General features: G+C 32.5%; 2 protein-coding genes across 3 annotated transcripts; one reads left to right on the top strand and one right to left on the bottom strand.

The window, feature by feature from the left end:
* The first annotated feature begins 14,632 nt into the window (after window positions 1-14,632).
* Window positions 14,633-21,519, top strand: LOC139524204 (uncharacterized). Of its 2 annotated transcripts, XM_071318859.1 has the most exons (6): window positions 14,633-14,844; window positions 16,168-16,446; window positions 19,195-19,263; window positions 20,188-20,325; window positions 20,560-20,602; window positions 21,279-21,519. In XM_071318859.1, the coding sequence occupies exons 1-6, from the start codon at window positions 14,769-14,771 to the stop codon at window positions 21,376-21,378; spliced, it is 705 nt and encodes a 234-aa protein (XP_071174960.1). In that variant the 5' UTR covers window positions 14,633-14,768; the 3' UTR covers window positions 21,379-21,519. The 2 variants fall into 2 exon arrangements, with proteins under 2 accessions (XP_071174960.1, XP_071174961.1); XM_071318860.1 differs by lacking the exon at window positions 16,168-16,446 and having other exon boundaries at window positions 14,689-14,844.
* Window positions 21,520-28,876: 7,357 nt separating this feature from the next.
* On the bottom strand, window positions 28,877-55,131 carry LOC139524195 (uncharacterized). The gene is made up of 4 exons (XM_071318826.1): window positions 55,002-55,131; window positions 45,112-45,176; window positions 31,920-38,633; window positions 28,877-30,072 (listed from the first exon to the last, which is right to left on the bottom strand). The coding sequence occupies exon 3, from the start codon at window positions 38,225-38,227 to the stop codon at window positions 32,858-32,860; it is 5,370 nt and encodes a 1,789-aa protein (XP_071174927.1). The 5' UTR covers window positions 38,228-38,633; window positions 45,112-45,176; window positions 55,002-55,131; the 3' UTR covers window positions 28,877-30,072; window positions 31,920-32,857.
* Between the last annotated feature and the right edge of the window lie 16,958 nt (window positions 55,132-72,089).

Raw genomic sequence — 72,089 nt, 5'->3', positions numbered from 1 at the left:
AATTTGAAGGTGCTTGTGCAATATATTAGATGGACAAATTTTAATGTATTCTATTCGCTTGAAAATTTTGTTACATGAAATAATAATGAAATTCTTTATTGAATAATGGTTCATTCCTTAACTTTTTTATTGGTCAATGTTTGCTTATTTTCAAAATTATTGACCCTTAGTTTAATACTAATCAGTTGACAATACATAATGCAAGTCCAGGGATTGTTTTGACATTTTGATTAGAATCATATATCGAAAGAAATCGACATTGCAGACAAAACAAATTCTAAATGATAACTGAACAGTTGGAAGATTATAAGCAGGCTTTGCTTAAGATGAATGCAGGTGACGAAATTGAACTGAAAAAGGTCTTCAGTCAAAAGATATTATGTAAGCAAGTTATTGTAATGGCTTATTTTGGTGTTTGTTAGATGTTCATCTATACATGTGGTCCATTATAAATATATTGTTGTGTGATTGTGAGTATCTTCTTTTCTGAATGCGTATGTTGCAGTGGTTTCACTAAGCATTTCAAATTTGATTATGGCTTAGTTAACCCCTTGCTAGTCCAAACTATTGTATTCTGTATTTTTTTTTATTATCGTTTCATGTTTTGTCATTCATTATTATCTTTTTGTTCAAATGTTTATGTAAAATATATATGTTAAATGTATATATAATTGTTTATTCTTATAGGAGAACAATTTTTACTCTGAATAAGTAAAAATTTCGAAATTACCCTTCTTGATTTTTTTTCATTTATTCATTACCTAATAAAATGTAAAATACATGAGCTACTTGCTACTTCATATAAGAAAATGTTAAACCTTTGGTTGGTTGTTTGGGTTGGAGGATGAAAACATAAATGATCATTATGGTTGAGAATTTACATTTTACTACACTATTCGAATGCAGTTGTTTGTAACGATAAGAACATACATTTTTTATGTGTGAACATTAAACACTCCTAATCAACACCATGAAGTTTCTAAAATCCAAACAAGGGAAATCTATTCATTAGTACATTGAGTCGTGAATATACAGTGTAATCCTTACATTCATATCAAAACAAAATGTGTCCATGATTACCAGTGTCTGACAGAAGCTTATGGATATTCAAATATAATTGCACCAACACTAATCAATTTTTTAATTGTACACCAGCTTTTAACAATCAAAGACATGTGTACTCATCTTTACTTTATATGCTCTATCACTAGTTGCTACTAAAATTGCACCTATCGTACTGTACATGGGCTATGTTATACTGTAAATGTAACAATATAATATATAATATAATATTGTTGCTTTATATACTAATATGGATTGCAATTTCTCTTCAGAAAAGTTAAATGCATATTTTCATACCAAGGTCACATTCTTCACGTTATTATCTATATGTTTTTGCACATGGGTAGAGTGGGATAGGACAATGGAACCAAAGTTTATAATTGTGTCCTCTTTTCAAATTTGTAATTGCAAATATCTACATCACTTTGCCGCCGAAAAGTATTAACATATTTCGAATAATGGGGTGAGTTAATTATAGATTTACATATTTACATTTGCATATTAGTATGTAATAACTAACACGTCATTAATTAGAGGGCACAGAACTGATAATACTCCGTTCGTACGTTCAAACTATATCCTACACTCTAGGATTTTAAGCTGCTATATTTTTAAGGTCTTTCCCCTACATGGGAAAGACCTTATTGTTTTTCTAATGTTTTTTCTTTTTCTTTTTTTTCTTCCAACATTTTTTTGACAGGGCCTTCTCCCCTTTCTGTTGAAGTTATCAAGACCAAATATGGACCATCAATAGACCTCATCATGAACTTTTACCAGATGAACTTTTGTAGGATTTCATCATCCCCTTTAGAAGTTATCTCCCTTTTATTGATTTTTTTCAACATGGCCCCCCTTTAATGTTTTAAAAGATATCATGACCTTATATGGACAATAGGTAGATATCATCATGATGTATTACCACATGAGGCTGCATAGGATTTCATCATCCCCTTTGAGAGTTATATCCCCTTATAGCAATTTTTAATATTTGCATTTTTCTCAAAAAGTATTTGAGATAGAATATAATTGAAAATGACAGCATGTACAAGAACAGATGGCAATGTTTATAAACATAAACAATTAATTTGTTACTTATCCTTATAAGGAGTTATTTCCCTTTAAAAATTATAAATCATTTTTGAAAAATTCTATTTTCAGAACCGGAAGTCATAGAGACCTTGAACCTTGACCAATAATCTTTAATTCATGTGACCTTCAATATGCACCCAAGGTCAAAGGTCACCGAGTGCAAAATAAAATTACGCTGCAATTTCAAGCTTACATATTAGGAAAACGATAAGACTTTGCTGCATACATACAGCGTGTAAATTGTTCCTCTCGACGAGCTCTACATTTTATGCAATAAGCCCAAATATGTCTGACCGTCTGTTTAAAAGTAACGACGGGAAGATTCTTAAAAGTATAGTATTGTGTGTATATCTTTTTAAAGGTAACAGATATCAACCTACTATAAACGGCAAAGATGATCAGTAATTCAAGACCTTTAATTTGAGGTCAATGTCAGGTCACGATGAAATTTCACCTTGACCTTCACATAATACTATGACCTTGACCTTGAGATATTTGAAAGGTCAAGTGGTCCTGAGTTGAATGGTGATAGTCCCATGTCTCTACGACTTCCGGTTCTCAAGTTTGGTATTGCATCATATATTTGATGATTAATTGTGACCTTGGTGAACTTTGAAATTGTCCTAATTCTTTTTCTATAATGTTGTCCTTTAACTTTAAATCATTTACCATTTAACAGATTTGAGATATCTATTGTCGTTTTAGAGATAATGCAGTTTGAAATTTTGCGAGCGGCGGCCTGTATTTCTGAATCAACAACAGCTTACCACTTAAAATGTTTAAGAAATTGAAGAGGTTAACATAGTTATATGTTTGACCAAATACCAAAAACATTCCATTGAAAAAAACACCAAAAATTCAATTTGAAATTTTCAAGTTTTGCATTGACTTTTTAAGTTTCATAACCTCTATTTATATAGTTGATATTGCATCATTATTTGCACTTTGTCAAATGGGGTCATCTGATATATCAAATTGAAGGTCTCAATAAACTCTACTGAACAATTAAAATTTTAAACCCCCTATTCATCCCAGGGGGACGGGTGGGGTCATTTAGTGCAAACATTCAAATTTCTCAGATGGTAAGGTTGTCGCATATCAAACGAAAAAACATAAATCGTACATTTCAAATTTTAAATTGACGTCCCCCAAAAATTGGTTGAATGGAGTCATTGAGTGCAAAAAATAAATTTTCTTTTACGATAGGGTTGTTGTATATCAAATGAAAGGTCATGATGTGTACATTTGAAATATCAAATTCCCAACCTCCAAAAATTAGTTGGATGGGGTTATTAAGTGCAAAAATCAAACTTTTTAGAACATGGCGCTGTCGCATATCAAATGAAAGCTCATCTACCCTGTGTTACATATATCATCCTTCCGATCTCAAAAATGTAGGCGGATGAGGTCATTAAGTGTAAAAAGCGAAAAGTTTCAAAAGGTATGCTTGTCGTATATCAAACGAAAGGTCGTACAAAGAACATTACGAAAACATCAATTTTTCAGGAAAGACCTTTCAATTGTTTTACAAACAATTGAGATACTAGTTTACAATTGTTTTGCTTTGTGACATTTAATTACCACTCAATGTCGTAGTTAAAATCATTTTTAAGGGGAATACTTTACATTTAGATTACATAGTTTTAATCATACCCCATCCATATTTATTCTGACGTGCAGGATAAGGGTTTAATGAATGTAAACCGATTGGTAATTTAATATTACTTCTGTAAGTTATTCAAACAAAATAAAACTATCAAAATACAAGTAGATAAACAGCTTAGAAGAAACCAAATGGGGCAATCTAAAACAATAAAATACAAATTAAATAAATAGACAAACAATAGTCTACAGAAAAACTAAAGAGTGACACAAACCCCGCCAACACTGGCAATGTCTCAGGTAAAGTAAGCATCTCCTGTCTAAACAGAGACGTTTGTCGGTTTGGTTATGGTGAGTAAAATATGGTGAAATTCCGATGATGTGATGTCGAAATCGAGGAAAAAATGTATCTTAACAATGTCCAATGCTGTGTTATTTCGATCATAATTTCTGCTTTAGGACAAATTATTTACTGAAAGTCACCAAATTAGTTTAGACCCCCCTTTTTATCCTGTAAACCTCTCCACAAATTCACATGAATATAAAATTTCGTAAGAATAAACTTGGCCATATACTCATCTCATACCCAATTACCTACGACAATAATAGAAATGTAGACCGAAACCAACGGGAGCGTGTGTATTTAACAATTCATACTTAAATACATAGTGAATCGGAAGTTATTAGTTGGTAATCTATTTACTCAGTCTGTATATTATATTTATCTTTACTATATCAAAGTGGCATGTTTTTTTAATTCATTCATAAAAAGACGGTAGTTATTTAACATTGTAACATAATGTAGTAGCTAGTATTGTTACAATATATGTCTATTGTGCTGTAACAAATTTAAAAGACCTTCAATCACGATGAAGTTATCGATGACGTTGAACGGTTCAATAAATGGATCGATAATTTAATATATAAACCCTTCAAATTCAATCTTTAACTCATATTTGATTTTAAAGAAAGCAGTTAAACATGGGGAAAGGACATACAGCTATCTCTGCAGCAACAAAACATGCCAGTGATACACGGCTACATAGCCCGAGGTATGGAAACGGATCTCATCTGACGCCAACAATTTCTGTTGAAGACTTTTGCAGTGAAGAACCATTAAGTTCACGGCCAGAATCAAGGACTTCAATCTCATCCGTCAGTTCTGACATTGGCTATCTAACAATCCAAGGAAAACTCAAAAGTAATGACCGCAGACCTAAATCTGCTGACACCTATCGACGGAAGTCGGATAGTTCAAAACAAACTATTGATATTTTTGGTCTTAGAAAAGTAACATCTGAAAACATTCTGTGCAGCGAATATAATTCAAAAGAATGTAGGTGTACTTGTTCTTCAACTAGTAGTCTAACAAATACCGGAGTTTCTGGAAGCCAGCTGGTGTCGTTTTACAGTCTTTGGAGAAACAACCAACCTAGAACTTTAGGCAAAAAGCTTGAAATCCCTTTTTATATGAAGAGAAAATCAGATTATAGAGAATGCGGCTGCAAAACTAGATTATATGAGAAGAAGTGCTCTAAAGAAAAATCTTTAAAATGTTGCTGTCATGAAGTTTAAAACGGACAAAATTTGAAGGTGTTTGTGCAATAATTCATACGAAAAATGTTAATGTAAGTTATTGGATTGTATATTGTTTATTGTTTTGTTTGTATACTTTGTTAACTAATAAATAGAATTTGAATAGATTGAATGATTGGTTATTCGTTTAGCTTTGTTATTTGACAATGTATTTCTTTATTTTCATTATTATCCATTCGTAGTTCAGAAAACAAACTAGCTTGACATATAAGAAAAACAGTCAAAATTCATTATGTCACAAGAAAATTGTAAATAGAGATTCCACGGAACAATCTGATGATCAATACTCAAAGGTCATTTGTGTCATAGCTTCAATAGAGACATATTATAGTAATTCGTCATGTGATCAATGTACAACAGTTGTATATCAATTAAGCAAAACTATGATTTTGAGAAACAGACAATCTACGATACCAATGCATTATTTTCCTTCATGTGATACCTCGTGACTCATGTAACCCATCTGAACCCCGCTTTCGAAATTATATCGGGCACTCAGATTGATTTCCAGGGCTTACATGTAAAGAATGATTTTTGCAATAAGAGGCGCAAAATGAAATGAAACGTAGTGAACTATATCAAGGTACCATTCTGAGAAAATTGAACATGATGGTGACAATACATTATGCATATCTAGGGTCGTTTTTAAAATGTATCTCATACGGATCGAAATATGAATTGAAATAAATTGAAATGTCAGGAATTTATTTTCTAAATGATAACAAGTTATAACGAAACAGTTGGAAGGTTATGGGCAGTTTTTGTTTGAGATGCATACAGGTGATGTAAGTAAAACCAAAAGAAAAAAAAGTAAAATCACAAAACTATTGAACTCCGAGGAAAATTCTAAACAAAAAGTCCATAATCAAATGTCAAAATCAAAAGCTCAAACACACCAAACAAATGAATAACAACTGTGATATTCCTGACTTGGTACAGGTATTATCTCATGTAGAAGACGGTGGATTGAACTCGGTTGTATAGCTCGCTCAACCTCTCACTTGTATGACAGTCGCATCAAAATCAATTATATTGATAACGATGTTTTAACAAAACAAACAGTATAATACTAGCAGGTAAAAATGTCAAAAATACAGCAGTCAACATTTTGCTATAATCGTAATCACTTCAAAAACATATTAGTTTTCTCGTTTGAATTGTTTTACATTGTCTTATCGGGGCCTTTTATAGCTGACTATGCGGTATGGGCTTTGCTCATTGTTGAAGGCCGTACGGTGACCTATAGTTGTTAATTTCTGTGTCATTTTGGTCTTTTGTGGATAGTTGTCTCATTGGCAATCATACAACATCTTCTTTTTTATAAACATGTAACACAGAAGCACAAAATTGTATACAGACCAAGCATATTAATAAAAATTAAAGACAAGAATCCACAAATTTACTATGGTAAAATAACATAATGACGGGATTACAGAGTCGCGCCATATATGTACCGAAGAAACATAAAAAGGCATATAGACAAAGAACAAAGCAAAAATGAAATACGAGCAACAAACAAGTTTTCGAAGTAAAACAAAAAGACAAATAGACAAAGCACATTAGCAAAATGAAAGACAAGAATACGAGAATATCACAAACAATAATGACCGAATGTACAAATACCACAAGCATTTTATTACCAAATAAAAACAAACAAATATTAAACAAAGAAGCACAAAAAGGTATATATCAAATGATATTACGACATTATATATGATCGGTAAAATTAATATATAAGTACATATGCCATTCCTTATTTGTTTAATTTTTTTGTCACACTTAGACCATTGCATTGCTTTTTTTTTTAACGTTAAACACCTCTTAACGACCCAAAACATACAAAAAGGATCAATTGATTGGTTGATTGATTGGTGTTTAACTCCTCTTGCAGTACTAGAGTGCTATTTCGTGGTGATACAGTTTTTTTATTTGTGGAGGACGAGGGAGTGCAAAGAGAGAACAACCGACATCCGGTAGGAAAACTTGCAATTAAAGTCAAAATAGATTGGAGTCGAGCGCAACTGCTACTTGCGAGATTCGAACTCACAACAGCAGTGTCGACAGGCTAGTTCGACTACCACTCGTCCACCGAAGCCCTTCAACGGAAGCAAAAATATACATTGAGTCGTGTATATAAGCTTTACTTTAATATCCGAACAAAATGTGTCCATGAATAGAACATCAGTCTATGACAAAGATTTTAAAATAATCAAACACATAATATCACTAGAATAAACTAATTTTTTAATCCTCTTGGTGATTTCTTTTCGTGTCGTTTGGTTGCTGTGTCATTAATGTTTACCTACATCGCTCTTAATTTTAGTTGCTCTTTTATCCTTAGGACTTGATTTTAAAATAGTCCCGAATACACAGTATGTATAAGGAATGATAAAAGTTAACAGGCTTATAATTTAAAACGCAAGACGCAGGTTTCGTCTACAAAAGACTCATAATTGACGCTCAAATCAAAATAGTAAGCCGGCCAAAGTCGAAGACCATTAAGGAACCGAAATGCCAAAAACAATTGTGGCAAATACGGTTAAGGTAATCTATGCCTGGGATAAGAAAATCCTTAGTATTTCGAACATTTGCAAAAAGTGAATTTATAAAATCAAACATATATTTAATATTCATGTCAACACCGAAGTGCTGACTACTGGGCTGATGATACCTTTAGGGACGAAACGTCCAACAGCAGTGGCATCGACTCAATTGTGTAAATAGTTGACAATTGTTTTGATTTGTGATTTTAAATGACATGTCGTAGCTCAAATCTCTTTTAAGTTTCTATACATTTAATTTGAATTTTAAAAGAATACATGTTATCTTAATCATAGCACATATATATTTTTCAGACGCAAAGAATCATGATTTCTTGAATGCAAACCAATTGTTCATTAAACATGACTTCTTTTTAATATACATACAAAATAAAAAGATATTGATGAACAACATTGAACATGCAAAGAGTTGATGCTGATTAAATGGTCCTTCATGGTATTGTTTTCGGGTGTTTTAAGGAAACATTGAATGACTACTGTCGATCAACAGTGTTATACTTATTACATAAATATTTCTGTAGTTACAAAATACGTATCTGCACCTAATAGACTATAGAAAAAAAATTCATTTCTGCGAATAAATCAGTTGATAATAATTTAATAAGGGAGCATATTGGTAGGTCGTTTAAAAAAAGATTTCGAAATTTATTAACCTTACAAAAAAAAAAGGATTGGGGTGGGAACGAGAGAATTGGTGGAGTTGGGGAGGCAATAGAAACTAGAAGGGCAAACAAAAACAATTAACCGAAAAAGTTTAAGACAACTGACAACAATTAATCCACAGAAAACTGAAGAATGAGGGACCTAAACCCCATCGAAACCAGGAGGGGCCTAGAAAAAGTAAACATCTTTTGTAACACTAAAGGTGTTAGGCGTGTTGCTATGAACGGTAAAATATGACGCATAAAATGGTGTCAGAATAGATATTTCTTGAAACAATGTCAAATGATAATTTCTGCTGTAATAGCACAACATTTATTGAAAGTCACCGACTTCGTTACACGACTACAATATCCTTCCTCACCCAATTCAACACAAATGTAAAATTTCATAAGAATCTAATCGGCCGTATAAACATCTCTTACCTAATTACCTGCGACAATAATAGAAATGTAGACCGAAACAAACGGGAGTGTGAATTAATAAAAAAAAAGCTTAAATACATAGTGCGTCGGAAGTTATTAGTTGCTAATCTGTATAGTATATTTATCTTTACTATATCAATGTCGCATGTTTTTAAAAAGTTCATTCATAAAACGATAATATTTATTTAACTTTATAACATAATGTAGTAGTTACTATTATTGCGATACCTGTCTTTTGTCCTGTAACACATTTTGAACACCCTTGAATCACGATGAGGTAATCAATGACGTTAAACAGTTCATTTAATGGATCCGGCATTTAATATTTAAACCCTTCAAATTCAATCTTTAACTCAGATTTAATTTTAACGAATGCAATTAAACATGGGAAAAGAACATTTAGCTATCTCTGCACCAACAAAGCATGCCAATGATACAAGGCTACAAAGCTCGAGGTATGAAAACGGATCTCACCTGACACCTACAATTTCCGTTGAAGACTTTTGCAATGAGGAACCATTAAGGTCACGGCCGGAGTCCAGGAATTCAATTTCATCAGTAAGTTCTGATATTGGCTATCTCACAATCCATGGAAAATTTAAAAGTAAAGACCGCAGACCTAAATCCGCTGACAACTATCGACGAAAGTCGGAAATTTCAAAACAAACAATTGATACTTTTGATCTTAGAAAAGTAGCATCTGACAACATTCTGTGCAGCGAATATAATTCAAAAGAATGCAGGTGTACTTGTTCATCAACTAGTAGTCTAACAAATACCGGAGTGTCAGGAAGCCAGCTGGTATCGTTTTACAGTCTTTGGAGAAACAATCAACCTAGAACTTTAGGCAAAAAGCTTGAAATCCCTTCTTATATGAAGAGGAAATCAGATTATAGAAAATGTGGCTGCAAAACTAGACTATATGAGAAAAAGAGTTCTAAGAAAAAATCTTTAAAATGTTGCTGTCATGAAGTTTAAAACAGACACAATTTTAAGGTGCTTGTGCAATAATTCATATGACATATTTCAATGTAAGCTGTACAATTGTATATGTTTTTGTATATTTTAATTTGTTACATTAAATTATAATGAAAGTTTGTGTATTCCTTAACTTTTTTGTTGGCCAATGTTTGTTTGTTTTGATAATTATTGAACCTCAGTTTGGAAAATAATTTTCGTATCCAGATAAATGAAACAGAAAAAAATCCTTAGTTCATGCGAAAATATAAATGTAAGTTCAAGAGAGCACAAGTTGCTTACTTGGCAGTCATTGCAAAGTTTCGCTATCTAATTCAAATTAAATCTCTGCACTTGCTCCTCGTTGTTTATATGTCCCACGTGCGACATATTAACAACGAGGAGCAAGTGCGGAGATTTTAATTTAGATTGAAAGTTTTGATAATCAATTCTTGAAGGTTATAGCTTGAATAGATAAGATATTTTAGTTATTCCGCATGTGATCAATACAATTCAGCGAAACGCATTTTAGAGAAACAGACATACAACGATACCAAAATGTTATTTTCCTTCACTTGATACTTCGTGACGCAATTAAAAAAATCCTTACACCCCGTTTTGGAAAACATTTCGGGCACCTAGATTGGTGTGTGGGGCCTTCTTCTAAGAAAATAATGTTTATGTTTCATTTATAAGAAAAGTAACCGAGAGATTGGTCGGTTAATCTATATTGAGTATGCGGCTATATCGGCAGTGGGTCTGTTAATCGGGTTGGCTAAAGTCTGTTAATCAGGTGTTATCGAGAAAATCATTGAAAACTCAGAATGTTTCATTGTATTACCTTTCAAATATATGTTTATCATAAAAAATATTTATGTCTGACAAAACTATTCAATGTACTGAATCCAGCGCTGTAATTATTATTTTTCTAGCTTCTATGTACGATCTATAAAATGAAAAGGCAAATTACTCATCAGTAAATTTATACACATTTTACACACACAAAATGTACACAAAATGACACTTGGGTTGAATTTACTTGCATGCACTATTTTGAACATCGAAAAAAGACAGGCATTATGAGTGTTAACCAAATTTATATCATTTTGTGAAAAATCTACACGAAAATCTGTATTTTGGTGACATAAATCAATCTTTATTAAAAACCTGGTCTGTTAATGGGTCGGATGTATAAAACCCGGTCTGTTAATTAGTCTGTTAAGAGTTATGAATGACAATAAAAGTATAATTTTATTACTTTATGGTGTGTTCATTTGGTAGGCTCAAATATACGGAAACAACACTTGAGCAATGGAACATAAAATATATACGCCGGAAACAAAACATGAGCAATGGAATATAAAATATACGGAACAAAACACATGAACAATAACAATGTAGGCAATGGATATTGAAAATTGATAAAAATGGTTTCAAAAAGTGTTAAATTAAAGTAAAATTGATTTTATCCGAGAATGGTCGCATATATCATGTGGATTCTGTTTAATTGTCATGAATGACACCAATTTGTCCTCTACATTGGTAACCAGTATATAAATCAGAGATTAACGTCGTAATGTAACTAAACATCAGTATATTGGAATGCCTAAATATAAAGAATAGAGAAAGAATATTGGGTAAGATAAATAAAATGTAGAGAAAAGTAACATAACCATTTAAAGAATACAGAAATAAACAACACCCCCCAATCCGTACCCTCATGGTATACACGAGAATCTGGATGGAGATACAGAATACAAAATAAAAGATAAGGACAGTAGAGAGTGATGCATTGCTAAAAAAGAGAAAAATTAACTGGTTATATAGAAGTTTGACAAACACCAAGAAGCTTATTATTCCCTTTACAACACAACGTAATTAAAACGTATCACTGACTTTACAGAGTTATCTCCCTGTAGTGTTGGGTGCCACCTAAACGTCCAGTGACAAATGTCATGTGCATATGAAAACGACAACACGTTATATATGTACCCTGTGTTGTATTAGAAAGACACGTTCAATCGGATTTGAGAACATGCTACTTTGAGCAGACACAAAAATTAAGGCTGATTGAAATCGTTAATAATAAATTCATGCATATTCCAGCGACCAACCCAGATCACGCTATATTGAAGTGATACACTCTTGACTGAGTAAAATGCAAAGAAAGTCAAAATAAAAATGCTTTTACTGGAAGGATAGTGTTGCATCGTATTATTATTTTTTGTCGAGCCTTCAACTTTAGTCGAAAAAGCGAGACTAAGCGATCCTACATTCCGTCGTCGTCGGTGTCGTCGTCGGTGTCGTCGTCGTCGTCGGCGTCCACAAATATTCACTCTGTGGTTAAAGTTTTTGAAATTTTAATAACTTTCTTGAACTATACTGGATTTCTAACAACCTTGGACAGAAGCTTGTTTATGATCATATTAAGATAGTATCCAGAAGTAAATTTTGTAAAAATAAAATTCCATTTTTTCCGTATTTTACTTATAAATCAAAGACTTAGTTTGTTCTGCGGGGAAACATTACATTCACTCTGTGGTTAAAGTTTTTAAAGTTTTAATAACTTTCTTAAACTATCTTTAGTTTGTACCAAACATGGACAGAAGTTTGTTTATGATCATAAGATAGTATCGAGAAGTAAATTTTGTAATTAAGTAAATCCATTTTTTTCCGTATTTTACTTTTGAATGGACTTAGTTTTTCTGCGGGGAAATATTACATTCACTCTGTGGTTAAAGTTTTTAAAAATTTAATAACTTTCTTAAACTATCCTGGGTTTGTACCAAACTTGGACAGAAGCTTATTTATGATCATAAGATAGTATCCAGAAGTAAATATTGTAAAAAGATAACTCCATTTATTCTGTATTTTACTTTTAAATGGACTTAGATTTTCTTCCAGTTAACATTACATACAGTCTGCAGTTAAAGTTTTCAAAACATTAATTAGATTCATTCACTATCCTAAATTTTTACTAAACTTGGACAGAAGCTTCTTACAATCATAAGATAGTATCAAGAGGAATATTTTTATTGATTTTTTTCCTCATTTTTGTTACGCCTGCGATTTACAGTAAAAGTAGGCGAGACACTGGGTTCCGCGGAACCCTTACAATATTTTTTTTTACTCAAGAACATCTCATTTTTAACATTTTCAATGGGAAAATATAAAGGTAGCACAACTATTTTCGTGGCTAAATAACTCTTAACTGACACAATTTCAATTGTCCAACCCATTAACAGACTTTATTCACATAATTTTCACTAAAACGTGGTATTACTCACGTTATATTACAATTATGAAATATTTACTAATGTCAATTTATATTTAAGAACCAAAGAGAATTTTGTGTCTTTTAAATGATATCTAAAATTGTTTGTTTCGCCTTTTATTTAAAAATTGCTATGCGTGTAATCATAAATACTACATACTTGCGCGACGCCTTTTACTTTTACTGAAAACTGCGCAGACTATGAAATGTTTTTAAAGGTGGAAAATGTTCTTTGATAGATATCATTTTGTCAGACACTTTTCTTTTTTTGATTTAATTCTTATAATATGCCAAAAATCTGTATATTTGATCGAGTTTAACATTAAATTGTGCGTTTTACTCTTAACAGACGTATAGCCAACCCGATTAACAGACCCACTGCCGATATAGCCGCATACTCAATATAGATTAACCGACCAATCTCTCGGTTAGCCGAGTGTCGGCCGTGAATACATAATGCATGTCAGGATCATTTGTGGTCAAAGATTTGAGATATTCAAACATAATTTAAACAGAAGTGATCAATTATTCTTCAACCGTAGATTATATTATAACTTCTAGAGTCCAAGACATCAAGACGTCTACTCATGAAAAGAGCTATGCTGACGGTTTTTGCTTTTGTGTCATTGGGTTGCTGTCTTAGTGACAATTATCCACATCCCTCTTAATTCTAGTTATTCTTTTATCCTTTAGACTATTAAAACACTTTAAAATAGTTTCGAATTCACATTATGTATAAGGTATGAGTTTATTATAAAATGTTTAAGAGAAATCAATCATGAGCAATTTGATGTATTCAGTATAGAAGAAACAGCGTCGTTGCATATTCATTGCTGGGGAAACACTGCATAGGAGTATCCATTGCTGAGGAAACAGTGTCTAGGAGTATTCATTGCTGAGGAAAACAATGTCTAGGGGGATGCATTGCTGAGGAAAACAGTGTCTAGGGGTATTTATTGCTGAGAAAACAGTGTCTAGGGGTATTCATTGCTGAGAAAACAGTGTCTAGGGGTAATCATTGCTGAGGAGACACCGTCATGGGTTTTCATTGCTAACAGAGTCGTTGCATATTTGTTGGTGAGGTAGAAGCGTCGTAGCGTATTCATTGCTGAAGTAACAGCGTCATGGTGTATTTTAAAATGACTGAAGACCCAGCAAACTGACGTCGTGGCATATTCATTAATAAAAAACAGCAATGTGGCGTATTCTGTATCTAATAGAAGAAACAGAGTTGATTCTAGGCGTATTCTTCGCTACCGAAGTTTCAGCGTCATGTGGTTGGTATTCGCTGAGTAACAGAGTCGATGCATATTCCGGTTTGATGAGGTAGCAGCATCGTGGCGTATTCATTGGTTGAAAAGAAGTCACCCAAAATGAAGTATATACGGTCCCAAATAAATCACGCTATTGTTACTAAACAGGATACTTATCCAAATATTACGTCTTATCGGATGTCGTCAGGAAAACAATTTAAAAATCTTAAGTGGATGTCGTTGTATTTTAGAGATGATACCGTTGTAAAATTTACTTGACGTAAAGGATATGCTTTTAAATATTTTGAAATTTTTAGTGTTTGCTTCCATATCTATAAATTTTAGTTCAGCTCAAACCAACAAAGGTAAGCATATTAAAGAATTTAACTACTTATATTTTTAGGTAAGTTCAATTTCCTTTTGAAATGCTAATAAATCCAAAATATTACATTGTAAACAAACGCAAAACAGATAAATAAAATGTATCTTTGAAGAACGTGTTTGTCATTTACTTATGAATAGATTTTAGGGGCATAATTTTAATAGTTACCTTTCTAGACACGAGGCAACCGTGATCTCAAATAAACTCTAGAGTTATGTCTTATTTTGAGGAGCTATAGGTAAACATTTAAAATCCTTTTGTGTCGTTGGGTTGTTGCCTCATTGGCGATTATCCAACATATTTTATTCACACTGATAAGCTTGCTTGATATAAGGTCCGAGAACACAATTATTTCGTAGTGCATTTCTTTTAGAACATAAATGAAAATAAAAAAAATCCCACCTGCGCTTTCTCAAAGAAACTTTTACAGTGTGTTGTACTACTTTTGGGACAAATTATATCAAAATTATAGAAAACTTCATCGGCTCTAACTCAAAATATGGACAATTTTATGTTTAGGGCGTCTTGAAATCTTTTGACAGCTTCCGAAGTGCTAATTTTCAACCTTTTTCAGCTGGACCAAATCACTACTTTCCTTTAAAATTCTGGACCCAAATTTTTTTACAGTGTAATTTCACCCCCATACTTGCAATTTGAGGCAATAAACATGGAGAAATAAATTTGGAAGGGGTATAAAAATTAATGGCAAGTAACCCACTGTTAACACTAGGGACTATATTCGTAAACAACAAACAACGAACAACGAAAAACAAAACAAGGGACGACAATTGTGGTCTCGGACCATAAATTGAGGATGTACTTCGGTGTACTTCGGTGTACTTCGGTGAGGTTTAGGAATTTTTGTCAGATGTTCTGACTCCTAGTTTTGTTTATTCTCATATCATAAAGGGGAAAATATTTTGCCCCATAACACACATTTTTTCTTATCGTATAAGCCTACAATATCTCATGAAAGGTCATTTACCAAAATTTAAGCAGATTCCTAGTTTTCATTTCTTTCGAATTCAGACCCTAATAATACAATCCAAATATAATGCAAGTCCGAGTCCGCCTTTTCCCGCCATTTCTTTTTTAAATAACTCGAAAACCATACTTTATTTTTAGCTTATAGTGTTCCTTATATAAATAATGCTCTTCTGGCTAATAATATCAATTCTAAAATCTAGATTTTCACCCAAGTACATCCTTACATGGCGTTAAAAATATCCCTAACTCAAGTTTTAATGATTCTGATTGGTTATGTTATCACATTTTATTATTTTTGACTGTGTTGTTTCTTTTGTAGGCATAACAATTTGTGAAGGCAAGACCTCTTATATTAGCTGTAGTAATAATAAAGCGATCACAATAGTACGAGCGCTGTTCGGCCGAAATAAAAACAACCGAGAATGTCGGATATTCAGTTTTTTTAAGAGGTGTTCGGTATTTGGTAACCATACCCTCCGGCTAGTGAAGGACAGGTGTGAAGGTCAACAGTCATGTCAGTTAACAGCCAGCAGAAAGATATTTGGTGATCCATGCAAGCATTTTAAGAAATACTTAGAGGTTGTGTATAAATGTGTTGGTATGTTGTTGTAAAAAGAATATGACATTAAAAGAAAATGCTTAGTGCATTTTAACGAGTAGGCAATTTAACATCCGAATCGAATAAACCCATTTTTGTCGTCCGTCGTCGTTAACTTTTACAAAAATCTTCTCCTCTGAAACTACTGGGCCAAATTTAAGCAAACTTGGCCACAATCATCATTGGGGTATCTAGTTTAAAAACTGTATTTGGTGACCCGGCCAACCAACCAAGATGGTCGCCTTGACTAAAAATAGAACATAGGGGTAACATGCAGTTTTTGGCTTATAACTCAAAAACCAAAGCATTTAGAGCAAATCTGACATGGGGAAAATTTGTTTATCAGGTCAAGATTTATCTGCCCTGACATTTTCAGATGAATCGGACAACCTGTTGTTAGGTTGCTGCCCCTGAATTGGTTATTTTAAGGAAATTTTGCCGTTTTTAGTTATCTTGATTATTATTATAGATATAGATAAACTGTTTACAGCAATAAAGTTCAGCAAAGTAAGATTTACGAATAAGTCAACATGACCAAATTGGTCAGTTCACCCCTTTAGGAGTTATTGCCCTTTATAGTCAATTTTTAACCATTTTTCGTAAATCTTAGTAATCTTTTACAAAAATCTTCTCCTCTGAAACTATAAAGACAAATTTAACCAAACTTGTCCACAATCATCATTAGGGTATCTTGTTTAAAAAATGTGTCCGATGACCGGCCCACAAACCAAGATGGCCGACATGGCTAAAAATAGTACATAGGGTAAAATGCAGTTTTTGGCTCATATTTCTGAAACCAAAGCATTTAGAGCAAATCTTACAAGATAAAATTGTTCATTAGGTCAAGATCTATCTGCCCATACATTCTCAGACCAATCAGGCAACCCGTTGTTGGGTTGCTGCCCCTGAATTGGTAATTTAAAGAAAATTTGGCAGCTTTTAGTTATTATCTTGAATATTATTATAGATAGAGATAAACTGTCAACAGCAATAATGTACAGCAAAGTAAGACCTACGAATAAGTCAACATGATCAAAATGGTCAATTGACCCCTAAAGGAGTTATTGCCTTTTAAAATCAATATTTAACAATTTTCATAAATTTTGTAAATTTTTGTAATTTTTTACAAAATATTTTCCACTGTAACTACTTGGCCAAGTTCGTTATAGATAGAGATAATTACAAGCAGCAAGAATGTTCAGTAAAATAAGATCTACAAACACATCACCATCACCAAAACACAATTTTGTCATTAATCCATCTGTGTCCTTTGTTTAATATGCACAAAGACCAAGGTGAGCGACACAGGCTCTTTAGAGCCTCTAGTTATATAAAACCAGACTTGAAAAATTGTATTTGCCATTTTTGCTGCTTTTAAGAGTAAGAGAAAAGACTGATTTGCTCGTAGTCAGAAAATGTGTCCGAGTAGAGCGGTATGTCTGTATGCGGACTAAAACCTTGGGAACAAACTAAGATAAATGTCCAGCTCAAAGTGCAGCTCTAGAAAAATGCAGTGGATACATACATTATGAACATAATTCTTTTCCTGATATTTTATATAGTATTTGCTAATGGACGTTAAACGCGTTAATCCGTCATCATCCTGATATGGTGTATTTAAAAGGCATGGAAAACATTGGAATCATAAAATAATATTAAGCTGACTATGCGGTATGGGCTTTGTTCATTGTTTTAGGCCGTACGGTTACCTATATTTGTTAATTTCTGTGTTGTTTTGATCTCTTGTGGGGAGTTGTCTCATTTGCCATCATACCACATCTTCTTTTTCTATCATAAGTTTGTAAAGTGATAGGAAATGGAAATAAGAACACAACGCTTAAATATTTTATCCTGTAATCAGCTAACTATTAATTTTGTACTTGCAGCAATCAATTCTCCTGTTACCACGCTGCCATGTTGGATATTTCTATTTGCGTAACAGTTCATTTTGGGTCATCTTCGCAGTCCGCGTTTAAACTATGTCGGTTTCTTTGAAAAATTAGAGAAAACGATTTGGATTTTAATAACTTAAGTTTTAAGCGTCGGGTATAAATTGCAGAATAAAATCAATATATGTACATTGTCGGAACACATATAATTTATTTGAACTCGCTACGAAACAGAAGAAAAGTTCGGCGTGCCTCGCTTTTCGTTCTGTTTCACAAGCTAATTCAAATAAATTATCATGTATGTTCCGACAGTGTATTGATATATTGTTGATCCATTATATAGGTTGTTGGTTAGTTCAATAGTATCACGTTTTATGTATAATTAAGAATTGAATGCTTTTTTTGTAACTTTATTGGGGTGTAAAAGCGTTTTGTTTACCGAAGTACATTAATTGGTTCCGCGCTTCATTCTAAAAATGTGCGTACGTTCAACGCTTTTACAACCCTATGAAGTTACAAAAAGAAGCATTCAATACTTAAAATTACATTTATTAGCTAAGATCATGAAAACACGATTTTTTTTATCAAGTTTTTATTTAATTTACCTATGCACTTTATTGTGGGGCCTCGTGTCATCATGAATGATAAATGTTATTGTGTAATGCATAGCTTAAGGAATAACGCGAGATTACAATGTAGCCAATCAGAATAACGTATTATAATGAAACATACATCTATGATCTAATGTAATTATTTTGTTGTGAAAGAAAACATTGTCATTATATGTAGGTGCAGAGTCACGTGATATATAAGAGAGTTTAACAATTAACATTCTTCATTTCGAACCCTCTTTTTGTAGAAAGACAAAATCTTGTCCCTGTGATGACAACCAGTACGGGAAACATGGATATCACAATAGAAGATAGAGGTAAATACATCATATTACAACAGTGTAATTTATGAAGAATTAATCAATAAGGTTGTGATCTGCAGTCTTGACACTGAAAATGCTGCTATAAAAAAACACAATTACATGATCGGTATCCGTTAAACTTTTCAGGGCCTTTTATAGCCGACTATGCAGTGTGCACATTGCTCATTGCTGAAGGCCGTACGATGACCTATAGTTGTTAATTTCTGTGTCATTTTGGTCTCATATGGAGAGTTGTTTCATTGGCAATCATACCACATCTTCTTTTTTATATTATTTATTCGAGCATCATGATAAGTCTTTTGTAGACGAAATACGCTTTATGAATATACAATTTTGTGCTTATGATTAGCATATTCATCTTTCAACCTTCATCCTGTTCCAGTTATCACGTATTTTGTTGTAAAGTCGTACAAATTGTGCGACAGCTCTGTTTCATCCTGTTTATTCGCTTAGAAATTGAAGATAAATGTGTTTCTTTAATATCTTAGTTCCGACCCCAACCCCCTTTTGAAAACAAATAAGCACTGTTAAAGTCAACGTTCTGATTGAATTGTGACTGTTAAAGTTGAGTTCGCGAGTCCAAATATACCCCTCCCCCTTTTGGAAATTCTTGGCTACGAGCCTGCATGAGTTCTTTAGAAAAATAGAAAAATAAAAACGAACATTTTTGAGATGGATGGATTTAGAAATTTGCTCGATTTGAGAAAAAAGTGTTTAACTGCTTAAATACAACAGAATGTATTATGTTTGAAAAAATATTTTTACAACTTCTAAAATACTGTAAAATGTGTTATATGCGATGGGATACTTCTATAATACCACTTACAGACTACATACAAATACTTCATAGCTTTCATCATTAAGAATTTATTTTCCGAATATGTATCATAATACTTGCATATTTGTTCTTATTTATAGACGGAATTAAAGACACAACGATTTCAATTTGGATTCTGATTTTTGCGATTGCTGGTTCACTTATTTTAAGTCAGTTTATTCTGGTGGTTTGTGTGGTGAAATTGATTAAGAGGAAGAAAAACCCGACCAACAAAAAAGGTACAAAAGTCTGGTGTTTTTTTTAAAATTATAATAAATTGACTGAATTAAAAGTATTGTTTTCAAATGATAATTAAAACACCAACAAGAAAGCAGTTTGCAATGGTTTCATAAATTGTACAAAATGATAATGAAAAATGAAAAGAACGAATTTTACAAAATATGTTGTTGTTTGCAGCATGTTTTAACAATCCATTTATATTTCGTTTCAATTATTTTCCTAATATTTTTTAGATGATGTATGTAAACATTTGAAAAGAGAACAACTAGCTGTGAGGTATGCATGCAATTTTCAAAAAAACTGTCTTGTTTTGGGGTTATGAAATATTGTATTGGAAAATAATCTATCTAATCATTTAATATTTATATGATGTTTCGGTTTTAATTTAAATAGTTATATGTTACTTTGATTTTGTGTTATTTGGTATATAAAAGAGTATACTTTTCACATCAAGGTTAGGGTTCTTTGTCCTTTTTAAGCAGTCAGGCAAATATACATACCCATTTACCATATTTTCATTAATCTTATTTCACATAGTATATTATCCTTTTCCAATTTGTCAAAGCATATGTATACTGTTCACCTGGTTTGTTGAGGCAACTTGGTGCTGAATTATGATTTATGACCCCAAACAACAGACTCAGAATAGGCTGTGATTGTCGTGACAAGTTTTACAGCTAATTTCTTAATGCTTGTAGAGTAAAACTTTGGTTGGCTTGCTTGCTTTGTTTAAATAAGTATTTATTCGAGCTTTGTAATTAAGATTGACATCTCCAAACAATATATATGACATACTTGAAACTATATATATCATATTTAAATTTAATTGGACATTATACCAATGTGATTGTACAATATACAAACAAAGCAACCAAGCTAACCAAAGTCTTCCTCTACATGAATTAGGAAATAAGCTGTGAAGTGTATGTAGTGTTTTTTTTATACCTTTCAGGAAAATTCAATCCGAGTACCAGTCAGAAATATCAACAGTTTCTAATCACATGTATGATGCTCTGGAGCCAGATGAACATTCTTATATCTCTGTTATATAATATTGTGAACAGAAATATCAACAATTTCTAATCACTTGTATGACGCTCTGGAGCCAGATGAACATTCTTGTATATCTGTTATATAGTATTGTGAAACTTGTAGACAAATAAAAGAGCAAGGTTTACGTTTACAAATTGTGATTTGGATGGAGAGTTGTATTATTGGCACTCAAACCACATCTGCTTACATCTATGTAATGATATAGTACACTCAGCAAGACTCGGGTTGATTCAGACCTCTATATACGGTTTCAAAATTGGTCAGACAACTAGATGCCTTTTATGTTGTAATGTTTGGTTGCTGACTTATTGACGTTTACTATAACAAGCCATATGTTCACATATACAATACCAACTTCCAAGCAAGGACCGAAGCTCATAAACTCGGCATTCAATTAAACGCAGGACTTCGGGAATGTCCGGAGAGCCGACAACCTTGCTTCGGAAGTTGATACAATACATAATACATAGTGATGACCAACTCCATTTTTTCAATAACAAGCTTAAGGCTTTTAACTTTACCAAATTGTTTGTCATCCATTGGCCTTTAGCAGCTAACTGAACGGAACGGATTTTTCTGATTGATATGGTAGTAAGGTGACCAAGCCTTAAGTTTAATATTTATAGATTATAAATAGTTAATTGTCTCATTGGCATTGATACCACATCTCCGTATTCTAGTACATAAATTAAAAGTCCACATGATGACCTTTCCAATGACTCGACTGTTTAATCTATTCTGACTTTTCACCAGAAGAATGACATTACATAACTGTATGTTTCTTAAATAAAGAATCCGTACTTTTGATTGGATGAAAACCGCTAGGCATTCCAAAATTATATTTAATTGCAATATTTAGGACTGTACGTGGTTCCCACGGCAACGCCTTAGTGGCCATAGCCTTGGGCTGTTTTCTGCTTATTGGTGTCCTTTCTAAAAAAAAATAATTTAGTTGAACAAGTGTTAATCGAACACATATTTTTAATTTCAATTGCCTTTCGGTCAACGCTTTTACATCACAATGAAATTACAATATACATGTATAAGAGGCATTCATTTCTTAAGTATAAAACAGTTCACAAGTCTATTTCGGTGTTGATTTGGTCTCAACCAAAAAGGGAGAATATATATTTATTCCATTTTTTCCTGGATGCCATAATTACATGCATGACCCAGTGGCGGATCCAGAACTTTTCCTAAGGGGGGCCCGCTGACTGACCTAGGGGGGGGGGGGGGGGGGGGGGCGCTGACTGACCTAAAGGGGGGGGCTCCAGTCATGCTTCAATGATTCCCTATATAATCAACCAAATTTTTCCCACGAAAAGGGGGGCCAGGCCCCCCTTGGATCCGCCTATGTGACCTTCAAAACTTTATTGCTTGGTCTCCTAAATGTTCTATTTTTCTTTTTCGTGCGAATTCCGGACGATAAAACATTAACCATACGTCCAATAGGTAACAGGCACAACATAGGCTGACATTGGATACAAGGAAGACAATTAATGTTGACTACTGGAATTTCGAAATAATGGACATATTGGATATGGCCAAAATCTCGTCGTCCCAAATTCAGACTTTTTAGACACAAACATCAAAAGGAATCTGTCGTCGAGAGAGCATCATATCCTAGAATGATTCTACTTCAAAATGTTTTTTGGTCTAAGGATAGGTTTCCAAGTAAAAGTGGCATCGCCTAAACTCCGGAAATTTCACAGGTTTCCTTCTTAGCTCGATACATTCATTCCATACACCAAGTATAGTTCATTTAATGATCATAGTAACTTCTGAACGGACTATACCATAACTTAACCTAAATCAATGATTCATGAAACGAGGCCGAGTTCAGTGAACCATGTCTGATGGACATGCAGACCTTCTTAGAATCCCAATGGATATCCCAAATATAGTTATTCTCATACTGATAAGTGAGTATTTCACATTAAAACGATACTTGTTTTAAAGAAGTCACTAAACCATGGAAATGAGATCACGGACAATGGACATATGACAGATGGAAACTTCGTAATTTCAAATATCTACATAAGGTATCAATCATTTAGGTCTCTGTGAGAGTGACAAAAACGACAAACAATTACACAACAATCTACAAAACAAAAAATAGAAAATTGACAAGGCAACACCAAAGACATATATGTGTGTATATATGTCTCTGCCAACACGAATTTGGTTCTTCTGAATAATTCTTTGTAATAGAAGGGCTTAATTTTACTTCCAAAATTACAATTGTACCTACTAGAAAATTTAAATATCGACCACTGGCACAGCAAACCACAGCTCTACCAAATAAAATAAATCATAGCGCTGTAAGCGCTGAAGACAGTTAACCTAAAACCAAGGCAAACATAATTATAAAAACTGTGTTAATGTTGGAACGGCAAATAATTTATATGTTATCAAGGTTTCAATGCATATATCAATGTATATTGTTATGCCCCATTTATGGACATTATGTTTTCTGGTCTGTGCGTCCGTTCGTTCGTTCGTTAGCTCGTTCTTCTGTCTCGTCCAGGTTAAAGTTTTTGGTCAAGGTAGTTTTTGATGAAGTTTAAGTCCAATCAACTTCAAACTTAGTACACATGCTCCCTATGAGATGATCTTTCTAATTTTAATGCCAAATAAGGGATTTCCCCCAATTTTCACGGTCCACTGAATAGAAAATGATAATGGGATGGGCCATCTGTGTACTGGGGACACATTCTTGTTTATGGTGAGTCTGCAGTGGTACAAGTTCGCAATGATTGCAGTTGTACTATACTGTTACACACATGGAAAAAAGTATTGCAACACCAAATTGAAATTGAAATAAAAAAAAACACTTTTTATTTTTTTGTGATATAATTTGGTAAAATAGAACAACTTAAACATTATTTAAGTATCACCTGAGCTTAATCAATAAATATCGAATCGATAAGTTTTTATCTGCACATGCAGCTACTGTACCCGTAAACAGCAAAACAGATGTTTTCATCCTCATTGTTTTCAAAACTTTAAATAATTAAGTTTTTAAAGTTATGTGATTGACAGCTTGTAATGGGTCCTCGACAACTCTAAACTGCAGCAAGATGGCATATTATCTGCATGAGAGAAGCAGGGATGTCGCTGTAACAACTGCACGTATTGTTAGTGATCACCATTCCACTATAAGTCGTTTTGAGTTAAAAATAAGGCACTAAACGATGTTCAAGACCTTCCGAGATAAAGAAGACCCCCTATACCATTTGCTAGGGGAAATCAAGCATATTGAAGGTTGGTCAGAAGGAAACCCATTGCATACAATACAATCCTAAAAAGAGAGTGGTGGGCATACAGGAGTTTTTTTTAACAAGAACTGTTCGTGATCGACTCATCGCCACTGGTTATCGTGCAATAAGACCATTTCAGAGACCTTTGCTTACAAACAGACACACAGTTTTCCGTATCCAATGTAGTGCAGAGCTCGCTAAAGTTGAAAATTAGCATCGTGGAGGAAGATCCATTGTTCCAATGGAACTCGGTTCATCTTCCTTGGACGGATCGTAGCCCGGATTTGAACCATATCGAGCATACATGGAACACTATTGGGCGGAATGTGCGCGAAAGGACACTCCAGTTCAAACACATCATAAAATAAACAATGCTCTTCATCAGAAATGGTTGCTGCTACCTTAGCAACAAATTAGTCGATTTTTGGCAGGAATCAGAAGACTTTTAGATGCGGTTATCCGTTTGAATGGAGGCTGCGCACAAAGTACTAATTCTTTGGCGTATAACGATCAACCATGATGTGAACAGTCATCTGAAGATTAATTTTGAAATGTCTGACATTGTAAGGTTTGACTACAGTAAAAGTTGTAAAATGCATTTTTTGTACAAAATACTTCATTTTGTTATTGAAATTGTGGTTATATAAATCATTTTTTTTCAAACACATTTTGTTCGTTTCAATGCCAATGTTATCATAAACTATGTTTCAATAATATTATACAAATATTTTATTATATTCCATCCAAAAAAAGAGGCTGATTTTTCAAATTTAAAAAAATCAAGGTGTTGCAATACTTTTTTCCATGTGTATAGTTGGTACATGTAGTTAACGTTGGTTTTAGTTGACTGTTAGTAGTACAAGTTGACTTAGTACGAGAGTACTAGTGTAATAGTATAAATGGACTGGTTTCCTATAAAGAAAACTGAGTTTGTGTTCTATAGTACACAAGTTATGAGAAACAAATCAGACAAATGTTCACTACGACGCGCAGCTAGATATCAGGCCGGGATACATGGCTATTGTCTTCTTGGTAAACTGGACCCCTGCTGTTGTTTCAATCTTATCTTAGATATACAGTGAAACCTGTTTAAACCGAACATATTCGGGACTTAATATTTTGTTCGGTTTTATCAGGTTTACAACGCATACAATTTGATATGACGGTGCTTAAGAACATGTTTGGTTTATACAGGTTTTCGATTTATGCAGGGTTCGGTTTAAAGCATATTAACGTTGATACAACTTCTCAGGTCCTTTCAAGGAGGTGGTCTAACTTCGGATACCTATATTTTGGTATTATTAATCTCGCTTTGGGGATTCCGTATATCGTCAGAATTCCAATGGGGACTAACAGTGCACCACTTATTGCGGACCTGTTTTTGTATTGTTATGAGTTACAATTTATGACAAAAATAAGCAAAGACCCATCGAAACAACATCTGATAAACAAATTTAATAATACTTTTAGATATTTGGATGATATTTTGGCTCTCAATAATGACGACTTCAGTATGTATATTAATGAAATTTATCCTGTTGAACTTACTTTAAATAAAGCTAATACTAACAATGACCACTGCCCTTTTCTCGATCTTGATATTTATATCACTAATGGAAAGCTGAATACTAAAATTTATGATAAAAGGGATGATTTTTCATTTCCTATCGTTAATTATCCGTTTTTAGATGGTGACGTTCCCTTGTCACCATCTTACGGTGTTTATATATCTCAACTTGTACGATTCGCTCGTGTATGTAACAATGTTTTAGATTTTAACGAAAGAAATTTATGTATTACTGAAAAATTATTACACTAGGGTTTTCGATATCACAAACTAGTCAAAACATTTACCAAATTTTATCATCGGTATAAAGACATCATTCGTAAATATAGCTCAACATGCAGACTTCTAATACGTTCAGGTATTTCACATCCAATTTTTTATGGAAATATTCTTTATAAAGCACAAAGGTGTCAGTATTCACCTCAGAAACTTACAAAACCTTTGAATAGACTTATTAAGAAGGGATATAATTACGATACTGTTGTCAAGTCATTAAAGATTGCATATTTTGGCGTTAATATTGAGTCACTGATAAGGTCTTTGCATCGGAACTAAACACATTTATTCTAAAAACAGTTGTTGGCATGACACGGGTTATGTTCTTCTCATATATGTTATGATGGTATGATACTAAACCCCTAATGGAAAGGATTGTGCCTGATGTTCATATGATGAAATCATAATCTTTCAGTCAGTTTAATTGAAGTCTGGAGCTGGCATGTCAGTTAACTGCTAGTAGTCTGTTGTTATTTATGTATTATTGTCATTTTGTTTATTTTCTTTGGTTGCATCTTCTGACATCAGACTCGGACTTCTCTTGAACTGAATTTTAATGTGCGTATTGTTATGCGTTTACTTTTCTACATTGGTTAGAGGTATAGGGGGAGGGTTGAGATCTCACAAACATGTTTGAGGGTTGAGATCTCACAAACATGTTTCACCCCGCCGCATTTTTGCGCCTGTCCCAAGTCAGGAGCCTCTGGCCTTTGTTAGTCTTGTATTATTTTAATTTTAGTTTCTTGTGTACAATTTGGAAATTAGTATGGCGTTCATTATCACTGGACTAGTATATATTTGTTTAGGGGCCAGCTGAAGGACGCCCCCGGGTGCGAGAATTTCTCGCTACATTGAAGACCTGTTGGTGACCCTCTGCTGTTGTTTTTTATTTGGTCGGGTTGTTGTCTCTTTGACACATTCCCCATTTCCATTCTCAATTTTATTGTACAAGTAAATGTCTTTCTCCGATTGTTAATGACGTCTTCACACTAAATCCATTGAATGTTGGATGTGTACGGATTGATAGTCTTAGATATTGGGTTTGAATTTGCGGTAACTAACTGTTTTCTCCCAGATGATCAGATCTGCACTTACGTGTCTTTTTGGGTTAGATATGGTCTGTGTTTTGGTTTTATGATTTTCTGCTTTGAATTTATCTGATGAGTTCAGCCTTTTGAACTGATTTTTAATGTTTCCTCTTTTGGTGTGCTGTTGTACCACCGTCTACGGTTAAGGGAGGGTTGAGCGCTTACAAAAATGTTAAGCATGTTGTTGTTTGTTGGTGTGGTTCATAAGTGTTTCCCTTTTTTTCAATATAGATAAGACTGTTGGTTTTTATGATTGAATTGTTTTACACTAGTCATGGTGGGGCCCTTTATAGCTTGTTGCTGTGTTAAAGGCTGTTCTTTGACATTAGATAACTCTTAACTTTTTACAAATTGTGACTTAGATGAAGAGTTGTCTCACTGGCTCTGGTGATGGAAGGAAGTTTTTAACGACCCTGGCTGGCTTGTACGGTCGGTTCACTGGCACTCATACCACATCTTTTTATTTATATTAACCCTGTTCCTGTCCAAAGTCAAAAGCCTGTTAGTCAGTGGTTGTCTTTGGTTCATGACTGTCATATTGGTTTTGCATATAAAATTGCTTTGTTATAAATTATGCTATTTGTTTTCTCAATTGAAATGCTGATAGCCAACTACAGTTTGGGGTTTTCTTATTGTTGAAACTTGAAGTCCATACGGTTGCCTGCAATTACTTATATGCATCATTTTAACTTGAGTGGATAGTTGTCTCATTGGCAATTATACTACATCTCATTATTTTCATATTAATTATGAAAACAACATTATCATTTGACCATAAAAAATAAGGTCAAGGTCAGAAGAATCAAATAAAATTTACAATAAACATGATCCATTACAAAGACGTTAAGGTCAGCTAACTGCATCAAACAGATATGGACACCTGACAATCATACAATACACCCAATATAGTCAGCATACACATTGTCTATAGAATCGGAGAAACATATATAATTATGAAAGCTAGCAATGGCCATTAAAACGAGGTCAAGGTCAGAAGAACCAAATTGAATTAACAATATCCACGATCCATTACAAAGACGTTAATGTCAGATAACTGCATCAAACAGACATGGACATCTGACAATCATACTATACACCCAAAATAGTAAGCATACACGTTGCCTATAGAATTTGAGAAACATATATAATTATGAAAGCTAGCAATGGCCATTAAAACGAGGTCAAGGTCAGAAGAATGAAATAAAGAGAAGACATTGGGTTGGAAAGTTTGATATGAATGCCGCTCTCCATACTTTCTAACATGACAACTAATTTTAAGTAATTTTTTAGTGGCTTGTAATCAAAATTTACAAACATATCACTTTATTTAACATATGTGATTACAACATTAACATTATCAAAATGTATAAAGAAAAAACTTGTTCAATGTCATTTACAAATGTATGCTTTAAAATATGTTCACTAAATTTTCAACTTTGTGTATCCCCAAAACAATAAATCTATCCAAACTGGACTTATATAACTGGATAAACAGAAAAATATTTAACCTGTATAAAAACAACAACAGACATGAACAAAATCTTCAAACCCTCAAGGTTTGTTTTGGACAGGATTTATAACATGTATCAGTGAAACGTATACATATACATTTTATATGTATTAAAGAATACAAATACTATTTCCAGCATAAAAAAAGAATGCCTTTCAAGAAACTGGTATCTATATTCACATATACAAAGTCACACAAAACATTTCCACAATATGTTGACCATATAATCAGAAATTTCTAGATATAGCAGGACATTTATATATATTTAAAGTTTTTCAAAAACTAAAAGCACAGACAATCCTCAGTAACATAACAATTTCATTTTAACAATAATCTTTAAACTCATTAGAAAAAAATTGCATTCCTTTGGGATAAAAAAAAAATGTCAAAAACTTGAGTTTAAAAGAATATGTAAAATCTCAGGATTGATAAAATCCAAAATATGGCTACCCAAAAGAACAAATCCAAAATATGGCTATTCAAAAGAACATAATGAATAACAAATTGTTGACAAAGAGATATGTTTTGCCTGTTTAAATTTTTTATGGTATAGTGCAAATGTTGAAATTAAAATAGCAATACTTTAACATGTAAATTATACAAAATACTCAAAGTCTATGAACTAACTATGAGAGCAATCCATTTACCCAAAGCAAAAAAAGTAACAAATTCCTTAAATACTTTAGGACTTCAATCAAGCCAAGAACACATATATGAATTGATGAAATTGACAAATAGTCAATTAAATATTAACAATGTTAACAATATAACAATAAATTTGCTTGGTGACTAAAAAACTATTTTGAAAATTCAAAATTAAATTGATAGTAAAAAAAAACCTTTCTAACAACTCAAATGGATTTCAAAAATAAAGTAAAAAAAGGCTGAACTCTAAAGCTAAGATGCAATAAGAACACAAAAATAATATTTTAATAATGATATTCGTTAAAATTATCTTCTTATTCAACAAAAATGAAAGTTTACAATGACAACTTAAATGGATTTCAATGAAATGCTCAACAGCTTAAAACAAAGGATTTCAATAAAAACGCTCAACAAAACATAACTCTATAGATACAGTAACAAACAAATTAAATCTAAATATATATTAAAATACATACATGTACATGACATAGAACAAAATTAATATTATATCTTCAAATGTCAAAATATATGAAAATTTTAAATTAATTAAAATTATCTTCTAATTCAACAAAAATGAAAGTTTACAATGACGGTTCATTCCCTCTATTCCCACTTTTTATAAATCTGGTAAGAAAAGGTAAAATTTCATGTGGGAATAGAAGGAAAACTTGTGCAAACAAAGGATTATACTGTACAAACATTTTTTAATCAACTGTTAATTGACCAGTGTTTTTTTTTTATTCGAACAGGTAATAAGTTATTTTTGCATCTGTATGAATTCTGTTTTTTTTTAAACAAAATACATAATGAAGTAAAGTTAACAGTTTTCACCCATTATTTTATATATTTGATTTTTGGTCCAAGTAATTATATTTTAAAGTATACTTTTATACTACATCTTAAGCCAACAGGAATCACCAAAAGCATTAAATCATCGTTTATTTAAAGTTACTTTGGAGTTTGAGAAATATTTATTTTGGATGACCGGCAGATATCCTTATTTCTTAAAGGAGTAGGTTCAGTAAGACCCCTTTTTGGCCCCAAAATATAGCAGTTTTACAAAATTGTGAAAATGTAATCTTAAAGCTATTTACTGGTAAGTAGAATGCTTCTGCTACATAAATATGGGCTGTTTTTGACAATACAATGCACATATATTGGTACTAGCATCATTAAGTACTGAAATCTTCACAATTTTAGCATTTTAGTTAAATTTTAGACGGTTTCTGTCTTAAATGAAAGTGGCCGCATTCGTGTTCATTCATAATATTGAAATGTAAGTTGTATTTGATGATATTTCATAACATATATAAAGGTTGAGGATGAACACGGATGCGGCCACTTTCAATTTTGACAAAAACCATCTGAAAAGTGACGTTTTTTGGCATATTTGATAGATTTTTCATATTTATGCTTGAATCGGAGCGTTTTTAATGACTAAATCAGTTAAAATCTTTCACATAAATTAATTGAATTAATTGAAATAGACACTTAAGTGTTTAAAAATGTCCAAATTCTTTCGTTAGATGAACCTGAAATTTGAGGCCAAAATCGGCCCTTACCGACCTACCCCTTTGGAACTTTGAACATAAATCTCCAATTTAATAGAAACTGGAAGATGGCACAACATAGAAAGAGAAAACAGAAAATGTGTATTGTGTAATTCAGATGCCATTGGTGATGAATACCATTACATTTTTAATTGTTCAGCTTTCGATAATTGTAGAAAACAATGTTACAGTATTGTTATTTATTTATGTAATTGTATTGAAATATGTATAATTATCTCTATACCTTTCTGTAATTTGGTTTGTGAGAATAAAGATATATATATATATATAAATATAAGATTATACTTGGTTATAATATTATTTATATCATGATTTATTAGTAAAGCAGACAATTTTTTAAAGTTACAAATTCAAAAAATTTTAAATAAATCTGACTCCAATCTATTCATCATAATTTTTCTTTATTTTTAAGTACAAATTCAAAAGTTTAAAAAATAAATCTAACTCCAATCTATTTATCATAATTTTTCTCTATTTTTAAGTATTTATTTGATGAAAAAAGAAACATATTACAAATAAACAAGGTATTATACCCAAACAGTGTACCAAATATATTATGCTTTAAAAAAAAATACAGGTAAATCTTAGGTGAAATTCTAATTAACCCTGATTGTTATAAAAACAAATTATTTATCAAAACATCTATTGTTATTTGCAAGTGGGAATAGAAGGAATAGTATTTTTAAAAAGTGGGAATAGGAGGAAGACACCACAATGACAACTTAAATGGATTTCAATGAAATGCTCAACAGCTTAAAACAAAGGATTTCAATTAAACGCTCAACATCTTAAAACGAAGGATTTCAATTAAAAGCTCAACATCTTAATACGAAGGATTTCACAAATAAAAATAGACTTCATAAAAAAAAAAAGAAACAAAACATAATTCTATAGATACATTAACAAACAAATTAAATCTAAATATATATTAAAATACATACATGACATAGAACAAAATTAATATTATATCTTCAAATGTCAAAATATATGATTTTTTTCTTTCTTTTCACCATGAAAAGGAAAATTAAATTAATAGTTAGTAAAAGAAATTTCAGACTGTTATACAGAAAAATATATTTCCAAATTTTTGTGAAATGAGTTGTTTCAATTTAAAACCTTAAAGATAAATGTGAAAATACTGGTAAAGTTTCATTATTTTTTGTCTGCAATGTGCACAGAAATTTTAAAAGAAGTAATGACAAAAACTAGTAATAAATCAATTCATTCATTAAAAATGTTCACTCAAGACTCAAATTTCAAAACAACAAATTTCAAAAAGACTATAATCAATGCCATGACAATAAAAGAAAAGACAAAAAGATAAACAACAGCACATGAAACTATGAGTGACTTTATATGTCATTACCATAGAACAAAAAATAGATTATAACAAAACATAATAAACACTAAAATATAACGAAGAAAAACAAACAACAAAATAAAAAAAACAAAAAAAACAAACAAATATTCCCCATTTCCATTCTCAATTTTAAGCAAACAAAATACCATTTGAACAATAACTCGCTCATATTTCCATAGACAATTCTAAATAAGATCCAGTTTATGAATGGGAGTCTTTATCGATAGGTTCTTGCTTAATTGGTGAACTATTTATATCTATGTCACTATCTTGCAAAGTCTCATCAGTATCATCTGAAAACTTGGATAACATGCCATTTTCAACAGCTGGTTCAAGCATCTGGAAGACCACATTACCATCAGGACTCTCTTCTACAGAAACATTTACAGCAGACTCTTGTACAGTTTCAATAATAATTCCTAACTGATTTATAGTAGATGGTTCTCTCAGATTTATGACATTTCCTCCAGGATCTTGAAGACCCTCAGCTGAAGCTTGCATGACAGCTACGTCATCACAATACGGTATAAACAAATTACCATTACTTTCAATGATTCTATCCATTTCAAGAGGCTGGTGTTCTCTTGCAATACAATTCTCTGAGGAAACCTCCATACAAGCCTCATCTTCAACATTTTCTTCAGATCGATAATAATCTTTGTCATTTTCATCATCTAGGTCAATAATTATTTCCTCCTTAACAAAAACTTGCTCTTCTTCGTCATAGTTTTCTGAATCTTGTAATGAAGATATGTATACTTCATTATAGTCACGACTATTCATTTCTTCTGCATTTTCTATGACAACTTGAGGAACATCAAGTTTATTTCTTTTATTTGTCTTTGAGCATGTTGATTCATAATGTATATTCATCCTTTTCAATGTATTAGAGCTTAATGTCTGAGCTGAAACTAGTTTCTTAGTTGGTTCTTTATCACATTCCTTTATGAGAGTAGTCCCTTTTAGAGTTTCAGATGTGAACGTTTGCAGAGGTATGAGCTGAGAATTGAATGCATTAGAAGTAACAATCCCTCCAGTTGATGTATCTACAGCTAATCTCTCCAACGGGATATGTTTAGCGGTAATTCTACTGTGTGATTCCTTCGCAGTTACATTTTTTGAAGCAATACGAGATCGTATTTTAGCATAAAGATCAGCTTTATCTTTTGGTAATGGAGTAAAATTTCTTTCATGATTGGTGCTGGTAAGTTCAGAATTTGTTCTTGTTGTTTTGGGTTCACTAGCCCGTGTACCAGTAAATTTGTATACGATTGGTCTATCTGTCATTACAGTAGTTTTATCTGGTACGTCTGACACTTGTGTGGACAATTCTGACGGCGGCTGGGTAGCTGTAGCACTACCTGATGCAAACCATTTCCTTTTTGTGTTTTCATTATCCTTTGATGTCTTGTAATTATGTACTCTTCTTCTATTGGTTTTAATTCTATCAGATAGTGTTGTGTTACTTGACAAATTAGTGTCATGTGACTGGTCAGAGTCTTGACAAACAGTTATATTATATGACTGGTTTACATCTTCCTGATATCCTGTATTGTTTGGATCATTAAAGCTACTTGAATTCATATCCTCTTGCCAACCAATCAAATTACCAAGGGATGTAGTCATCTGATCAAAATCGTCCTCTGCTTCCTGTTTTATAGTAGTCAGTATTGTACTATCTGCTTGTAAAGCCTTAGGTGGTCTGCCACGTTTCCCTTTGGGTTTGTTAATTTTACTTTCCATAATTGGAACTTTGCACTTTGGTTTATGTCCTGGTTTGCCCTTTGGCTTTTGTAACTTCGGTAGTTTCACATGTTCTTTAGGTTTTCGTCCAGGTTTCTTGCCCGTCTTCTTAGTTTTCTTCTCTGTAACCACATTACCTTTAGGCTTTCTGCCTGGTTTGTTTTTAACTATTGTGGAGTGGATTGCTGTAGGCTTTCCCGTTTTGTTATTTTTGTTCATTTCACGATCTCTGAATTCAGCCATTTTACTAGTAAGTTTGGGTTTTCTTCCAGGCTTCCCTTTTAGCTTTATAATATCCGTATCTTTTTTCAAAATTTCAACAACCTTAGGGGGCCTTCCTGGTTTTCTTTTTGGTTTAATAGGGATTTTTTCTTCAGGTTTCATATACTGTTCTTTAACAACCTTCTTTAACTTCTTTGTTTTCGTAATTTTCAATTTCTTATTTTTTTTACTGTCAATAGTAGATTCCAATGATGGCTTTTTAGGATTTTCTTTTTTAACTAGTTCAGTTTTAATATCTGTAGTTTTTGATTTTTTATGTGGTTTCAGATCATATGACAAAGTTGACTTCTTAATGCTGATTTCCAACAATTTTTTGGCCTCTAATCTTTTTGATTCACTTGAACTTGATTTAATAACAATTTTTGGCATTGTTTTATTTGAGGAATCTAATTTTATCAAAGGTTGTAATGCATTTTTTGTTTTATTCTTACTGAAGATTTTTCCACCTGCAAACTGTCGTTTCTTTTTTTCTGGTGATTCATGAACTATTGTTAGTTTCCCTGGAATTTTCCGTTTACGTTTTGAGTTGTAATACCCATAAAGCATCTCTTCTCTCTTTCTGCTTAGGTACTTTTGATGTCTCTTTTTGGCATTTTCATCCATATAACTTTGGTCCATGAACCATGCCTTTGTCTTTTTTCCCTTTTTTATAAAATTAAAATGAAAACCTACTGTTGCTAGGGGAAGTCTAAAATCATCATAGATGGCAAGAGTAGCTGGTTTTGTGGTGTTCATAAAATTTCCTGTGGGCTCTAATTTTGCTGGCTTAACATCTGGTTTATTGCTTTCATTAGTATCATTTAAGTTATCAGTAGTATTTTGGTGCTCATTCTGAGTTGCGTCAACATCTGAACGAACAGTGTTTTCCTCATTATGGTCTTGATTAGTCCCATTAAGACTTTGGTTTTCAGATGTTTTAGTAGTTGTATCTTCATCAGTATTTACATTTTGGTCTTCAGCTACACCATAAGCCTCATTATCACATCTTTCATCCTTGACATAGACACAATCCCAATTCAATTCAGAATTTGTTTTTGCCAGCTCAACCTTGGTGACTTCATCTATCACTTCTGATTTAATCGCCTGCATGTTTAACTGAAGCGCACTTTCCAACATCTCTAGTTCCTCCTTGGTGTGACATCTTGGATAATGAACTTGTAATAAGTGATAACGTTTAAATGGCTTTTTACAGATTTCACAAAAGTAAGCATATTTACTTCCGTGCATTGTTCCGATATGTGCTAGTATATGTTCCTGTGTTTTTCCTAAATAGGGACAAATCGGACACTTTAGAGGTCGGTCCTTAGTTGTGTGGACGACCATGTGAGTCTTCTTATTGCCTAAGCTTGCAAAAAGCATACCACAAACATCACACCGGTGTGGTTTGTACCCTGCATGCATATTAATATGATTCCTCAAAGCAGGCTTTATTTTAAATCGTCTGTCACAGAGGTCACACTTCCAAGGTCGTTCATCAGAATGGCGTAAAAGATGTTTTTTCAAGCAGCTTTTGGTTTTAAATCCTTTTCCACATAAGTCACATACAAAATCTAATGTTTTACAATGAACTTTCATATGTTTGGTAAGATCTGATTTAGTTTTGGTCGCCTGTGTACAGCCAGGATGAGTACATTTGAAGTAACGGACATCACTGTGCTTTAACATGTGACATTTAATCTCAAAATTGGTTTTGCACCTAAATTCACATTTTTCACACTTAATGGGTTTCACATCATTATGACGATACATGTGATAGCTAAGATCACTAGGTCTTTTGAAGGCATAACCACACTGTTTACATTTGTGAGGACGCTCGTCAGAGTGTGTAGTTAAATGATGTTTTAGATTACGAGGCCATTTTGTGCCAAAGCTGCATCCAGCCTTTGGGCATTTGAATGGTTTGTCCTCTTGATGTTTTCTTTGGTGCTTAGTTAGATCTCCCTTGCACACGGCAGAATACTCACACCCTTCAACCTTACATTTGAATGGTTTTTCTCCTGTATGCCTGGCTTCATGTTCCAGCATCTTAAACTCTGACCGTGACTCAAATTTACAAAAATGGCATTTTCTCCATTTCGGTATATGAACTGCCCTATGAGCTTGAAGATGAGTTTTTATTTTTGCAACGTAATCACAAAGATTACATGGAAACTCTCCCTCTATTCCTTTACGTCCTTGTACTTTTGGTTTTTTACCACTCTTTTCAATTGTTTCAATTTTTTTCCATGCTGTCATTGATTTTGGAGTTTTACCAAAGCGTTCTGCATGTTTTTTGTCAATTTCTCTCAGCAATCCCAAACTTGGTTTTTTCTTCTTCTTCTTTCCACGGATATATGTATACTGCTCTGCTATCACACCGTTTTTTAGTACAGGAACTTTTTTTTCATCTATCGATTTTTCCTTTACAGTCTTTTCAATGGGAACTTTTTCAATGGGAACTTTCTTAACATCGGATTTTATTTTCTGTTGCTTTTTATTGTTTTTAAAGCTAACAATATCTAGTTTCTTATCAACAGTTATTTTGCTCATATCTAAAGGAACTAATTTGACCGAAACTTTCGACCTTAAACACCTACTCTTAAGTCTATCTTCAAAATCCCTTTCACTTTCATTATCAGTAGAAACACCATCTCCATTGGAGGCTGAAGGCACAGCTATTTCTTTCTGACCTTCTCTTGCAAATTGTTCTAAATTTTCAAAGATATTGCTTGTTTTTTTACTTTTAAAAACAGCTCCCATGCCAGTAGGTTTGCCTTTTAAACCATGGAAAACTGTATTTTTTATTGTGCTAGGCTTGTGTCCACTGTCATGCACTGGAGAATTTTCAGACAGTAAGTTCTCGTTAACATTATTTAGTAATTGTGTATAATTAGCAGATCCCACTGCATCATGAACATCAGTCTTACCCTTTTTTTTTGTCTTTTTTGTCATTTTTGTTTGTTTTGTCTGGTTTCTTTTTGGTGGACTGTTTCCTTGTCTGACAGTGTCTTCCTGGCATAGTTTTGGTGGTCTGTTTCCCTGTTTGACAGTGTCTTCCTGGCATCGTTCAGCTGTAAATATTGCTTCTTCATTCGGACGAAAGATTGTGTAAGACACTAATTTTTGATTATCACTGCTCTGTTTAAGGATTTCACCAGAGACTGTTGACTGAGTTGCGATAGTGGTCTGACTTTCTTCCACCTGAGTTGGTAGCAGACTATCAAAGTTTAATTGATTTAAAGTTGACTGATTGCTGTCAGAATGTGATATCAAGTTCAAGTCAATTATATTAACCTGATGCTTATGTAAATTATCTGACAACATTGTATTATTATGGCTTAGTAGGATTTCTCTCCCTTGAAGCATACTAGTATCATCCGTCAGTATGACAACTGGTAGTGAATCGTCTGATATCACATGACTTCCTTCTGTTATCACATGACTTCCTTCTGTTATCACATGACTTCTTTCTGATATCACATGACTTCCTTCAGGCAAAAATATAGATGTATCGTCATTGGGAATATTCTCCTGAATAACATCTTCAGAAATAGGAAATTCAGCCATTTTGTTATATGACCTGCATTTAAATCGGTAAAAAATTGTTATATAATTGTGATTTATCTCGTATATAAAATTGTTATATCATTTGGATTTCATTCGTATATAAAATTGTTATATTATGTGGATTTCACTCGTATATAAAATTGTTATTTCACGTGGATTTCACTTGTATATAAAATTGTTATATCATGTGGATTTCAAAATATCATATGGATATAAGTTTGTGGATTTCATGATCATTAAAGGTAAAACTGGATTTCACATCTTAAGTTGAAATTTGCTTTTCATTTCAAGTCCATTTAGAATATATATCTGGTTGCATCAACACTAGTGATAAATGTTACCCTCATCTTCAGTTCCCCTTCATAGCAATAACAATAAAACTGTCTTTCAACATGGATTTTATTATCTGAAATTAAATGAATTTGTTTATAATTTTACAGAATAACACATAAACATAATTTTATATAGAAGAGATATGGTGTACAAACTTTTGCACCTCATGTTTGTGGTATACCATCTTTTCCGCAAGTTTATTGTTTTCTGTTTGTATTAAATTAATATCAAGATCCATTTTGTTACATCTTGTGATCAATTTATTTGTCAATCGTCAATAGCAGTCAGCAGGATTTAAGAACATCAGTTGTTTGACCTGTTAGTCAAATGTGTTTTGTTAAAATATACTTTTTTCACTTTTTTGGTATTTTGGAAATTGTTGAGATCTCTCTACAACGAAATTTGTTTTACATGCACACGTATAAAAATTGCGGTTTTCATCCAACACAATCATAAGTTTGAACATTGTTTTGACATGTTTATATATACATGCTATATACATTTATGAACATTTATGGTCCGACATCATTGTACATCCTGTAGATACTTAAATTTGGTCATGTTTTTCTCAGACTATTTATAACATCTCTACACTGAATCCATTTGATGTTTGCTGATTGATTTTATTCTTGGAAACATGATTAAATCATTTGTGGTAACTGGTTTTGAACAAGCTTTCAGTATCTGTGAATAGTTGTAGATTGCTACCTTGTGCTTTGTGTTGATCCGATGAGTTAATCCCCTTTCAAATTATTTTTACAGTTTGTTCTTATTTTGGGTTGTTTCACAACTGTCCCAGATAAAGGGACAGTTGAGCACTCAAAAACCTTTTTACCCCACCACATTTTGTATGTGCCTGTCACAAATCAGAATGCCTATAATTCAGATGTTGTTGAAGATTTCTGTTTATCATATCAGTTTTTTGTTTATGTTTTTTTTGCAAAAATCAGGTCTTTGATTTTCTTGTTTGACATTTTGTTATGTCAAGGCCTTTTAAAGCTTAAAATTCAGTATGGATTTCGCACATTGTTGAAGGCATTACAGAGATCTTAAGTTGCATACTTCTACATCATTTGATCTCTGATGAATAGGTATCTCATACCATGATCATAATATACCGGTATGCAAAATTAGTTTTTTAAACACAACAGATTTTAAAACTATGCTGACAGTTTTTGAGTAGTTTTTGGTCAAATTGCAATTAATACATTTTAAAGTATATATATAATCTACATTGGCTAGAGGTATAGGGGGAGGGTTGAGATCTCATAAACATGTTTAACCCCGCCGCAATTTTGCGCCTGTCCCAAGTCAGGAGCCTCTGGCCTTTGTTAGTCTTGTATGATTTTAAATTTTAGTTTCTTGTGTATAATTCGGAGTTTAGTATGACGTCCATTATCACTGTACTATTATGCATATTTTAGGGGCCAGCTGAAGGACACCTACGGGTGCGGGAATTCTCGCTACATTGAAGACCCATTGGTTGCCTTCGGCTGTTGTTTGCTCTATGGTCGGGTGGTTGTCGCTTTGACATATTCACCATTTCCTTTCTCAATTTTATATTACCTTTAGAAAAATTGACAAAAAAAAAGTAATAAGAAAAGATGCATATAGCATGTATTAAAATGTGTTTAGGTAAGATGCACATCCTTGTTAGTTTCCCACATGACCAATGTCATTTGATGCATAAATTGTAATTTTAATGCATTAAAATTCATGCAAAAACTTATGATGGTCTTTGTATCTGGCCTGTCTCATTTGAAGCAAAAAATTAGTCACAATTAAAATTTTCTTTAATAGAGCACACAATTAATGTATAGCAAGTTATTTAATTGCTTGTAAATTTACACAATTTGAGGGCAATGAAGTTTATAATTAGATGTGTCAAAACGAAAAGTTAAAAAATCTGCAATTTCAACAACACATGCATGTAGACACAAACATGATGGTAGTCTCACATATCAAAAATCAGCTCAAAATCTGAAGGCGTACAGAAAAAAGTCTGTTTAACTGTGATTTTCAACAATTTTCAAAGTCATAAACCCTTAATTTCTGCAAAAATTAGCAAAGCAGAAATAAACTAAAACTTGATCTGTAACTCATACCAAAAATCAGTCCAAGCTAAAGGGGTATAGAAAAAAGTCTGTATAATGGTTTGTTGTGGAATAACAGAATTACAGACAAGGGTAAAACTGTATGGCACCAACAACTTTGTTGCAGGGCCATAAAAATTCTAGCGTTTTTTTATTTGTGGGGATTCTTAATTCCAATTTAATATTTTGGCAGAATATGAAAAGCTTGCAATTAAAACGATGTAAAAATTGACAAACAAGTGTCTAGTAGTTAAATGATTGTTTAACTTGCCTTATGTCTTATTTATTCATTATAAATCAATAGAATACTTGTTCTTAAATATTTGTCACAGGTGTACAATCTTCTTGTAAATGTTATTATTGAAAAGTTACAAAATTGATATTTGATGTACTAGTACTAATAACATGTAGTTTATAAAGGTATTAAGAGTTACTTGCAACTCTTACATAATTTGACAGTAATTTAAAATGGGTAATTACTGTTATAAATATTATTTGACACTTTTTAATAAATGGCACAAATTTTGGGTCCTCAATGCTCTTCGACTTTATACTAGTTTGGCTTTTTAACTATTTTGATCTGAGCGTCACTGACAGGGATGGGGTCAATTACTTTAAAATGTAATCGATTAAATTACAGTTACCTTGCTAATAAAATGTAATCGATTACATTACAATTACACCCTATTTTAAATGTAATCGATTACATTAGATTACTTTTCTTCAAAGTAGTCATGATTACTTTAGATTACTTTTGATTACATTGTATATTGCAATATCAAAGGTTTTTTTTATAACTTTTTATCCTCACAAAAAGCTAATTTTGGTGATTTTTTTAAAAGCCTTAATTAATTCATCTTATTCAAAAGAATCTATAGACAAGTACAGTACAACATGTGTAATTTGATAAAATAGCTTTAGACAAGTGTCCTTTCTCTATGTAAAAGATATAACTTTATTTTTTTTCTACAAATTTTAACCAACTGAAATTAACAAAAAACCTGAACAAATAAGGAAAAATTAATTAAGTATAGTTTTATTGTCTGTTGGGACATAATTGACACATCCATTAATGTTTTTACAGGTGTTAATCACTACTTCCATTTTTTTAAAGAAACAATAGGTGAGCTTGGGTATTAAAATTGTATTGTCTTAATAGCAATATCAATAAAGTTAAAAGTGGTTGATTGTCATTATTTGTTTGAAAATTTGTAATACTTGATCTAATAAATAATTAATAGAATTATTGCCAGGTGAAAACACAAAACAACTTTGTAACTTAATAGGAAAGTATATACATTTCTCATATTGTAATAAAAGATATTTTGTATTGATGAAACTTCTGACGTCACCTATTGTTTACTATGCACATTGTTTGTGATATTATGGGATATGTATACACTGTACATGTACTTGTTTATACTGATGAGCCGTAAGGCTCAAAGTTAATAAAGAATAAAAATTAGAAAGCACATATACACGAATTTATCGGAAACAAAATTTATTAAATTTGTCAATAAATGAAATCTGGTTTTAACTTCCATTTTGAATTAAGTGGGCTCATATATTTATGTCGACCATCAAAGTAAAATTGGAACTAAATGTTTTCTGCATTTGAATTTCAAAGTAGTTATGTTAAAATATTGGGTAAACTTATATGAAATTGAAGTTAATATCAGAAGTTTTCAATCAAGGGGGAAACAAATGCAATCAAGGCATATTTTTGTATCATAAGAGCTCAATCTCACAACAAAATATTAGAGAGGCAATTTCCTTCAGTAAACTCTTAACAAAATAAAACACTTGGTTATACAAATTTGGTATATAGATGATACAATTTATCACATAAAACAAGGCCCCATAATTGTGAATACTAGTTTCATGATTTTTCATTCAAGCTTTACATTTTCTTATTTTCATCTTGTCTATCAAAAACTATTTTCATATATATACAAGATTTGTAATCAACAAGTAATCACAAGGATGGTAATCTTAAAGTAATCTAAAAGTAATCATGATTACACCTGTTTTTTGCAATGTAATCGATTACATTACGATTACTTGTAATCAGAAATGGCATGATTACTGATTACATAGGATTACACTGCAAAATGTAATCGATTACAGCTGATTACGATTACTGATTACGATTACCCCATGCCTGGTCACTGATGAGTCTTATGTATACAAAATGGGCATCCGGTGTTTCAAATTATAAGACTGTATCTTTGATAGCTATCGACATACAGAGATTTCATAAATTATACATGTTATATGGGCATTTGTGTCATTTAAGGTAGCACAATACAAAAGCAACTATATTTTATCAAAATTTCATTTTCAGCTGTTTTTGTTTTGGTCATGTTGACTTATTTGTAGATCTTACTTTGCTGAACATTATGATGTTAACAGTTTATCTCTATCTATAATATTATTCAAAATAATTACCTAAAACTGCATAATTTTTTTAATATTACCAATTTAGTGGCAGCAACCCAACAACAGGTTCTTCGATTCATCTGAAAATTTCAGGGCAGATAGATCTTGACCTGATAAACAATTTTACCCCGTCAGATTTGCTCTAAATACTTTGGTTTCAGAGATATAAGCCAAAATCTACATTTTACCCCTATGTTCTATTTTTAGCCATGGCAGCCATCTTGGTTGGTTGGCCGGGTCTCAGGACACATTTTTTAAACTAAATACCCCAATGATGATTGTGGCCAAGTTTGGTTAAATTTGACCCAGTAGTTTCAGGAGAAGATTTTTGTAAAAGTTAACAGATGACCATGACGACGAACGCCAAGTCATGAGAAAAGCTCACTTGGCCCTTCGGAATCAGGCCAGGTGAGCTAAAAATGTACTTTGTGTAAAACACCATATTGTCATTGTATACAATTACAGTTTTAGAAATCCCCCATATGGATCCTCTAGACTGACCAACTGATCATTTTGTGTACACAATGCAAAAATCAAAACATATTATTTTATGTACTAAATGGATAAAATCTATATTGAAGAAAGTAAATACAATCTGTAATTAACTTCTGAGATCATTAATAGCAAAGGTTTATCATGGTGGGCAGAGTTTTGACCATTTCTGTAGCAACTGATTTCCAGCAAGGTCACTAATGATATAACATCTCCCGCCAGATCTTATTTTTGTTGCAGAGGGTGTGCATTTTCTTTATATGTTTAGAATTGCTGAAATGGAATGCTTTCTTACTGGTCAAAACCTAATTGATTTATAAGTAAAGGCCAAGCCTGAAGTATCCCCATGGTACATGTGTGAATAATATTGAAGTTCATGGGGTACAAGTAGGAAAATTCTTATTTATTCAATTGTGACACATTCATTTTTGTCATGAAAATGTAGTTTTAAATGAAATTAGCTCCTAGATGGGTGCCCCTATAAGCCTGATTTTCAAACATGTTGTTCCTTGACCAGTTATCTTCCAAACCGTGTCCCAAATTTCCAAAAACATTAATAGAACAAATTTTATACCCAATTAAATTTAGTGATCTCTTATGAATTGAGGTTGCAAACTTAATTGGAGGTTAATGAGAGAATGAAATGGAATAGGAAAAATCTGAGACACAGTTTTGGAGATCAAACTGTGTTGTATAAGAATCTATAAAATATTTTGGGATGCTCATGCTATACATAACAAAGAAGCTAATTGCATTCAAGTGTGGACATCACAATATAGCAACTAATAACATAATAATTAATTATGTAATAATTATGTCATAATGTTATTATCACCATTTGAAAGATTAATCTTTCTTCTTACTTTTGGTACCTCATTTTTAAAATTCAAAGTTGGAATGAAGAAATTACATCAGTTTATAGTTGTCTGATTGGGAGTGAAAAAATCTTTGTATTGTGCTACCTTAAACTACAATTAACAGTTAAAGACCCATTGCCATCTACTTGTTTGCAGTGGAAACATAAGTGAAATTATAATTGCCTCAATACTATGAGTGGTTTCACCCTTTTTAAGGGCTTTTCCCCAGTACCATGTAGGTTTTAATGAAACAGCCTAAACATTGATGATATCGGATTGTAAAATTGAGAATGGAAGTGGGGAATGTGTCAAAGAGATAACAACCTGACCAAGGTTTGTGTGGTTTTGATTCCCCCCTCCCCAATAAGCATGCATACCTGCCAACTTTTCAAAATGTCCATGGGGGTTTTGCGTGCAAGATAGCTGTCATAGTCCTAAAAAGCCTTCTAAGGTGCCTGGAAATACATTTTAATGTTGTTTTTTGGCTTCTTTATACTTTTAAAAGCCTAATGTCATTGTAAAATTAATTGTTTTGTTAAAATTGTGGACAAAATTGATCTTTCAAAATTTCAATTTGGGAGCCTACATGGTGAAAATCCCCCTCAAATAGTGACAGTTGGCAGGTATGAACATGATAAATACTAGTTTCTGATTTGTACATTTGACTCACCATTTAAAACTTGTGTGCTACTTCATGGTGCAGATTCTTGAAGCTATTCTGAGAATTGTGACAACCTGCAAAATATAAAATTAGATTTCTTCATCTTAATCATGTTAATTAACTTGATCAATTCTACATGTTCTAAATTCAAATAAACAAAAGATAAATGTCGAAGACTGTTAGCTGACCTCTAAATCCCTTTTGTCGTCATATTATATATTATGTAGTGAGCTCCCTCCCAGCGAACAAGCATAATGATCAAGTGTAGAGATTATTTTTTTGGATTGCCGAGTAATAATGAAAATGGAAATTTTGTAACATGTCACAAATGTTGTCCTCTGTCTTTTGTTTATTTTTTTTAACTATAGATAGCTGTCTATGTTCCCCCTTTTGACCTCTTACTCCTATTTGGTTTTAGCCATAACCCGCAAAGTCAAACCTACGTTCTTTTGAGGTGAGGAACCATTGACGGATCCAGGGGTTGGAACCTCCCCCTTTTTTTGGCCGATCAATGCATTTGAATGGGAGCATATAGCTGGAACCCCCCCTTAACTCTGGGTTGGAAACCCCCCTTTTTAAAATGGCTGGATCTGCCGCTGGGAACCTTGATTCAATTTCATAGAGATCCGTGCAGTATACACATGTTCTTGTCTGGAAACCAGAAAAAGTTTTGAAAATGCCAATTTTTGGCTCCCTTTTTTAACCCTAATTCCTAAACAGGTTAGACCATAACCCCAAAAATCAATCACAACCTTCCTTTTGTGCTATTGAACCTTGAATTGTGGTTAATTTCATAGAGATCAATTCACATTAATATACTTAAGTTATTGTCAGGAAACAAAATGTCTTCAGATAAAGATATAGTCATGATAGCAATTTTTTGCCCTCGTATAAAAATGAATACTAAAATGTTGACTTTGAAAACCTCAACACCTGAAAAGCATGTTCACCAATGTCTCATCAAGGCGAGCAATCTCAAAACACTTAAGCCAATGGCATCCACATCTCTCTCTCTCTTTCTATATCAGGGGCGGATCCAACCATTTTAAAAAGGGGGTGTTCCAAACACAGGACAAAAAGGGGGGGTTCAAACTATGTGTCCCCATTCAAATGCATTGATCAAGGTAATTGTCCAAAAAAGGGGGGGTTCCAACTTCCAACCCCAGGAACCCTCCCCCTGGATCTGCCACTGTATATAATAAATATCATTACTTAAAGGATAATCTTGAACAATTACTAAGCTTAGGTAACTGGTTCTCATAGTTCTTGAAAATTTTCTTTTTCATGGTGTTCTTTGAAAGAAATCTGCTGGTCTTGCCTTTTAATTTTATTGCAAAAGACCAAAACTGTGGTGGTCCTTTGAAAATGTGGTGGTCAAAACCCTTGGACCACCACTTTTCAAGAAGTGTGGGCTTTGTAAACAAGGCTTTATTTTTTTTTTATTCCAAAATTCAGTTGTTTAAAAAAAATAAAGAATGTTATGTTGGTAAACTCATGGCCATCAAATTGCAAAATCAGTACTTAGTTTTTGAAATATGAAGTTGGGTAAAACAAGGAGATTTTTTGTCCCTCATTGTTTAATTTTTTTTATTCATGATATATAAAGACAGTGAATTCTCATAAACTGATTATCATGATTATTATCATGCAATATAAGTCTCTACTAAAGTTAGTTGTCATATGATTGCAGACCACTAAATTTTATTCTATCAGAAAAAAAAAGAAGTTTAAACAAATGTTAGATCAGATAAACATTTCAGTACCAATCCATGTTTTAGATAAAAATTTATCAGTCAGGGGAGTTACTTATACAAGTGATTTTTAAAATCACTTATTTGAGTGATTTTTTATTTTTGCTTAGAAACATAGCTATAGGTATAAAAACTTGAAAATTTGAATTTCCCCCAATTTGTAGCCTGTTGTAATTTTGTGAGATTTTTCCTAAACTAAATGGTTTTCCAAAGATATGGTGGGAAACACTGTAAACATTGACAAAATAAAGGAATTTGCAAAAAATACTTGAAAATTACTAAAAATAGCCTTGAAATATTTATAGTCTGGGGATTTTATAAGATTTTTGCTGCTACTGTGAATATTTTTCCAATAAACTTCAACATTTAAACTACATTTTGACGTTGAAAAATATATGTACTCTCGATAGAAATATAAGTACTTGCGTGGTTTGAAAATTGGACCTTCTGAAGATTTTAAATCACTTCAATGAGTGATATTTTTATTCAGATACAAAAGATCATTTCAGCAAGTGATTTTTGGGAATGAAATTAACTTAAAGGGGAATAACTCTGGACGACTTAAAAAGTTTTAAACACAATCATGTCTTTCAGAATGTCAGAAATTTTTGGCACAATAATATAAATATGAAATCATTGTGTGCCTTCTTGATTTATTATAATTTCATTATTTCTTCACACTGCAAACAAAAATATTAAATATTTATTTGATAAATTCAGACTTTATAAAGCAGATCTTTATGAACAATTAACTCCATAACAACTTACATGCCAAGATAATGTTCTTTTATCAAAGATGGTAAACAAATAATTTACATGTTTTTCTGTGTATACTGTCCACATTCAACTTTCTATATATACTGGCAACTCTGTTCTGTTTGGTTAATACAGGATAAAAACAAATGTTCATTTATATTTTGTGAGATTGGTCATTTGTGTTTTGAATGTCTCAAATGATCATAGGTGGATCCAGGGGAGGGCCTGATTTGCATAATTTGTGGGGAAAACTTGGTTGATTATATAGGGGATCACTGACTGGAGCCCCCCCCCCCCTTTTATGAAAAGTTCTGGATCCTCCACTGATGACTGTGCTGTGGCAACCTCCGGGGATGGGACCCCCCCCTTTTTGGCCGATCAATGCATTTGAATGGGGACATAGTTGGATCCCCCATTTAAAATGGCTAGATCCACCCCTGCTAGATACTCTAGTTGGTCTAATAGGAGGTACACTTCTTTGTTGATGGCTACTTTGTTGTTGACAATCTTGTACATCAATGGGAGTCTGCATTTTTGTTTTTATTGATCTAACATCCTGATTTATATCAAATTATTAAAAATTACTGTGCAGCAAGATCATTTGTACCATCACAGAAATCACTCTGTACAGTGATTTAAAATCATTTGTACAAGTGATTAACACTATTATTTATCCTGGTCTTATGGGTTTTCTTACTATTTTTAATGAATGTATTTTGACATCACAATTTCCATAGCAAAAGCATGCATTGTACGAATTCATAAGTAAGAAAACTGTTAACATATGATCTGACCATAACTATTACTGAAAATCACTGTGTAGTGATTTGAAATCAGCTGTACAAGTGATTTATATTAATTCATGTAAATCACTCTGTGCAATGATTTAAAATCATTTGTACAAGTGATTTATATTTTTTTTATGCAATGATTTGAAATAATTTATACAAAGGATTTTCATTATTATTTATACTGGTCTCATTGCATGGGTATCGTAAGTGGGGCATAAAAAATATAAATTTGATCTGATTTCCTTCATAAATGATCTTGTGCTGGACAGCAGGACCCCTTGCTGAACCAGATTACAACAAAAAAGTTATCTGAATTTGAATTTGTTGAAATAGTTATATTCTGACAAAAAGATTGAAATGATCTAGATCTGCAAAATTTGACAACTTTTAGGACCTCTGCATTCTGTTTCAACCCTCACAAAGACTAAAATCTGCAATAGAGTTGAATCAATGATTAGTCCTGGTCATTAAATAAAGATTAATATTCTGATATTGGATGTCTAACAGGGGAGGGGTTTCCAATCAGAAATCACTTCTTAACCAGTATTCTATTGAAATCACTTTGACGGAACAGTAAATAAAAGTCACTCGATTCATCCCCCCTTTTTAGGTGACTGAGGCCGGAAGTGCACCATGTGAACTTTTGTTATCACTTCGTGTCTGTCGTCATAAACTATTTCAAAAACTTATCCTCTGAAACTACTAGGCCAAATTATTTGAGACCTTCAAACTTTAAATAAATGGTCAATAAGGTATCTAGTTCATAAATTGTATCAGAAGTTTTGATCCATCAACAAACATTGTTATTTAATTTGCTACCAATTCATTAAAGAACATTTAAATGGTATTTTTAAGCCACTCATTATAAATATATATTGAAAAGCAAAAATAATCAATGAAGAAAGATTTAAGCAAAAAATAACAAGTAGGTGATTCAGCACTCAAGAGCCTCTTTTTTACTAAGATTCAATTACTGTAATCCACACATTTTGTTTCAGCCCTCTGAAATTATACAATTTACATACATTTGATTTGATTGATAAATATATAGTCTATATTTTTTTTAAATTTGAATTAAAAAAAAATATATATCTGTTTTTCACCATCTAGAAAGTAATTGAAAAAACTGCTGGTATCAGAAATAAACACCAATTTTAATTCACTCTGTGCAGTGATTTTAAATCATTTGCTTAAGTGATTTTAAATCATTTCCACAAGTGATTTACGTTCTAATTGAATGAAAAACTCTGTGCTGTGATTTAAAATCATGTGTACCAGTGATATACATTATTTCAAAATGCATGTGATGAAAGACACCCTTTGAAGTGTTTTATTTTCATTTATAAGAGTGATCAATACTATGAATGAGTATATTCCATAAATTTACTTCACTAGAAATTATAATTATGACCTGCAAAATCTTATTTTTCACTGCTCAGGTCTTTAGTTTTTCGACAAATGTATGTTAAAATGTTTGTGTTTGTTTTTGGTCAAAGCATTTTAAGTTTATTATTGTACTTACTGTTTCTTTTTATGCCCATTTGTAGTTTAGGGCCATTAATTTAATAAAATTCACCCTTGTCCATGCTGTCTGTTCGTCCAAAAATTGGTTTCTGTTCTCTGACTTAAATTTGCCTCAACCAAATGTTATCAACATATATTACCGCCAAACTCAGCTATAATTGTTTTTTATATTTTAAGTTTTGGTGGTTTGAAACCTCTGCTTTATGAAAAACATGTAATTCATGTACTACTGCTAATGCTATTTTTTGCTCAGAAAATAAATTTTACTCAGGGCTTACAAGTTAGTTTTTTATTTATTTTTACCTTTTTATAGTTATATCTTAATGTCAAGAAGACCCCTGTTGTGATGTTGTCCTCTGAAAGAGAGGGATAATTCTGGTTTCTTATTAAAGATTTTCCAAACAATAATAATCACTTGAATGAGTGATTTTAAAAAATATTTCTAATCACTGGTAGAAGTGATTTTTAAAAAGTAATGAAAGGGAATTAACTCTTATTATGTTGAAAATATCACTGGAGAAAGTGATTTTAAAAATCACTTGTACAAGTAACTCCCCTGACTGTTTATATTGACTTGTGATGAAGTATTTTCTTATTATTGCTATTTTGCACATTTTTCCTTTGATCTTTTTTTGTGAAAACTTTTCATATCATGCTACGCTCAGGGATGATTCCACTATATAGTTTAGGGCCGCTTAGCGGCCCTAAGATCTGCCAGCGGCCCAAAAAAAATGTTTGTGAATATAAATTCCCAATTCAGAAAAAATAAAATAAAAATCGGTATTTCCGGAAAAGTTTCATAGTTTGTCGTCAAAACGTAGTAAAATCCGGATAAGAATGCTGACTACGATCGCATTTTATTAGACAATTTTATTATGTCAACGTGAGGTAAACAATTTAAGCAGCCGGATTCAATTGAATAAAATTGTATGGGAGTATTTGAATTCAAAAAAGTAGATCGCTCAGCAGGTTGATCAAAAACATGCTTTTTGTCAAAATTGGTGTCAAAGCAGACCTCTTTGATATAAATAAAGGCACCAGTAGTATACCGCTGTTCAAAACTCATAAATCCATGGACAAAAAACAAAATCGGGGTAACAAACTAAAATCGAGGGAAACGCATTAAATATAAGAGGAGAACAACGACATAACACTAAAATGTAACACACACAGAAACGGACTGAGCATCAGACAAAATCCCACTAGAATAACAAATATAACATTGATGAATAAATTTTAATGGGCGCCGATCTTATAAAAGCAGATCGCTCAGCAGAGCCGGTATGTAACTAGATAAAAACTTGTTTTGTAAACATGGTAAAAGAAGTTATTTTATATTTTGCTGTATTTCCTCAAAAGACAAAAGTTTGAGCGTTTTTAAAAATAATATTGATGATAGACCATTCATGAAATGAGGCCTCCTACTGAAATACGATGTCATCATTATGGAACTGTTTCAAAAGATATAAAAATGATCCAAATAATTTTAAAGCTCACTGGTGCCTGGTGCAATTGCTTTAAATATCTTATCAATTAAGTATATAACCTCTTGTAATTGCTTTTCTGATTTCGACAATTGGTCAGTTCAATTTGAAATCCATTTGAATCAAGGTAAGTTTATAAAGATGATCTGTTGAAAAAATACCCAATGGATGATTTTTTTCAGTGGTTAATATGGCAAGCCGTTTTGCTATTTAATTGAACTTCAAGATATCTCATAAACTTAATAAGATATCTTATATAATAGTTCATTAGATATCTTATATAGTTTGTAAGATATCTTATAAAGTTTGTAAGATATCTTATAAAGTTGATAAGATATATTACATGAGAGTTCATGAATTATGTTAAAAAATTTATGAGATATCTTTTATAGTTTATAAGATATCTCATATAGTTTTCTTATAATTGACATTAGATATCTTCTTTATTATATAAGATATCTATTTTTATAAGATATCTTATAAAAGCTTATTTAAGATATCATATTAGATACACTATTAGAGACATCGTATAGAAATTATAAGATAATTCATATAAGATATCTTATATAATTTTCTTAAGATGATATTCAATAAACTATATAAGATACTTCATATACTTAATGAGATATCTTATAAACATTAGAAGATATCTTATAAGTATATAAGATATGTAAGTATAGAATATATAAGATACAAATGTATCATAAAGTTTTTAAACTTTATAAGATATCTTATTAAATATATAAGATATCTCATATAATATATAAGATATCTCATATAATATATAAGATATCTCATATAATATATAAGATATCTCATATAATATATATGAGATATCTCATATAATATAAAGATATCTCATATAATATTTAAGATAGCTTTGAAAAATTAAATTATATAAGATATCTCATATATTAAATGAGATATCTTATAAAAATCTTATATGTTATATAAGATATCTTATATATTATGAGATAATTTAAGATAGCTTTAAAAAATTAAATTATATAAGATATCTCATATATTAAATGAGATATCTTATAAAAATCTTATATGTTATATAAGATATCTTATATATTATGAGATCATTTCAGATAATTTGAAATTCGAATAAATAGCTAAACTGCTTGCCATAGGTTTATGTTAGCTGGTATACTATGCCTTGTTTACCAAAGTTAAGATGATAGTGCATCATGTGCAATGGTATTCATGTATTACAACTTCCCTGGTCTGAATCCAATAACTTCTTCAATCAGTGTACAGGTGAAACTTCATATACATTTTCCGTTTTTACAGGTCAGGAAAAGGATATTATTTCGTTTTAGATTGTATGCATAAAAAATTCCCAATTGGGATAAAAATTCCCAATTTGATGTTAAAAGGACCCATTTGAAAACACCTGGAATCATCCCTGTACGCTAGAAACTAAGGAGGCATGTGGCGTTGCTAATGAAATTGACAATGTTGTCATAGTTAAAATAGCGATAAACAGATTATCATTGGTCAACTCAACTCGAATGCTTTTCTTGCTTTTGCCATCCCAGCTCAAGCAAGAAAATAAATCTCGTTGAGATGATCAACGATAATCTATAAGTAGTTAAATTAATTCAAGATTTAAATAAATGTTTGAATGTGTGTACAAAAATAATTTCAACTGCCTTTTCCATAAAATACTAGCAGTCAATTAAAAAATTGCTGCAAATTCTTATCTCACATGATATAAGGGAATCTGACAAAACAATAGCCAGGATCAGGATGACAATATTGGCATATACATGTATTAGTGGTTCACCTTGAACTGACTTAACCAAGAACTTAAATTTATTGTTGGTGCTGCAGGAAACAGCATGCCCAAGTTTCAACTATAAAGCAAGTTTGTAGAGGGCGAGACAAAATCTAAAAATCTATATCATTTACGCAAGAATGTGTGACAATGCCTGTCACATCACGGAATGAATTGTCACATTTTGTAATGAATACAGTGTGTGTAAACAATTAAAAGCACTCCTTTACATTCGAAAAGAGCTTTTGCAATTTGTACATCAAGGGGATTGTCTAAGCCCAATATATCTTTAACAAATTTCCAAACAACACTTGAATTAAAGTCATAAGAAACCTCAAATTAAAAAAAATAATGCACATGTTTTTTTATAACTCAATGGATAGTTTTCATTATAAAACTTATGTACATATACTTTTTTCTGAAAAAAATTCTTTAATTTATTCATATTTAGAAGAAGTTTACTTTATTTTAATTGCTTCCTTCCATGAAGCAATTCCCCCCCCCCCCCCCCCCCGACATATTTTCCATATGCAAAGTGACCTCAGTGTGACCCATCTCGGAAAAACCCGGTGATCGCAATACGCATGGATGTCCTTAAAATACACTATTATCTGAATTTATATGTTAAACACATGCTCAATTTCCATGCTTTTTGTTGATTTTTAGTCGATTGTTGACAAACAGGTGACAATCGTTAAACTTCGGTTTCAAAGCATGAGCTTTAATTACCTGCCATATTTTCACAACAACACTTACCGATTGAAAAAAAATTGACGATTATACCAAATTTACACAAAAAAAATGATAAATTCACAAAATGATAATAGCACAGAAGACTAAGTTTATGATGTTTGTATGCATTGGTTCTAGAATTGGAAAAACATTATTTTTCACCAGTCACTCATTTTAATAATAAAAATAGGAAAATTTCCAACAGACCAGAGTACTCTGGCTGATGACAATGTAGGACATCTTTTCACGCTCGTTTTCTCGAAGTCAGTCGAATCAGAGAAATATTTTGAGAATCCTGCAGTTCGGCTCAACTGAATAACGTCAATACCGTAATAATTTTGACAGACAAAAGGACACAACTCTTGCATAGCTTGGAAAGGCTAATATATATATGAATCTCTATATGGGTTTGGGATCACTTTTCTGGTCCAAAATGATTTATTTGTATGTTGTTGTCTTTTATCATGTTTTATATAATTTATTGGAAAAATTTGTTATTTCTCTGAACAGTAACAATTTTCCTGTAGTTTTCGCTTGAGATAATTATTTTTGACATTAATTCAAAGGCATATTGATAGAAAACAACACAATTTGTATGTATCACCAAGTTTCGCAAGTAAATAAAAATCTTTTCCCCTATGTGCATGCCGTAAATTTCTATTATTTCATACATTTTCGTACTGAAATCATTGAAAACAATTTTAATATATCATCTCTTTTACTGATATGGATTTAAATGTGTGCATAACTAAGTAGCAAAGGCGTCATAATAGAAAGTACGTCCTATGGCATAGCCTATGGGTTTTATTTCCTTGTTCACCTGTCAACACTAAGATTAAAGCTTTTGCATCTATGAATCGGCAAATCGACAAATTCGCCGAAAAATTCCACCAAGCCCTACTATATCTTGTGGTAAATCTATACAGATGATAACTATTTCCAAATGACTAGATAACAAAGGAAAGAGGGCAAGATGGAAACCCTTGTCGACTGCCTCGATTCGGATAATTTCCAATTGTTTGTGGTCGCATAAATAATGAGCAAATTTTGGGTACACAAGATGCAAAAACTATTTTACCATCAGCATTTGATGAATGCTATCCTCGTTAGACAATGAATCCACATGCGCTGAAACATATTTGCGTGCTTTCTTTCTCTATCGACTCGTGTCATCGCATTTGCTGACATTACAAAGAGAGACAACTGTGATTTTACTATGGAGGACATAGTTCACAAAAATCAATAGTAAATGAAACAGATGCAGATTGTACACTCAAACAGTGGGATGAACTTCAACGAGAATGTCGATTTCAACACATCTCTCTGTGAATTAAACGTTTCTCTTTGAGGTCCGCGTTGGTAACTAGGTGTTTTCTTACAGGTCCGCGTTATAAACTTTTAGGTAGGATCCTTAAAAAATAAATAAATATAAAACTGAAACCAGAGACTCTACTGAAATATATACATAATCCTAGACATGTCGTTTCTGGGAATATTGTTGCTCCAGCATGCATTAAACATTTATATTTAATTATATGATTTAAATAAAGTGTGAGAGGAGAGCCAGCTAGTCAAAGTTGAAAGAAAGACAACTCCGGTATACATGTCACAATATAATTAATGTAAACAGCACTTGCAGTTCGGAAATTTATATTGCAAATTTTGTTTCGCTTAGAAACTTATTGTATACATTTGTATGGTTATTGCCATCATTTGACAGAATGCATAAGAATAAATATCTTTTCAATATCAGTTTTGGACATTTAATACCTTAAAATAGACTATCAAGTAACAATTGAGTCTTCGTTGATCATCAATGCTTTATATATAGGACATTCCAATTAGCTTAAAGAGTATGTACTTAATTTGCCTTTTATATCATAAGAACTAATTTCCTACCATGTTTCAAGAAAATTGCCAGTGCACGAAACAATAAGAGTGCGATTTCTTAAACTTATGTTAAGTTTTTTCAATTGGTCAGATCGATTTTTATTAATGTCTCATCATAAAGAGTAGTTGTGTTTTTCAGCCCGGAATTCAATGATACCGATGACCTCTACCACAAGTTCTGCTGCGCAAAAGAAAATATTCCTTGTATGCATTATTCAGCAAGTTTGTTGATTTTTATAGTCTGTACCAATACTTTAATTCTTGTTTGAGCATGTCCCGCTGTCAAGAGGTCACGCAATAACTCGTCGAATAATTTGAAGTGGAACATCCAAGTTCGGTTCCCTTATTCTTCACTTATAAATGAATAATAAGAGCAGTTTAATTTTCTATTTGGAGTTAATATGTTCAATTCTAGCAACCGTATACAATTCAAGTTAGGTTCGATGCAATGATTATATAAATGTAAAAATATATTTCTGCTTGAGCTTAAGGATTTCATGTCTCGAATAATTTATTTAAAGTGTATTATAGCTGTTTTATAGCTTTCTAAATCTTTGTTTCCAATATGGAAATTGTCTGGCATCAATCTTCCATTATTTTTGAAAAATAAATATTTTGGTTTTATTCGAGTTTTCCCCTAGACACGATTCAGTACGATAGTTTAATAAATGTTTGGAATTCTACCTGGCTTAGTTTCTGGGGAAGAAAAATATAACCAGAATCATCTGCGTAGAGGAGGAATGGTATCTTTTTGTTATTTAAACAAACTGAATCTGATTTTTCTTGCAAGATTGTTGGAAGTCCATTGACGAAAAACTTAAATAAATTGGGACTAATAGTATTACCTTGGTTTATCTCACCCTCTGCTGTAAAAAAATCACCCTCTGTTATATTACGGTAATCAACATTAACCAAAACCTTGTTATGTTGTAATCCACTTTTACACATAACTTATCATTTCCATATATAAATTTCGATATTCTATAAACATGATATGTGTTGATATTACATAGTTTCAGATTATCCGTAAAGATAATGTGCACAACTTTATCGACTAATTTTCGAAAGTACACAGAACATCATTCTGAATATTTTTTAACATATTTCAACAAAAATATGGTCTGAGTATAGTTCAAAGGTACCAGAATTCTAATTTAGTACGCCGAAAGCGCGTTTCGTCTACAAAAAGACTCATCATCAGTGACGGAGGTACGGACCTTTTATGAAAAAAACAAACTATTTGAGTTTCGTGAAAGATGTTCTCAGTAAAAAAAATATCAATTAATTTGTTTGCTTTATTATGAAATTAAATACTTTACCTAATTTTTATCCTTTTATCTCTAACACTTTCACTGCCATTTTCAGGCTTTGTCTATCGTCCGGCGTTTTGCATTTGCGCCGATCTGCATTTCATTTGCGCCGATTTTTTCTTTCATTTGCGCCGATTTTTTTTCTTCATTTGCGCCGATTTTTTTACAGGTAAATATCAGGTAAATCACAGGTGAAATGATATAAGAAGATGTGGTATGAGTGCCAATGAGACAACTCTCCATGGCTAGTAATGTTATTTATTTTATTTTATCATTATAGACCTCTTCCGTTAGCCAGTTGTACATATGTTATGAATTGTCAATCATAACATGTATATAACTGTTGTCTCCTGCCTAAAATCAAGAAGTAAAAACCTATTAAGATAAAAGCACTTTGTTTATACTAAAATGACGAATTAAAAATATATGTACAGCATTCAAATCCATAAAAACGGAATACATTCAAATCGTAAATATGTTCTTGTCGAGTATGTATAGGCAACACATTTAATATATTCCTTTCTTATGATTTCGTCTCTTCTATATTTGGCGTAATTGTCGATAACGAAGGCCATCTTTTCTTTGTCTGGCATACGTACTGGTGGGGCATTTCTAGAGTTCGCATTTTCTCACAAGGAAGCTATTAAACCAAGAGTTCCAAATGGAACAAGTTTAGGCTACTCTTTCCTAAAATATTACATAGTTGAGTATTGGTCGTTTCGTTACCATAAAATTTATTAAAGATGTTAACGTTTATGTTTCCATTTGCATAATGGTCAAGACCCGCAGTCTGTAAAATAGTTTCGATATTTTCGATATATTTCCATTCATTACATTTGACAGATATAATTTCATTTAGGATAATTTTAGACAGCCGATTATTGGGCAGATTTTTTAATCTAGCGTAGTATGCAATTCTTTGTCTATCCATAAATCTGTTTATTGACTCCCACCCAGATTCAGCTAGGAGCGCACACTTAGGAATATTCATTTTTGTGTTTAAGATTATTTCCCCCACTTTATATTGAAAACTTTCTAGTAATTCTTTACATTTCTGGGATGACGGGAACCATACTGAACATCCATACGTCAGTGATGGTCGAATAGCCGATATCCACAGAGAATGTCCAAAATTTATACGGTTAAAATCCCCATGTTCACCTAAAATACGAATTGCATGATTTATTTTCCGGTGAAAATTTTCTTTCAAGTACTGTTCTATATGGTATGTAGATTTAAGGGATCTTGAAAAATATACGCCTAAATATTTGTATTCATTTACTTCTTCAATGAGATCGTTCCCCAGATACCATTTTTTATCTGAGTCTTTCTTTTTACCTGTAACCAGAACCTTCGACTTGGATGAATTAAACTTTAAGCTCCATTTTGAAACAAATTTATGCGCTATGTTTAAGAGAATTTGTAGCTCTTCTTCAGTGTTTCCTAATAGGACAATGTCATCAGCGAAAAGAAGGCAGTTTATTAATTCAGAAGCGATGTTAATACCTAAATTTGCCCCCTTCAGCATATCGCACAGGTCAGTCATTAAGACGGAAAAAAGTGTAGGGGATAGAACGCATCCTTGTTTAAGACCAAATTCCTGATCGAACCATTCAGACTCATAATTACCAAAAAGGACTTTATTGCTAACATTCTTATATAATGCCCGGAGGATCTTCCAGCATTTACCCTCGATACCCTTTTTCCATAGGAGATAGAACAGTCCATCCCGCCAAACTTTATCGAAAGCCGATGAAAGATCAAGGAAGGCAAGAAAAGTCTTTTCCTTCCTTGACTTTTTCATCGAACAAATTCCGTTAAGTGTAAAAATGTGATCCTCCACCCTCCTATCTTTTCGGAAAGCACCTTGGGTTTCCCCAAGTATCCCTTTATCTTCAATATATCCCATAAGATTACATTCAATTAGCTTACAGTATACCTTATATACATTTGATGTTAGAGTTATATCTCTGTAGTTACTCAGAGAGTGTGTAGACCCACCTTTGTGTATGGGTATAATGATTCCTTTATGCCATTCATCTGGGATTATTTCTAGATCTGTAATTTTTGTAAAAAATATGCACAAGGGAGTTCAACAGGATGTCCCCACCATATTTAAGGAATTCGTTAGGAATGCCATCAGTACCACAGGCTTTTCCAGATTTGAGACTTTTCAAAGTCTGTGAAATTTTATTTTCGTCGAAAGTAACCGATAGGGGAGAATCTGATATTAATATATTTTCGTCAATATTTGTAATAAGGTTTTTAACATCTTTTTCAAGTTCATCATTTTCATTTTGAAAGGAACCTATCGAGCTAAAATGCTTGGAAAGGGCATTATTTATCTCATCCGTATCCGTTAATATGTTATCCGAATCATGTGGATCGTTAAGCTCTATAGGACCTGTATCGGAATGAATTGTCACATTTTGTAATGAATACAGTGTGTGTAAACAATTAAAAGCACTCCTTTACATTCGAAAAGAGCTTTTGCAATTTGTACATCAAGGGGATTGTCTAAGCCCAATATATCTTTAACAAATTTCCAAACAACACTTGAATTAAAGTCATAAGAAACCTCAAATTAAAAAAAATAATGCATATGTTTTTTTATAACTCAATGGATAGTTTTCATTATAAAACTTATAAAACATCCAGTTAGGAAAAAGTATAAAATCGGCGCAAATGAAAAAATGAAATCGGCGCAAATGAAAGAATGAAAATTTTCAAAATCGGCGCAAATGTCATACGCCCCTATCGTCTGCTTTAAATATTGAACAGACAAACTCTTGGATCTTGCGGTAGGATCTATATCTGAAGGTAAAGCTGTCATTAAAAAGGTTTAGTAAAACGGTTTATTGATATTAGATCCAGGTGCAATGTTAAGCATCTCGTTGCTAATATTATCTTCTCCGAGACTTTAAAAAGATTTTAGTGTGTTATGTGCCCTATAGATATCAAATTCTACTTATGAAAACTTATTATCAAAATAAGTGTGAAGACATTTATATTATAGTATTATATTTTAGAGTAGTGTTTATTTTCTTCAATATGTTTTCAGTTGAACATGTTTATCTATAGATCGGGAATAAATGCCAAAAATATGTGAAAAGTATCTTCTCAATCAGAATAATGTGAACATGTTCAGGCAGTTGTTTTGTTACGAGTAGAACCCTAGCAGTTATCGCGAATAAACGATTATGCATAACTATGATATCCAGAAATGTATGAATAAACAAATTTTAAGTCGCATGCATATATGTTAATATTCTAATTCATTGTATTTTCATGCTTTTTATCCAACTTGATTGCGGACCTAATCAAATTTGCATGGTACATATATTGAAAAGTTCTTTCTCCTAAATGCACTTCACACATTAGCAGTGATAATTTATCTTAAACAAGGTTAAGTAATTATACTTTAACTATCTTCTTGTGGTACGGAATCTTCCTTTGCCGACGATAAACTCTCTTAACACTCGTGTATTTACCGAGAGTCTGTTATTTGTATCATTAATAATGCCGCTTTGTTTGCTTGATTGGCTTGTTTCAACTTTTTGTTAATCTAGCACTTTTAAGCAGACTATACGGACTCTTTCTTATACGATATGCGTTATTAAAGCTCATTGGTGCAATTACCTATCATAATGATTGCTAAAATCCGCATCATTTGGACTTTTTTTCGATAGTTCAATATCTGTCTTATTTGCAAAAGAGGGACGAAAGATACCAGGGGGTCAGTCAAACTCATAAATCATAAAATAAACTGACAACGCCATGGCTAAAAATAAAAAAGACAAATAGACAAACAATAGTTCACATAACACAACATAGAAAACCGACAAATAAGCAACACGAACCCCACCAAAATCTAGGGGTGATATCATGTGCTCCGGAAGGGTAAGCAGATACTGTTCCACATGTGGCACCCGTCGTACCATATTTTATACAACTAAATGGTAAAATATCCTTGGACATAATATAAGTATCACATATCAGTAACATCAAACAAATATGAAAATGTCATAATTATATGCATATTTTTTTTTAGTAAAACAAAACTGTCGAGTTTGCTGAAAAAAATATAAAAGTAAAATAATATGTTAGTTAGTCAAACAAATAGACTCATTCAATTAACATTTTAATTCTATAAACAATATGATTTCCAAAGACTGCCGGCAGGCATATAATTCGATATTGAGATACATATAAATAGATAGCGAGTACGATTGAATATTTCTATGTCTGTTTGGTTTCATATTGTAGGTAAAAAAATAAGTCTATTATCTCTTATACCTGTGTAAGTACGTATTTTTTGGATCTAATCAGTTAATCAAATGATTCACCATTGCTTTATTTTCAATGTTGACATTCTTTTATTATTCTTTTCCTAAACACGCCTTATACATGTTTAAGCCATCCGACTGTGTATAACGAAATACCATTTTAAAATTTTCACTTATACTCGAAACAAAAGTAATCGTATTTTAGATTTTTGTCTAAATCGTAGCTAATGTCCCTTTAATTCATTTTTCAATTTGAATTTAAATTGAAAATAAATATTACAAATAATTAATAATGTCAAAATGCAATGTATTATAGATAGTTATAAAATGTCTAATATTGTTTTAAGGACCGATATTTTTCTGTATATTATTTGTTCACAATTTGGCCATGGCATCCCACCTTTAGAAAAAAGTGCGTAGAAGGAAATTTTTGTTTTGTTTATAAAGCCTCGGTCACACCTTAACGGATAGCTCGAACGGATGCCTAACGGATAACCTTTTTTCATTCCGTTCATGTCCGTTAGACGTCCGTTCTTATCCGTTAGACGTCCGTTCTTATCCGTTAGACGTCCGCTCTTATCCGTTAGACGTCCGTTCTTATCCGTTAGACGTCCGTCCATATCCGTTGCATGTCCGTTCTGTCCGGTGGAAAATTTTTAGCATGTTCAAAACTTTTAGCCTCGGTCACACTTTACCGGATAGCACAAACGGACGCCTAACGGATGAAAATAAAAGTTGTCCGTTGACAAAAGTGTTATCCGTTGTGAGTTCGTTGATGTACTGACCGAATAAAACGGATGTGTAACGGATGGATAACGGACACACACCGGATATGCAACGTACGAGAAACGGACACGTACCGGACGTTTAACGGATAAAACGGATGTTGAACGAATCTGAAACGGATAAATGCAAATTGAAAATTTCGCGTCAGAAATGGCAATTATTGGTATATCAGATTTCTTAAGGTTCATGAATTCTTATTATTCATAATCGATCTTAGAGTAAGGGCACGTCTTCACAATCAAGCATCTCTTAATCAGGCCAGACACTGCCCTTTGGGGACATTTTGAAGAACATACCAAAACCAGTTACACAGAAACATTTTGAATATGTATGCATGCGATTTACATGTATTATTATTATCGCCTTTAATTTTTCTGTATATCTTGTTCATCCGTTTTATTTGATACGCTTCCGTTAGGTGTCCGTTTTATGCGGTACTCGTCCGTTGGGTGTACGTTCTTCATCCGTTCTGTCCGGTACGTTTCCGTTTCTCGTACGTTGCAGATACGTTGTGTGTCCGTTATGCATTCGTTACGCCGATGGCTGACAAGGGGGGGGGGGGGCTCAAGTCATTCTTCAGTGAATCCCTATATAATCAACCAATTTTTTCCAAGGCCCCCATGGATACGCCTATGCTGAAATAGCTTACCATATGAAGAAAGCAACAGGAACTTTAATCACATCAACTTATTTATAGTAAAACATTAAAAATGCTTCGCTGACCGCAGAGATCGAACCCTGAACAGTTGGGGAAAATTTGGACATAATATTAAAGCTTGATACCATCTGAATTTGGATTGTGATCAAATTTATGACGTTATATTGGTTTCTGACACAAGGTAAATGTGGTCGAAGATCTGAAATCGTATGCGCAATACTGTGCAACTGAAGGTTTCTTCCCGCCCATAACATTTTGTTTTCCTTCTAGGATAAATAACCATCTAACCAAATCCCAGTCTTTCCTTTCTGGTAGTGAAACTTGCAGTACCATTTTAGAGAGGTCCATACACAAGATATTGTCTGGAAACTAGAAAAATGTTTGTTTTGCCATTTCTTTTGCCCCTAATTTCTGCATGTTTGGGGCAATTATCCCCGAACCAAATCCCAGTCTTCCCTTTATGATAATGCGAAAAAGATCCAAAAACGTACACACAAGTAATTATCCGTAAAAAATACAAACATGATTGTTTTTTGTCCCTTTTTGTTCCTTCATTCCTAAACTGTTAGTACCATAACCCCAAATTGAATCCTAACATTCTGCTTGTGGTATTGAACACTGTGGTACAATTTCAGAACAATCAAAATTCTTATACACAAGTAATTATCCTGACACTAAAAACATGCTTCTTTTATGCCCCTTTTTCGTAAACGGTTGGAATCATCATCCCCAACATTATCCCAACATTCCTTTTGTGGTATTGAACCTTCTTTAAAATTTATATAGATCCATTCACTTAAATTAAAGTTGTCCGGAAACCAAATGGGTTTTCGGACGACGCAGACGATAACAACATCATAGCAATATACGAACCGGAAAAAAAAACATTGCGGGGAAACATTTCAGTTTACAGTTCACACATGTCAATACTGTGGGAAAACGTATAAATGGCCAGCCAGTTTCTATATACATATACAAGTTATAAATAGATATAAATATTAAAGTAATCAAATAAGTTTTTCATTTGTTGCAAGTCTAATTATTACATTAATCTACAATAAAAATTCATCGCATTTTCGAAAATTCTACATCAGAAATGAATGCCATACAGTGATAATCCATCGCATCTATAGTGAAAATGGGTCGTTTTTAATAACTGATATTCTATGTTATGTTGCTTTTATAACACATATTTGAACTTTAATACTGTTATTTTACAGGTTATAAAGTAAAGCATTTCTCCAGACATAATCAAAAAACTTTTTTAAATCTACAAAGCAGGCATATATTTTATTTTTATTTTTGTGTAAGTATTTGTTTATTAAAGACTTAAGCACAAATATACTATCAGAGGTTCTGTGATTTTTTTCTAAAGCCAAATTGAGTATTACTTATAGTAGTTTCCATTAGTTTAATCAATCTTTCATTTAATACTGCATTAAACAACTTTGGTAAGCAACTTATCAGAGATATTCCCCTGTAATTATTAGAATCAGTTTTTACTTCTGATTTATGCAATAGAATTAAGTATGAGTATTTCCATTTTGATGGGTAAATACTTGTATTCAAAATTAGGTCAAACAGTTTAACAATGCCTTTGATAGATACATTTTTACTAAATTTTACTATTTCATTTATAATGGTATTTGGCCCAGGCGCTTTTTCTTTTTTTTAGCTTACTAATAACATTTTTTTATTTCAGAGTATTTTATTGGAGCTTCTGTTTCGTTATTAGATATTATTGATAATCAAAAATAAAGTCATACAAATATATCCATCTGATGTACGACAATCAAATATGTTAGATTAGAGGGTGTAGGAGGGGTCCTGATCCCGAAACCACAGGCTTAAAAACACGCTATCCCGAGGTTCCCAATTAAAATAAATTTAAATCCCAACATCCCGAAATTCGAAAAGAATTCCCGGATCCCGAAAGGGTCAATATTGAAATCTCGAGCTTACAAACACCCGATCCCGGAATCCCGATTAAGGTCCTATCTCCCTCTTAGATCTTTTCTGTCTTTTTCTTCTTCCAATTATTCTCTATTCTGTAAACATCATCAACAACCTCATATCTATTTCAAACTATAATTTTTTAATATCCTAATAATATACCAATCAGAGTTGACATAATCACCAACAATAACAACCAAACCGTCAAATAAGTACAGAAAATTGATACATTAAAATATTAAAATTAAGTTATTAAAGTAAATTAGAAAACGGATATATTCATGCTAGTATATAAAGCACTGGACATGCTGAATATTGTACGCTAACATTGGACAACTACTAGTAAGTACATTTCTTATACCTTCATGTATATCATATTAAAATCAAAATAGTCTTTTGTAGCACACTTGAGTTCCTTTCCAATTTGTTATGAGTTTTTTTGTTATTCAATATTTAGTTTCATTTTTAATTACTGTTGAACTTCTAATGTAATTTTTGTTTAAATCTAAATAAAATATAGATCTCTGATTTCGTTATACTATATAGTATAAAGAAATCAGAGATCTATATTTTAATTAGATAATAATTGTTTTGTTTTTTTGCATTTAAACCATTTTCTGTCCTTTTTCTTTTTATAATTTTTATACTTTATTATATCTTGACGCAAACCAATTCGTTACAACTCGGCCGATACCGTACCTAATCTAAGAAGATAGTCACCCGAGGATTGCCGATTGGACGCAAACCTTTTTACTATAGGAATGTACTGACCCTTCCGTAACATCCATAATCAGCGCCGTTTTTTCATGGGGTTGGTGCTGCTCAGTTTTAAGTTTCCTTTATTGTGTTCTGTAGACTTTTGCTTGGCTTTTGAACGTTTTTCGTTTTATGGAACAATGTCAGTTCATTTTCGACTTAAATATGACTACTAGTATCATGATCTATTTGTTTTTTTTCCGCATCACTTTTATATTTAATACAGGTTTATATTTTTCTGAAAAGCAATGATTTTGTTTTGTAATTTCAGATAAAATGAAGCTGTTTATACTGGCATTAGGACTTGTGGCTATTTGTTTAATTGAGTGTAGACACATTTCAAACGAAAACAGGTAAAATGATTCGAAGTTGGACATTTTATAGATATCACTTGAATAATGGATGTGTCAAAGTTTTTAATAAGGACACCATCGGGATATGTATTGACAGAATAGCAAATATGATAATACAGAGCTGGGTTGCGTTCAATATGAGGGGGGACAGGGGTAAGGGAGACGGGGAGAAAGGGGGTAGGAGAAAGGAGAAAGGGGTAGGAGAAAGGAGAGGAAGGCTGGAAGAAAGAAGAAAATGTTGGAGAAAGGAGAAAAAATAAAATATCTCTCCTTTTAAAAAATGATCTAATATTTCAAGAAAAAATATCTCAAAAGGAGATGTTTTATTCTAATGGGAGAAAGGAGAACGGGGGTAGGAGAAAGGAGAAGAGGGGTGGGAGAAGGGAGAAGGGTACCCCCTGTTCCCCCTCCAATATCGTAGTGGCTACGTATTGCTTCGTAGATTTATGACTATTGAACGAGTAGATAGCCTAGCGGCTATCAATATCTATGTAGCAGCTAGGCTAGATACAAGTTCAATAGTCATAAATCTACATAGCCCTATGTAGCCGCTTTGATATTGAACGCAACCTAGATCTTTACCTCTTGAAGGGTAACTATATGCTCTATCATCCTCCCAGCTATTTGATCAATTCATTTCCCGAGGGTGTCCTTATTAAAAACATTGCCACATCCATTGCCTCATATAACGGGGGATATTTTTTGAAAATTCACCCCTCTTGTATGATTTTAGCGAAATTGCCCACACATGAGGTTTGTACCATTGACCTTTGTTGTAGAATGGTTGCCCCCTCTCTAAATATGTGTAACCCCTTCACATTTTGTATGAACCTGTAACTGTGTGTTCAAACTCAGGAGTCTGTAGGTTATTGTTGTCTACTGTTTGTTACTGCATGTTATATTTGTTTTTCGTTTGTTGTTTTGTACGTACATAAATCCTGCAAGCCTTTGATTTTCTCATTAGAATTATTTTAAGGTGGTACCTAACACTACAGGGAGATAACTCTGTAAAATCAGCTGAACGTTTTAATTACGTTGTGTTGTAAAGGGAATATTAAGCTTCTCAATGATAAAAATTGGTGTTTGTCAAACTGCTATATAACCAGTGGATTTTTTCTGACAAAACGGTTGGTTCAAAAATTTTGAAATTTTTATATTTTTGTTAAAGGGTTAAAGTAAATACCTAGTCAAAATTTTATTAAAAATTAAACGAGACAAATTAATTTTAGTGAAAGTGTTGGGTACCACCTTAAACATTATGTCAATTTCGGGGTCTTTTATATATAGTTTGCTATGCGAAATCGGTTATGTCACTATTAAAAACTACGTCATTTGGTCTGTGGTGGATAGTTGTCTCAATGGCAATCATATATCATATCTTCTAATATTATATATGTATAGGGTAAAATCAATCATAGTACGATACATGTTCGACTGTAAATGAAAAAGACACCGAATGGAAAGATAAAAAAAACATGTTCGTTCATGAGACATGTTTACTCTGTGCTTTCGTGTTTTTATGGGTTTAAAAAAAAAAAATTGTAATTGTTATCTGTATTTTATCCACCGCTATGGATGAACTATGCAAAAGAAATCTTTCCAATTGCTAGGGCGCTCCAAACAATTATTTAGTTAAAACTAATAACACACACAGTAAGAAAAGACTGAGAAATAATTTCTAACAACGAACAGGCACAAGATAAAACATAAACGCCCGACCTTGATTTCAGTTCACAACATGTGATTCTGGAACTACTGTTATGAAAAATGACAGGGACTGAAAAGTTTGAGACAAGAAAATAAAACATTGCGAGCATTAATCATGAAACAGCTTCAGAAGAGCGTGCTGTTTGACCCACAAAAAACAGAACACTGCGATAAAAGCAAAATTCACTGTTGCTTTACTAGTATATGTCATGCAACCTTTTTTTGAATTTGGAAAGCCTGAAGTGTTCTTTAATCTTTTAGTTATTTATATCAAGGTAAATTACCCAAGTTTTGAATTAAGCTGTTCTGTTTTTATCATTACAAATTACAACTGACAAAACTGTTTTTGATAAAACTGTGTTATAATATCATTGAAGGATTCAGAAGAGATGGATTGACTGGGATGATCGCTTTGACTGGGATGAGCGCTTAGATGGTGTTGGCGAGGACATTGGAGACGCCTATAAAAATGCTGTAGATAAAGTCGACTCAGGACTATCAAAAGCTGGGAATGCTATAGGGGACGCATTTGACGACATATTTGGAAGATAAGTGAACATCTTGAATATGGTGGAATATTGAGCAGAAAGATGTTTTTAAATAAATGTTTAAATTGTCAGGATTTCTATTCATTTATATGTCCCATTTATGGGCATTATGTTTTCTGGTCTGTGGGTCCGTCTGTTCGTTCGTCCGTTCGTCCGTCTGTTCGTTCGTCCGTTCGTCCGTCTGTTCGTTCGTCTGTTCGTCCGTCCGTCTATTTCGCTTTAGGTTAAAGTTTTTGGTCGAGGTAGTTTTTGATGAAGTTTAAGTCCAATCAACTCGAAACTTAGTATACATGTTTCCTATAACATGATCTTTCTAATTTTAATGCCACATTAGAGATTGCCCCTCATTTACACGGTCCCCAAACTATTTGATTTAAGTTTTTTTTTTTATCCTACATCGATCTTTTGATGTCGTCCCTTAGCTATCCGCCGTTTTCTATGTACCTTCGAACATATAGTTTGACATCTGACTATCACTGAACGAATCAAATTAGTTCAAATATACGAATTAATAATATTAAGGTATATATGCAAAAAAACAAATTCTGAGACAAGTGCCTATATGTAAAATGACTATCTCCCCGATATACGGTGTGATCGAAGATATAGTTCTTGTGATACCGTCTGCATATTATTTGCACGGTTTCGTGGGTTGTACTATTGCCTATTTAGCAGGCGCTGCTCGTGTCTGTCTCGTATAAGGCAGGGTACAATTTCATGATTGATAAACATTGTCCTAAATATGCATGTTATATTTGCCACTGTACATTTGGCAGCCATCAACCGAGCTGTACTTTTAAGCTCACCTGACCTGAAAGGTCAAGTGAGCTTTTCTCATCACTTGGCATTCGTCGTTCGTCGTCGTCGTTTTCGTCGTCTAGCAGTTTACTTTTCAAAAAATCTTCTCCACTGAAATAATTGGGTCAAATTTAACTAAACGTGGCCACACTCATCACTAGGGTATCTAGTTTAAAAAATATGTCCGATGACCCCACCTGCCAACCAAGATGACCACCATCGCTTAAAATAAAACATAGGGGTAAAATGCTGTTTTTTATGGAACGTCATGACTGCCTTATGTTAATGATCAGCATTATATGCAGTGCTCACAACATTATATGCCGTGCTCACAACATTATATGAAGTGCTCACAACATTAATTCCATCTTTCACCGGCCGGGTTGGGGTCAATATGCAACAGCATAGTGTATTGCACAAAATCAACAAAAAAAGGGGGGTATTTGTTATTTTTATTTTTGGAGGAGGTGGGGCAACAATTGAGCTGTTCTGTAGTCTTTGCATGCAAAACATGTTCTTTACAACTGTGCATAAGCCAACCATCAACCGAGATCTGTTTTTTTATTGCCAACCAGCTGTTTGATCCGACTTATGTTCCAGAGATACCTTTACTCTAGTCTGTTTCATTACCCTTAAATTTCCATTTAACATATCAGAACATCGGATTTTAATGAGATTGCATGCCTCATTTTAAGGTCGACCGAGTATACACATAAATTTTCAAACCTTAATTTTATAACTTATAAATAAAAGAAAAACGTTATAGGTCAAGGTACTGTCTTCAACACGGAACATTTGCTCATACTGAACAATAAGCTATAAAGGGTCCCAACAATGACTAAATAAAGTAAAACCAGTCAAACGGGAAAACCAACGGTCTAATCTATATAAAAAACGAGAAACGAGAAACACTTATGAACCACACCAAAAAACGTCAACTTCTGAACATCAGATTCCATAATTTGGACTGGTGCAAGCAACTATAAATAACTTCATATAAAGTCAGATATATAGTTTACAGTACGGTCGACCAATGGCCTTTATAAAAAGTACAGAAATCACATATCTGTGTCAAATTGGTTATCAGTGGTTAATATAAATACATATTCTCTAAGTGTATTTCATTGATATGTATATTATTTGATTGCCCTTTCGTTCGTTGGCGATCACGCAGTTTGATATACAACAGTGGCGGATCCAGCAATTTTCAAAAGAAAGGGGGGAACCAGAAATAAGGGGGGATTCCCACCATATTTCACCATTCAAATGCATTGATCGTAAAAAAGGGGGCCCAATCCACGGAACACTTCCCCTGGATCCGTCACTGTGCAATTCACGGGTGTCGATTGAGAAGCAATAATTGCTCTTTTTCATGAGCATCTTCGTTCACCCAAGATAGTTGTGTGGTTTGTGTTGTTAAATCTGTAGTTTTCTGAGTGATATATGTGTTTTGCTAAGCCGTAATGATGTCTCCCTTTTCTCAGTTTGAGAAGTTGTTTATTGCCCCTTGAAATCTTCCGACTGTTACCATATATATTACTAAACAAAACCTAGATGATCATTAATGGCGGAACATCATTGCATGATCGATCTTACGGAAAAATATGTTGAGTGAAACTGGTGTATGTCGTGCCAATAATAAACATGATATCTTTAAACATCTTTGGTGAGGTTGAATAGGGGGTTGGCATTTAGAAATAAGAATTAAGATTAATATTATATTTTATGTATTATATTTTAAATGTATTTTCAAAATGTTGCAGACTAGTAAATATAGGTCCAATAAATAATTAAAATTTCAGTTAACACTCAGGACTTGCAGCATCTGAATATCCGGTAAGGTGTGACCGAGGCTTAACCCTTCAAAGATATTTAAGAGGCGTGTGGAATTTTAACCTATTGCAAATTATGATTAAGTTAAATTATGATTCACAGATAATAAAATTACATTGTAGGCACTTAATTTTTCGACCAATTGTTTGAATGACCTTTACTTGACATTTTCTGTTGCAAATATTTCTAATTTTAATTTTCATAACTATATATTAATCCATGATTGTATTATTTTCTTCCATTACATCTCCGGAATCCGATTTTGTATATTAGTATAATATATAAACATTAATTATTTTTAAAATATATACAGCATGTTGATTTATAGTGATATCTTATTAAAAATATATTGTACTTGTCAAGAATGCAGTACAGCCATGGTAGTTGCAGGTTACCTTATTATAAAACCAAATCTTTATTGTCATATAAACTCTGAACAATAAGTTTGTGACACATATTTTTAACATAAACAAAATACATTAACAAACAAAACCATAAACCATAAAAACAAAAAAGCAAAACAATCTATATATATGATATATAGCTATATTTTATACCCCGTAAGCTTCCTACTTCTTTTGAGGTTAATGGGCAAAGAAGATATTTAGTTTTTTCATTTTCTTGCCAGGACATAAAATCTGACATATGTTTAATAACATTTCCTATAAAGTTATCTCCTAGTTCAGCATTTTTTTTTACAGTATAAAATAGAATGAAATTCAAAACAGTGTGGCTGTGGCCATTGATTGACACATTAAATTCATCCATTGACTGGGACAATTTAGGTGAACGTTTGTATGTAACGACCTCAGCTCACTATGTACTTTTTAAAGACACTTAAACTATGGGGTCACCAAAGGTTCTCAACACCTTAATAAAGTAATTCGAAAAACTAATCAGAAATAACACGATGTTTTGATTTATATCAATTATATAAATCAAAACATAAAGGTTATTCCTGATTAATTTCTTGAATTATTTTATAATTAAAGGCGTTAAGAAACCTTTGGTGACCCCACAGTTTAAATGTCTATCGTAGGTACGTCGTGAACAGTGGTCGTTACAGACAAACGTTCATGTAAATTGTCCCAGTCAATGGATGAATTTAATGTGTCAATCAATGGCCACAGCCACACTGTTTTTAATTTCATTCTAAAATGGGCTTCATCCTCCATTGTATTACAGGATGTGCATAGTCTTTTTCTCTAGGTATTTTTAAATGTCTTCTTTTTCTATCATTAAATTATGATCGCTAATTCTCATTTTTGTTATGTTACTTCTCTTTCCA

The sequence above is a fragment of the Mytilus edulis genome, chromosome 5 (genome assembly GCF_963676685.1).
Source record: "Mytilus edulis chromosome 5, xbMytEdul2.2, whole genome shotgun sequence".
In the NCBI taxonomy this organism is placed as follows: Eukaryota; Metazoa; Mollusca; class Bivalvia; order Mytilida; family Mytilidae; genus Mytilus; species Mytilus edulis.
The sequence above is the reverse complement of the archived record's forward strand: the minus strand, read 5'-3'. Positions and strand labels throughout refer to the sequence as shown.

What these genes read in the sequence shown, in the direction of transcription:
- LOC139524204 (XM_071318859.1), top strand. Translation starts at nt 14,769, where the DNA reads ATGCTTTTAAATATTTTGAAATTTTTAGTGTTTGCTTCCATATCTATA. An exon ending in TTCAGCTCAAACCAACAAAG is followed by an intron (nt 14,845 to 16,167) that starts GTAAGCATATTA and finishes TTTCTTTTGTAG; the next exon opens with GCATAACAATTTGTGAAGGC. An exon ending in GGTTGTGTATAAATGTGTTG is followed by an intron (nt 16,447 to 19,194) that starts GTATGTTGTTGT and finishes CTCTTTTTGTAG; the next exon opens with AAAGACAAAATCTTGTCCCT.
- LOC139524195 (XM_071318826.1), bottom strand. Translation starts at nt 38,227, where the DNA reads ATGGCTGAATTTCCTATTTCTGAAGATGTTATTCAGGAGAATATTCCC.